This window comes from Ammodytes marinus (assembly GCF_949987685.1).
Source record: "Ammodytes marinus genome assembly, chromosome: 24".
Classification (NCBI taxonomy): domain Eukaryota; kingdom Metazoa; phylum Chordata; class Actinopteri; order Uranoscopiformes; family Ammodytidae; genus Ammodytes; species Ammodytes marinus.
The window spans coordinates 13,316,698-13,388,486 of NC_137228.1; the positions used below are offsets into that span (position 1 = coordinate 13,316,698).

General features: G+C 37.2%; 3 protein-coding genes across 4 annotated transcripts; 2 read left to right on the forward strand and 1 right to left on the reverse strand.

Annotated features, from left to right (window-relative positions):
- The first annotated feature begins 11,782 nt into the window (after positions 1-11,782).
- Positions 11,783-22,257, forward strand: mrps9 (mitochondrial ribosomal protein S9). Its single transcript, XM_080052922.1, has 11 exons — positions 11,783-11,885; positions 13,570-13,752; positions 16,131-16,193; positions 16,515-16,545; positions 16,680-16,759; positions 18,126-18,211; positions 18,887-18,962; positions 19,056-19,224; positions 19,966-20,074; positions 21,413-21,582; positions 21,932-22,257. The coding sequence occupies exons 1-11, from the start codon at positions 11,787-11,789 to the stop codon at positions 22,021-22,023; spliced, it is 1,158 nt and encodes a 385-aa protein (XP_079909048.1). The 5' UTR covers positions 11,783-11,786; the 3' UTR covers positions 22,024-22,257.
- A 1,922-nt stretch (positions 22,258-24,179) lies between these two features.
- gart (phosphoribosylglycinamide formyltransferase) lies at positions 24,180-37,319 on the forward strand. 2 transcript variants are annotated; one of them, XM_080053034.1, is made up of 23 exons: positions 24,180-24,263; positions 24,464-24,559; positions 25,965-26,114; positions 26,481-26,576; positions 26,676-26,850; positions 27,334-27,445; positions 28,266-28,334; positions 28,423-28,548; positions 28,643-28,730; positions 28,833-28,918; positions 29,004-29,172; positions 29,602-29,833; positions 30,115-30,209; positions 30,520-30,629; positions 30,984-31,182; positions 31,282-31,533; positions 32,003-32,155; positions 33,368-33,571; positions 33,698-33,856; positions 34,678-34,808; positions 35,038-35,179; positions 35,277-35,392; positions 36,621-37,319. In XM_080053034.1, exons 3-23 carry the CDS (start codon positions 25,970-25,972, stop codon positions 36,807-36,809), a joined length of 3,048 nt encoding a protein of 1,015 aa, XP_079909160.1. In that variant the 5' UTR covers positions 24,180-24,263; positions 24,464-24,559; positions 25,965-25,969; the 3' UTR covers positions 36,810-37,319. The 2 variants fall into 2 exon arrangements, with proteins under 2 accessions (XP_079909160.1, XP_079909161.1); XM_080053035.1 differs by having other exon boundaries at positions 24,219-24,263; positions 24,429-24,559.
- hemk2 (HemK methyltransferase 2, ETF1 glutamine and histone H4 lysine) lies at positions 36,648-39,695 on the reverse strand. Its single transcript, XM_080053036.1, has 7 exons — positions 39,376-39,695; positions 38,207-38,293; positions 38,035-38,125; positions 37,873-37,956; positions 37,657-37,798; positions 37,416-37,578; positions 36,648-36,785 (listed from the first exon to the last, which is right to left on the reverse strand). The coding sequence occupies exons 1-6, from the start codon at positions 39,510-39,512 to the stop codon at positions 37,463-37,465; spliced, it is 657 nt and encodes a 218-aa protein (XP_079909162.1). The 5' UTR covers positions 39,513-39,695; the 3' UTR covers positions 36,648-36,785; positions 37,416-37,462.
- Between the last annotated feature and the right edge of the window lie 32,094 nt (positions 39,696-71,789).

The following is a 71,789-nucleotide window of genomic DNA, read 5'->3' on the forward strand; positions in this document are numbered from 1 at the left end:
ACCTATCTCCGCCCCCATGCATCAAGCCAGGCCCATGCATCTTCCAAAAATGCGTCCAAAAACCCTAGTGTCAAAGAAAAAAGCCGGTCAACATTTTCAAAGGACCAAAAAAATATTCGCAGAAATTTGACGCCTGCCGCCAATGGGTCGTTGCCAACAATCGCTGTTTACGTTGGCACGGCCGTACAGAGAGAGGGATTCACAGGTTGCCAAGTAATGACATGGTAACCTCGAAAAATAAGTAATGAGGAAGACATTCTCAAATTACATGTCAGGACTTTTCTGCTTCATGAGCACAACACATCACACGCAGGATGATGACTTCAACAGAGAGATTCTGAAGCAGATGGTGTTTGGTAGTGTTGGATTAGGGGTAATACTTTGAGTGACACTTTTGACATTTAGCACTTTGTCATTTGAGTTTGTTATCAGGACAGTCACATTTTCACATCAACAGACCGACAATAAGGACGCTTTGGTTCGATTGAAACAAACTCGGGTTCACTTTCACTTTTGCTGCGGTTCGTTTGCGCAGGTTAGAACATAGCGATCATACCAGAGGTGGACCAAACAAGCAGACCGAAACCTTGTTGAAGAAGTGGTCTTGTTACACTTCCAAACCAACTCTGAAGCGGTCCCTTTAGTGGGAACGTGAGTGAGTCCAACCCAACGTGTGTGTGTGTGTGTGTGTGTGTGTGTGTGTGTGTGTGTGTGTGTGTGTGTGTGTGTGTGTGTGTGTGTGTGTGTGTGTGTGTGTGTGTGTGTGTATGTGTGTGTGTGTGTGTGTGTGAACACTCATGTGGCTGTGTCTTTGAGTGTCTCCAAGTTGGATTTAATTTTCTTCTTTGTGTCTATGTGTTTGTTCTATCTTTTCCACAGCAGACGGATCGATGATCGGAGAGAGACAGTGGCAGGGGTCTGTTGGTTCCTCAGCCCCCCCTCACACAGGCACACACACACACACACACACACACACACACACACACACACACTCCCCGCTGGCCGGCCGCTAGCTGGGGTCAGCCCGTCCCAGCAGGCCGTGCGTTCCCCCCCGGCAGCAGTTACCAAGGTGACAGCATGTCAGCTCAGTGAGGGCGGGAGAGGGGAGCGACCAGGCAGCCCCATGCATCACCAGCTCTGATGGGTTTGTCAATACCGCTTAGATCCAGGGGGAGCCGGCCGCTGTGACACACACACACACACACACACACACACACACACACACACACACACACACACACACACACACACACACACACACACCACACACACACACACACACACACACACACAGCCCCTCCAGAGAACTGGTAAGACACACACACACACACACACACACTCTCTCTCTCACACACATACGTACAAACACACACACATACAAACTCCCTCATACAAGCACACCTTTTCATGCAAATACACACAAAATGCAAATATGTAAACAAGCATGCACAGAAATAAACATCCACATGTGCACGCTATACTATACATACTATAAAATACATGCACATGAACATTCACACAAGCCTGTTGCAAGTGCGACATGTGTATGTTCGCTGAGAAACACGCGGCATATACTTACTGTACTTACTTATTATGATTAAATAAATGATGTTGTTGTGGTCTCATGTTTTAGTACAAAATGCCAGATGCGCACACACGCGTGTTCACAAACTTTTATTTTGTCATTTAGTTGGACATCGCATGGAACAAAATCAAGAGAACTAACCTTGACCATCACCACTACATGACTAACCTCAACTCTACAGTAAACCTGGAGACAAACACACTTGTCTACGTAAGTATCGTGCATGAGCAACACAAACATATTTCAGCTTAGAAACACATATCATACATTTGCACGCAGAGTGAAGTCGCACACATAAAATAGTGTGGCGATGCACTAACACAAAAGAGAAGTGAGCTGTGAACAACTGAAAAAAAATCCAAATTCTGGTTGGACAGCTCCAGGAAGATCCGGAAAACAAAACATAACGTATTAAAGAACTGCAAAAAACCATACACATCTTGCTTTTATTTTCATACTGTCAGACTGTGTATAAGTTCCTGTTTGCATGAACAGTAAGGTGTGTGTATTTATTGTATGCAAAAAAAAAGCAAGTCAAAAGCAATAGTATACAATACAATACTCTGCATGCAAATGTCTTGACCCTGAGATTTGAATGTTTGACCTTGTGGCGACCTGGTTTTTGCAAATTGTGGACTGTCCATAGCCTGGCATTTCCAGGTTAGACAGTCCACATAATGCCATCAAAAGAGGTACACCTGCAAACACACATTGGCGTGCATGTAAACATTCCTATTCCCATGCTGCATGTTCAGCTTAGACACACCATTCACTTTGCACGTGCACACACACACACACACACACACACACACACACACAGCAGGCAACACATTAACTGTAGTCTTATTTTCACGTAGATAGGCTATTCACGTAAAAAGACTGCATGGATGCGTGGATTAAGCCTTAGTCGATGCAGGAGTCGCGAGTGAGCTGGCAGATAAAAAGCACTGTGCTGCAGGACCAGTCTCACTCTGTATCTCATTAACCAAAGCCAGGGGGGGCGCGGGGGGGCGGGGGGGAGGAGGGGGGGGGGCAACATCAACCACGTTTCTCTCACAGGGACCTGCGGTGTAACCATTTCTAGGCCGTGGATTTAATAGATTACTAATGATCTGGCCACAGGTATTTCAAAGTTAGACATTGGAAGGCGGGCGACCCAAAATAAGATCATTTGCTAATCCGATTCTTGAAAACCCACTTGAGAGCATATACATGGTAGGCCTATACATGTGTGAATGACTGCTGCTATCTCAGTGTGAGGAGTAAAAAAGGTGTGAGGAATATACGCAGCACTCCAAAGTCCTATACTGTATATCCAATCTGACCAATCCTCTTAGCAAGAGAGAGAGTTGAGCTGTGCCCTCCCCCAAAGAAGTCTCTTTTTCATTTAGCCAATTATGTCAATGTTTAATGCCTAAGGAGGGAAAGGAGAGAGGTAGAAAAACAAAGAAGAAACATTATGACTGTGGCCTTGGAAAAGCTTGTTTTGCAACTAATACCTCAGAATTTTTTTTCTTATGGTTGTTTTGAAACTACTGCAACGTGACATGACTGATTCTCATTTAAAGGTACAGCGTGTAACATCGGAATATTTAGTGGCATCTAGTGGGGAGATTTCTGATTGCAACGCTCCCTTGCTAACCCCTCCCTGAATTTACAGAAGCTATGGTGGCCTCCATGGACAAGAAGTTAGCTTCAATAGATGGCATCATCCACCACTGCCTCATGTTTGTCCGTTCTGTGCTTCTGTAGAAACATGGCGGGGCAACATGGTGTCCTCAGCGTACCGATATAAAAGTCTCATTCTAAGGTAATAAAAAAAACTTTTATTCTTGAGTGATTATACACTAATTACACTATTAACATACTTGTGAAAAGAATTTTTCATTTAACCAAGTCTATTGTGGCAAAAAATGGCCAAAAATTTGACACACTGTACCTTTAACAAATTCCACGTGCATCGCCTTTAATGCTGATCTCTGCAGCAATGGCGGCAGCAGCACACAACTTCCACATTAGCAAACACGGAGGTTGCTTGCACTCAAACACGGGTGCGCCTTTTCGTCAAATGGCTTCCACTGCCGTTTAAAAGCTTTGCTCGCTGAAATAAAAGTAATTAATTGGTGTTATACACCAAGGACATAATTATCTTTTCCTAGTAACTGGCACATATTTAATTACCAGTAATTGTTCCTCGAGCCTTGTTCAAAAGTGTTGCGCGCCAGACAGTTCTGATATATTATACACTAATCCCGCTCTTGATACTCAGTCAATTAGGAAATGTGTGTCAAAGAGCAATCGTGTACACAGCGCTGTAGAACACACACACACACATCCTTCAGAGACGTGACGTCAACGTGGGCCTTAAAACGCACACGCACACACACTCACACACACACACATATGCACACACATACACACACACACACATCTGCACGTTGTTTTCCTCCTCGGCGTAGGCTACATATCCCTACCTATCCCGTTCCTTGTCGAGGTGTTAATGCCTGCCAGACTTGGAGCAAAGTAATTTGAGATCATTTCGCAACAAAGGCCGCAGATACTGATTAACACAGGAGGGGCTACTTTCTAGCCGAGTGGCGCGGTCCCATCTAGTATTAGACAGCGTCAGGAGCTAAATTTACTCCCCTGTGCCTTGAGGGGTGTGTGTGTGTGTGTGTGTGTGTGTGTGTGTGTGTGTGTGTGTGTGTGTGTGTGTGTGTGTGTGTGTGTGTGTGTGTGTGTGTGTGTGTGTGTGTGTGTGTGTGTGTGTGTGTGTGTGTGTGTGTGTGTGTGTGTGTGTGTGTGTGTGTGTGTGTGTGTGTGTGTGTGTGTGTGTGTGTGTGTGTGTGTGTGTGTGTTTGGGGGCCCTTGAACATGAGAACAGGGGTTTGATAAGTAAACAGGAGAGGCAGAAAGAGAAGAGAGCTTCTGATCAGTGGTTCCTACTTGCCCAGCCGAGGCCCTCCGGTATACGCGCTACTATTAGCTGATTAGCCCTCCGCCGATTGTACCTTGTAATTGCAGGGCCTTGACCCCCTCTAGGCAAATATTAGATTTTTAGTGGTTTAACCTTTCCAGTCGTCAGAGTAAATTGCCCCTTCGACCAGATGTGAAGGAGAACCAGCGGTAGTCATGGAAGTGAGCCCCTTCTGATCAGTAGGGGGAAGAAAAAAGAACTACCTAGATTGAGCCATTTTCTTTCTGATATTGTCTCAATTTCCTCCGGGCCCTTTCAAGCTGATTTTTCACAGCGGTTTACTTCCCCGAGAAAAAACGTTCATACTGCGATCCTTATCCCCCCTCTCTCTCCACCGTTGAGACATATTATTTCAAATCAGTCCGGTCACAGTCATTAGCCAGTGAACAAGTGATCAATCAAGAGATCAATGCTAGATATTAACTTAGCAAGTAGTGCCTCGGTTAAATCACGCCAGCAATTTGTCACCTGGCGAGTGGGCAACACGTCCACTTGAGCAGGCCTTTATCCAACTGTTATATGTGAGCGAAAGAAAGCCCCATTTTTACACAATGCATAATAATGTGTCTTTTAAAGTCACTCACGGACAGTGAGGCCTACCCACTGGTTTTGCAGTGCGTTTTTGTGCAAGAATAGATTTGAATGATTCATTTTGGTAAGAGAACAACAACTGTGACTATTATTGTATTACATTCCTGTCATCAACTTAAATCATGACAGTTAGAGCAAGGTAGTTTGCAACTGCCAAGATGACTTGTCTGTGGTTAAGTTTTGATTGCAGCCACTTGGTCGTCCAACACAGCAGCACAAAGGGAAGACTTTCAGGAGGCTGTAGAGTTCATCAAACAGCCTCACAATCCAGCTCTGAGCTTGAACGCCAGGTCAAATTAAAGCTGCAATTATACAATCCCATTCCTTGGATAAAAAGCATTATTTACCGCCAAATCCACCAGCCCCCCCCCCCAATAAGGCAGTGATTGATGTGCGACTGCGTGCGAGAGCTCGCTCCAAGCGTCCGTCCAGACCAAATGGGAACAATATGAAAACTCTGAAGGATGGAATTTCCCTGATTTGGGAATCAAGACCGGCATTTAAAAAATTCTCCCAGATATGTCAATCTCCCGCTGACCGCAAAAGCCCAACAGCTGTGACTAGTTTCGATCATTCTTCAAAAACCTGTAGGTGTCAGTGGAGCCAAAACATGACATTCGAGGCGAGATACTGCAAGTGAATAGGGTAAAGATTTTACTAACAGATATATTTATGAAACTTTGCCAGTTGATTACTTGCATTAAAATCATTATTTTTTGTATGACAATATTTTCTGAAATCTTGCAAATTTGGCAACATCTAACTACCGTAATTGGCATTTCTTTAAAAACCAAAGTTCTTTTTTTTTCTAAAGATATTCTTTTGGCATTTTTATGCTTTATTGATAGCGTAGAGACAGAGTTGAAATGGGGCAGAGAGGGGAGTGACATGCAGAGAACGACCGCGGGCTGGAATCGAACCCGGGTCCGCTGCTGGCCGAGGCCCATGGGGGGGACGCCCTACCAACTGAGCTAAGGGCACCCCCAAAAACCAAAGTTTTAAATGTTGGATAAAGCCAAAGTCAAAAGCGTTATTTCATTTTTACAAATCAGTGTGCAAAGTTTTTACAAAAAGGGTTTTGGATACAACCTTTTTTAATTTAATAATTCAGAAATGAATACGTACAGGTCTAAAAAAAAATGTTTTCTGCCGTTTGATGCCTTTGATTTATGCTAGTATAAAAGACGACGTGTCATGGAAGCAAAATAGACAAAAAATCAGAAAATGTACTATTTGCCTTACTTCAAATCTTCAAATTTATAACCTTCAATGTGGTAAAGCAGTAGAAGCAAGCGGTGAAAGTGGTCTGATGTTTTTTGCGACGGTTCTCATGGGGTGCTCTCTGTGTATTCCTGCTTTCACACATGTCTGTCTGAGTCTGTGGGGCCTTGAGCCCCCCCCCCCCCCCCTCCTGCCTCTGGTAGTGCACCTCTTTGCAGAACTATGAGCCCATTATGGGGAAACACTTTTGGACGGGGACGGGGGACGAGGATGGAAGTCACGGAAGTTTTTCTTGGTTCGTTCCCAGAGCCTTATTTTCCTGAGATCTCGGGTTTCTTTGGGGATCCAGATCCTCTTCCTATACTCCTCAAACGGGGGGGGAGATTCTGCGTCTCCTGCCCCCCCCCCCCTTCAACCCCTCATGTAATAGTTTCCTTCCTTCCCCCGAAACCTCTCACCTGCAAAAAAAAAAAAAGAAAAAAAAGAAAGTCATCTTTTCATCCCAGAAGATGGACTGAAGTAACCCCTTCAGCTGGAGAGAGAAACCCAATACTGCCTCTGAGCTCGTTGTCTGAGCCCAGAGCGTAAGGAGAGGGCACTGGGGAGGGGGGGGGGCAAAGTGGTTCCATGTGAGACACGGAAAGGGAAGTCTGGGAAAAAGGACATGGGTCGACACCCTGAGCTTACCCCTCCCTCTCCTACTCTACTCAAACTACTTTACAGAGTCCCATCTTCCATTCTAGATCGAGTGAATGTCTATGGAACATTTTATTCTGCTGTATATGCTTGAGAAAAACCTATCACTGTAGGTCTCTGAGATCGTAAGGTAGTCGTCAGCTAGCTATGCCTTGAATCAAGAACCATACCCATACTTCCCTGCTATTTAGTATGGCAGAACAAATATTTTGGATGTCCTATTACATGATGTCAATTGCAGTATGCAAATACCAGGATGGCCTACTACATCCAGTCACATTTTGGTATCTTAATTACGCACTCTTTCAAACCTCAACATTTAAATCAGGTATTCATTTGAGTGCTCAGGGAAAACTGGAAATGTGTTGCCAATGGGCCAATCTGTGAAAGCTGTTTATCACAACGTGTGCAAGTTATGAAATCAACATTCTTCTGTTCCTCCTTCGTAGTCTTTTGTTTATGTTTCATTCAGTTGTATCAGTGTCGATCCTGCTCTGCTCTCAGCTTTGTATTTTACTCACATGCTTTTTCTATCACAATTATTTGCTCCTTTTCTTTTTTACTGTATGTCAAGACTGTACAATTCTATTATACTCCGTCATGGCCATTGCTGCTCTATTCTACCTGACTGTTTTCCGCTTGTTTAATATGAAAATCTCTCTGCTCTCCTGAACCTGCTAAAGCAGTGTTGTCTTATGGGTCTGTTCAGGTATAAGCTTTGTGAGAAGGAGGCCCTAATATCTGCAGACATCTATGGCCGCTGCCCAATCTGTTGCACGCTCCGTTCATTTCACGCACTGCCAGAAGTGCTTTGTAATTATCCTGATATTGATGAAGGCTGATTCCAGCAGGTAATCGCTGGCAGCTCGCTTGCTTTTTTACGCATCTCAGCGATATGTCTCTATTCATTACCGGTGGCAAATTAATTTCCACTCAATGGCCATACTTGTTGATAATGTATGAACTGGTGTGTGTGTGTGTGTGTGTGTGTGTGTGTGTGTGTGTGTGTGTGTGTGTGTGTGTGTGTGTGTGTGTGTGTGTGTGTGTGTGTGTGTGTGTGTGTGTGTGTGTGTGTGTGTGTGTGTGTGTGTGTGTGTGTGTGTGTGTGTGACACAAACACAGTAGACCCTAACACACTGCTGCATGTGCTTCTATTTAGGCGTTTAGTCGTAGAATATGTCGAAAATATTCCACTCATAAACATATACTGTCTTGATTTATTTTTGCTTGTTGACGCCTCATATGTGTATACTGCAAGATCAACATGTGCTTCCTAAGGCTATACAGCTAAGTGTATTAAAGATGTGTGATTCATGGTCTAAATGTCCACTTATACTTAAATACGTCCTTTTTTCTACAGCCCCGCTGCGCTGCATTGTGGGGTATACTGGAGAATCCCTTCCAAGGGGTAAATAAATACGCTTTTAAAAGAAGTAAATGAGCTTGAGCAAAGTGGCCCTTTGAGTCCCCCTTCGTGTTTGTGGAGGAAGCCATAATGGATTCTTTAGAGCCATGAACGGTTTATAGGCATGACAGCCATGTTTCGGCACGATGGGCTTATCCCTTACGCACGGCGCTAAGGATATTAGAGGAATCGGCGTAAAGCGGCATGGAAATGATGACTGGAGCAAAGCCTCAGCTCGCTGGTATTATAAGCCCCTCAAATTCTCAGGCACTGCATCCTCCAAGAAAAAAGTTAGGGGGGGAAGGAGCGGACTTGGCATAGCTCCACAGTGTGATATCCTTCATTATGTCTTGCTACATCTCTTGCTTTTAGGTTTACAATTAAAGGGGAAGTCACCTAATCTTGTGATAGGGCGGTCAATGCGGCCTATCATGGTGTTTTCCTTTTCCAAAGACAATGAAGGAGTCCATGTTGTCCCTATGGAGATCTGTTGGGAGGAGTTGGATCAGTGCCAGCACTTATAATGCCTGGCACTGTCTGAGCTACAACCCAGTAGCATAATAAAGCCTTGATGGCACATGCCAGGCTTGAAAACAGACGCCTGCAAGGTTCCCCTAAATTAACTCCTTTTACCTTCACAGCAACTTCCTGTTTTTTCAGCACGTTTGTAAACGCTGCCGCCATACTGAGGAATACAGAGAGGGTTTTGTGAATCTGATAGGCTTAATCAACTTAAATTAATTTGGCAATGGCTTGAACGTAACCGACATTCATTTATATGGAAAAAGTTACGCACTGTGACTTTAACAAAAAAATACAGTGTCAGGTGAAGTTGCAGGGGTTTACCCATAAGTCCAGAGTGTGCTCACCAAACGAATATGTCCGCCCACTCGCCTCCTGTCAGAGACGAAGGATGATTTATGTTCCACCTCTCACCCCACCACTGTAAATTAGAGAGCGCGGGTCGAAGCTATTTTTCTTTGGTGAGCGGGATACGCGCTCGTGGCTAAAAAACGGGGCAAACACTGTTTATCATCGGCATGACGACAGGGCCTCCTCGGGCCGAATTAACCACGCGTCCTCCGTATCGACTGGCAAGGGGGCCGGGAGTCACTGGCCCTTCACTTTGATTAATCTGCCCGTGTTCCTGCTCCAACTCTATCAAATGATCTAAGTGAAGACACACACGCATTGATCTGTAAACACAGCACACTAACTGTAGCCTACCAACCACACACACACACACACACACACACACACACACACACACACACACACACACACACACACACACACAGTAGAAAATATTGCATGTGTTTATTATTCTCTAAACAAAGACATTTTCACTATAAATTGATGCAGAAAGGCCCACATTGGTGGATAAAAATTCTCCAGAATGTAGGAAATTAAGTCTTTGACGCTCAAAAATGTCTAGGGGAGGACACCCGCAACGTGCCCTGCAATGTCAAAACTGTACCTACGCCCATGTGATAGTGGTACAAATGTACATGTGCAGTTGAGCAAGTCTGACTAAGGTGGCAGCTTGTGCCATCCACTTTGAGCAATCCACACATAAAACATGTTTTGTTAATCCATGTCTGCACTTTCTGCAAAACAATCCGTTTTAAACTGCAGCCTCTGCCAACGTGCTTAGCAGACAGTGACTGAGCATTTCTTTTCTTTTCATTTTATTGGGTTATTCCTGACAACTCATGCGGATCCGGCTGCTTTAAATCCGGTGGCGTGACGTTTGCAGCACCCCAACTATTGTCAGTGATTTTACATGGAAGACAGATGGTGCTCGCATGCAGTCCACTGTTGAAACTGGACTGAGCTGAGCCTTACAGGGGGAGTGTTATTGGGTCCCTTGGGGTCAAAGTGCTTTTAAATATAGGTGTGTGTGTGTGTGTGTGTGTGTGTGTGGTGTGTGTGTGTGTGTGTGTGTGTGTGTGTGTGTGTGTGTGTGTGTGTGTGTGTGTGTGTGTGTGTGTGTGTGTGTGTGTGTGTGTGTGTGTGTGTGTGTGTGTGTGTGTGTGTGTGTGTGTGTGTGTGTTGGCGGGGTATGCTTGTATGCAAAATAAATGGCGCTGGACATGGTGATCAAGCCTGAAACATAGGGAGAAAAAGGCCCAAATTGTGCAAATATAGAAATTAGAATTAGCAGTCAAACTGATTTTTTTGACAATTTCTGATGCAACTGATTTCTTTGTAGTTTTTTTTTTCTTTCTCTAGTCAAACTAGTTTTACGTTGTTTTTTAGTATTTAAGATTCAGGCAATGTCTGGTGTTCATTTGAAACCCTCAACAAAAAGCACATGGGGAACATTTTTCCTGTTCTGCATCACTGCAGAACTTGCTTTTGGCTTCATCATGTGGCCGGCATGTTTTGAATTTCATGACTGAACAACACAAGACTCCAATAAGCTGTAACATGGTGATGTGATATAGACTGATGGCTAAATGATTAAAAGGAAAAAATATCTATGTAATTGAAGCAACCGATGGAGTCATTACACTCATCTGTTTTAACATGTTCTGTCTTTGTTGGATTTTATGCATTTTTATTTGCCTCTTGTATCATTCCAGGTCATTATTCAACGTTGTGGTCTGTCGTCATGTGGCTTGGATTATCCACTTCATTGTCTTCTTTCTCTTTTCTGTTCTTGCTGTATCTTAATACTCTACCACAGTTTTCATCAGTAGCTTTTACGAATTGTCGCTGTTTAAATGTACAATGTGTTTAAATGATCTTGACTGATGGGTCTCCAAGAAATATAATTCACGATCATCATAAAGCTATTTGGATAGAGTGGCTGAATACATTCAGCATGACACAGAAGCCAAATCTGTTTGAGGAACACTTGAATGACACATATGTGGCTGCCTTTGCCAATTAGCAATATACATTCAGTTAATCAGTATTTTTAATGTAAGCTGACGGCCACAGAGGCTGTGAAAATATTTTATTTTGGTGCATTTCAATGTACTTTTCTGACATGAATGCTAATAGTAGCTTACATAAAGCAATAGTAAAGATCAGATATCTACTGTATATTGTCAAAGCAAAGCAGTGCTGAAAATTAACCTATTATACAGTAGTCTTATTTTGGATGACGAAAAACAAATATTACCAGTGAATTCAAAAACAATATAAAAATAGATTAATTAATATACTTCATTTTGTATCTGAGTGTATTACAACAGTCAATATATTGCTATTATTATTATTTTATTATTTACAAAATATTTCACAGCACGTGTCTCTGACGTAACAACTTCCGCCTCGGACGTCACTGCTGTCAGGAGAAAAACATGGCCGCTTGCAGTGCACGAAATGTGGGATCGTTTCTCGGGAAATGTGGGAAATGCAGCTCCAGATTAAACACGGTGACGTCGCAGTTAAGCCGACAGGTAAAGTGCATGTTAAACTAAGTTGCTGTGTTCGTAAAACAAGTGTGAGTGCATAGATATTGAGTATAATGCGTAAAAACCTGACGTCCTTGAGTTAGCAGGCTCTGTTAGCCGAAACTCGCTTTACGAACATGTGGATTTACAATAACAAAAGATGAATTTGCTTTTATTTTTGTGTGACAGACTAAGGAATGACTTCTTTCAAATAACCGAACCCTTTACTTGAATTCGGCATTGTTTTGGTTTAACTTCTGCCTACCATACACTATATAACACTTAAAACACTAAAGTCAGATACATCAACTCGCACCTGAAGACAATTAGTCATTAGTCTCTACATTTATAGTCACAGACTATACGATTTTGCCAAGACAGGGGATCTTATATTTGCAAGGCTAAATGTGATTTCAGTCAAATAAAAAGGTAGCAGGTTAAATGGACCGGGCATAAATAACATAAACAAGTATATACACTCACCGGCCACTTTATTAGGTACACCTGTTCAATGGCTTATAAAAACAAAAAGCTAATCAGCCAATCACATGGCAGTAATTTAATGCATTTAGGCATTTAGACGTGGTCAAGACAATGTACTGAAGTCAAACTGAGCACCAGAATGGGGAAGAAAGGGGGTTTAGGTGACTTTGAACGTGGCATGGTTGATGGTGCACGGCAGGATGGATCCATACTTTCATGTTGTTTATGCCAAATTCTGAACCTGCCATCTGAATGTCGCAACTGAAATCGAGACTCATCAGACCAGGCATGATTTTTCAATCTTCTATTGTCCAATATTGGTGATCCTGTGAGAATTGTAGCCTCAGTTTCCTGTTTTTAGCTGACAGGAGTGGCACCCTTTGAGGTCTTCTGTTGCTGTAGCCCATCTGCTTCAAGGTTGGTCGTGTTTTGTGTTCAGAGATGGTATTCTGCATACCCTGGTTGTGTAACAAGTGGTTATTTGAGTTACTGTTGCCTTTCTATCATCTCAAACCAGTATGCCCATCCTCCACTGACCTCTGACTTCAACAAGGCATTTTACATCCACACAAATGCCGCTCACTGGATATTTTTTCTTTTTCGGGCCATTCTCTGTAAGGCCTAGAGATGGTTTGGACTGAAAATCCCAGTAGATCAGCAGTTTCTGAAATACTTAGACCAGCCCTTCTGGCACCCTCAACAATGCTATGTTCCAAGTCACTTAAACCCCCTTTCTTACCAATTCTGTTGCTCGGTTTTAACCTCAATAAGTTGTCCCGTCCAGGTCTACATGCCTAAATGCATTGAGTTTCTCCCACGTGATTGGCTGATTAGTTATATGTGTTAACAAGAAATTGAACCGCTGTACCTAATAATAAAGTGGCCGGTGAGTGTAGATGCCTTAATCATGTTATAGACTATATGGCATGCCTGATCACGCTATAAAGACTGCAACTGTGATTCTGACTATGTAAGTTTAAAAAAAAGACATATCTTTACTATTTACCACGGACATATGGTTATGTTTGCATAATTTGATATTGATAAAAACAGCTACACACATGCACACCAGTTTGTAGATGATCATGTATAAGCTACTCATATAGCTACTAACAATAACAGCTTTTTTCTTTTCAATTATTTTCTTTTTTTATCATGCACGATAATTCAATCCGGACAGCAAAAACATCTCCTTCTCTTGGTCCAGGTGGTGAGCAGGCGGATATGCTCGACCCCTCCCCTCTGTAAGAAGAACCTGGCGGCTGCGGGCCCGGAGAAGTTCACGGTGGAGTTCATACAGAAGCAGGTGGAGGAGTTTGACGTCGGGAAGCGGCACCTGGCCAACATGATGGGAGAAGACCCGGAGAACTTCACCCAGGAGGACATAGATGTAAGAGAGACATGGCAGGGCGTTTGGTCTGGGCTGCACAGTCATGTGTTATCTGTGTGTTAAAGGTCGACCGCTAGAGATTCTCAAGAAAGCTTGTTGTAAAAATATATTTTAAAATAAGTGAGTATCTCCATGTGATCCACGTCCTGTATATAATGTGTGTGCGCCGAAAAACAATCTGATGTTAAAGGTGTGATCAGTGATTCTGGAGAACGCTTGTCAAAATCCGTGAATGTCTTCTCACGATCCACTACCTGTCTGTACTGTGTGCGTGCTAAAAGAAAAACAGCATGTTGCTAACTATGGAGGGATCCCATTACATTCAGTGATAAAAAAAAAATGTTTTACAAGCGTTCTCCAGAATCTCTGGGTCCACCTTTTTAAAGGTGCAGTCAGCAATTCTGGAGAACGCTTCAACGTTCAAATAATTTGTCTACCTGTACATACTGTGTGTTCGCTGAAAAAACTCTGATGTTAACACACAGCCTACCTTAGGCCTCGAAAATGAAGGGTTTGTAGACGTATGCGCCCAGTGTAGTTTTTTTTTTGTAGCGCACACAGGACAGACGGGAAGGAGGATCGTGAGGAGATATTCACTTATGTTGACAAAACATTCTGGAGAACCACTGACTCCACCTCTAATGCTTTCATCAAACCGCTGCATGGACATCAACACATGCCTCATTGGTCTTTGAAAGGGATTTGTTGACGATAAACGTTTAGTTTTTATGCTCACATGATGATGTTTGGTAGTGCGCTTTTGTTGAATGAGTGACACATTTGGGTTTTAAATGGGCTGATTGGACATTCAAATAGTTCCTTTTGTGCTGTCCTGGTTGACGGTTTGTTTCATTTTCAGTCTCCGATTAACCCGGGAGCCTCTAGGTTAATCCACTGCATCATGGGTATTAGCAACGCCCTCAAACAAACACAAACCCACTTGCTTATTCCACATTTTTGTCAACACATGAGCCCTCGCTACTCCAAACGTTTAGCTTGATTTCCCATGTTACCCGGCGTCCGTCCCCCCTCCCGCTCGCAAAATAATGAAGAGAGCTGTCTGTGCTGGCACTGTGAAAGCTGAAGCGACGGCAAGTGGGCCAAAGTCAGGTGTTTGGAAGGGAAGGGGGCCAAAGCCAGGTGTTTGGAAGGGAAGGGGAACATTTGGGAAGACTGGAGACTGAAGAGAGGCACCTGATAAATCCCTACGCGCTGGCTTCAGAGTCTAGACTCAGACCCCGTGAAGACAGAAATATCTCTCATGACAGCTTCATTATTTAAATCTAGTGCTGAAACAATTGGTTAATTGATTGTTTGGCAAGAATATTCAAAATCTTTTAATATTTTATTTTAAATGTTTGTGAAATAGTCTCATTCTTCCTGTGATGATCATAAATGCCCTGTGACAGCGATTAGGACCGTCAGTGAAAATGCTATTTCAAAAAGAGTTAACATTAATGCTTTAGGTCAGTTCTGATTCCCAAACGTCAAAGATGATTGTATAGTAGAAACATATACAGACCCAAGCAGACATAGATTTAGTCAAATAAACACCCAACTGTACATTTTGGACCTTTTTATTTATACAGAGACATTTTATGGAAGCAAAATAGACCAGTGCTTGAAAAAAGCAGTGTTTTTGCCTGCAGTGTATTAAACTTGAACCCTTAACTTGACTTTTCACTATGGTTTGACTCTGTCTTCTTCCTATGGGATCAGCTGTCACACTGTGCTGAGGCTGAGCGGACACACAGGTGTGTCTTCATCTGTTCCCTGCCTTTCTACCCTTTAACGTCTCCTCAGTTATCTACTCTGTCTCTCACACACACACACACACACCTCAACCCATTCCCTTTTTCTTTCTTCTTTCCGTGCTTTTGACAGCCTTAAAGGCAGCAGCTGCCTTGCTAATTGAACGGACACTGAGTTTGAACAACGAGAGAGAAAAAGAGAGAGAGAGAACAGACTGTCTTCATGAATGTGGCGGGGCCAACACACTTGCTGTCTACCCGCTCTACGATCACACACTTTTTACAGCGCCATCTGTAGCCCCTCGCTAATCACACGCACGCACGCACGCAAGCAAGCAGAAGATGAACTTGGAGTGAACTGTTTGGACGTCCACTTTGTCCTCTGCTCGCTGTCAACCAAGCCAGAAACTTGTGCCTTTTTTTTTTTTTACTTGTTTCCCCCTCTAACTCCACACACACACAGACACAGTCACACTCGCCTTCCCTTGAACCCACAAGCAGCTTGTGCCTCTTCTACTGTCACTTTCGCTGGTGTGACCTCTGTTATTTTCTGGACATGTCGGCGTCATCATGACTCCGTTATTTATTTATAACGTTTTTTGTGTGTGTGTCTCTTCTCACCAACAGCGGAGCATCGCCTACCTCTTCCCCTCTGGCCTGTTTGAGAAGAAAGCCCGGCCCCTCATGAAGGTGTGTGTGTGTGTGTGTGTGTGTGTGTGTGTGTGTGTGTGTGTGTGTGTGTGTGTGTGTGTGTGTGTGTGTGTGTGTGTGTGTGTGTGTGTGTGTGTGTGTGTGTGTGTACACTTATACAAACATATTGTTTATGGCTGATGTCAAACTTTGAAGGCCGTGATCGAAACTCCTATTAAACTGATAAGGCTTGGTTTAAATGGTTTCACTGTGTGCTCCATCATGACTTGTTTTCATTCGCTTTCATCATAAACGAGAAAAAAAATTAAAAAGAAAGAAAGAAAATAATAATAATATTCACGCACCTGTTTTTATTTCCAGCATCCAGAGGAAATATTTCCAAGGCAAATAGGTATGTTTTGTTGTGTGTGTATATACTATATATATATATATATATTTATTTTTTTATTATTTTACCATTGTAAATGTTACCATATTATACAGAGTATTGTCTAAAATGAATGTCCATCCTGTCGGTCTTTCCAGCCGTCCAGTGGGGAGCGGACAAACGGCCGTTCCACTTCCTGTTTTACACCGGCAAACAGTCTTACTACTCCCTGATGCATGTGAGTAGAGTTACCCTAACCCCATCAAACAACCCTAACCCCATCAAACAACCCTAACCCCATCAAACAACCCTAACCCCATCAAACAGTCCACCCTCTGTCATTTTTATTTGTATTTTTTTGTCATCAAGGGTTGCGCCTCTGCATTCTCTCCTAGTTATTGACTGCACTTTCAAATCACCTGTTTTCCTTTGAGGATTAAAACGACATCAAACTAACACTAACAAATAGATTAGAGATGCATAGAAAGAAGGCATAAGAGAACACGCTGTTTACTTGAAGATAATACACAGATTATTTTTTTAACATTTAAAAAAAATTTCCTTTTGAAGTCAAAACAAAAGAGAACCAACAGGGGGCACCAAAGAGTGGACTGGGCCTCTCACTGTGACTAAAAGAACATGAAAGGATGTTGAATTATTTTCCTATTTGAGCTTATAAATATAAATGTTTAATTAGGAAATATTAGAGAATAAAAAACAAGTATAAAAAAAAAGTACAATCAACATGCACTTAATCTCAACGATGACCAGTGCTTGGAAAAAACAGTGCATTGTCTTGATTTAAATGCTTTAAATAGCTGTCTGTCTCTGTAATATATTGACATGCTGGCCCCTCTTCCTCTTTGATGCAGCCAATCCGTGCGAGTTATGCCCCCTGTTCCATTGTTGTGCCCAGTGTTTGCAAAACGTGTACCAAGCGCCCCCGCCCTCTCCTCCTACATCCACTCTCTGATTTTCTATTATTCTGCAAAGAAAATGGCCTTTTGCTTTATATTTGCTTTTTATATACACAACCCCCCTCTCCTTCCTCGTGTCGCTGGTCAGAGTGGCAGCGGATTAGCCACACTCTATCAAGAAGGAATTAAACAAACATCTGGTGAATGATTAACAGGGAAATGAGGTGTGTGTGTGCGTGCATGTGATCGGCCTCAGTCTGTGTCAATCACTGTGACCCCCCCCCCCCCGAGGTTATTCCCGATGAGACAGTGATCTAATGATGAGCGAGCTCCCAACCTCTCTCGTCATTTATTTAGTCTCAAACTGAAGAGTAACGCATTAATGGGCTGTGAGTTCATTTTCCAAACAATTAAAGTTCCTTCTTGGACCTGGTAAGAAAGAGACAAACAAACTGTTGCCGCAAAATCAGACCCATGTTAAACCATTTTTCTTCTTTTACAACATTGTTTATTCCGTTTCTTTTGATATATATTTTTTTGCTTTCTATATATATATTTTCTTTTATATTAATTTTTTCTTTTCATAAATTTTGTTCTTTTTATTTTAAATTGTAATTTCACCAGTGATGTGGGAATCTGCCTCTATGTGAAATGTATTTTTTCATATGTTTTCTGTTCTCCTATTAGGAACTTTACGGTAAAATCCTGAACATAGAGAAGTACCAAGATCGCCTGAGAGCAAAGGGACTCTTCACCCAGGACGTGAAGAATATGTAAGTAGTGGAACTTGGTTTATACACTTCAGGTCTGTGGGAACACTTTCCTGAGACTCCAGTTTGTAAACGCTGTCATACTCAAAAATACGTGAAATAAGTTTGGTGGAGCTTAATCAACTTCGTATCAACTCGTTTGGTGATGGCTTGAAAGTAACTTAAATTAATTTATATGAAAGAGTTACGCACTATAGCTATAGCGACAGCTTTCCGATAAAGGCCGCTAAGAGGCTTAGCTGGGCTCCAATGAATCCAAGTCCGGTGATGAAAGTTTGAGAATTTAATAAATGAAGGCAGAATAACAACTGATGAATGAAAACATTTAGAGCGTATTGAAAACAAATAAATAAAAGATAAAGTGTGGTTACTGACGGTTGTTTAACAATAGATTGACGTTTGCTTGACGGTAAACAGAAAATATGATCTGGAGCGCCTCTAACCCGCTTTGTCTCTTATACCCGCCCGCTACAAGTGCCCAGGTATATAGATTAAACCACACCCATGTGTCAATCAAACGGAAGTGACATAAACCAAACCCGTGTGTGTAACTTTTCAAAATAAACAATAAACAAATAGACCAAATGTGCATTTAGGCCCCTACAATAGCTTTAAGCTGCTTCAAATAGAGAAAAATCAAACGTACATTGAAAATGTGTGTGCATCTGTGTCCGTTAGCACTCTAGGAACAAGCCGGTGGCTCGCGAGGGAAGAACTAGAAGCTCTGCTGGTGGAAGACATCTCAGTGTTCGACGTAATCACTTCAATTCTTCGTTACTTACTTTGTTCGAATAGTTTCCGACATTTGCAGTTTTCTCAGATTTGCGTGTTGATTGGTTCCTCTCAGTATAACCGCTTCATCCAGCTGATGGAGCGCATGCTGTCCATGCCTTACTGCAACACGGAGGAGGAGTTTGTCCAGCGTTACCGACGGCAACTGGAGGCCCAGTCCAGGAAGCAGATGGTGCCGCCGCTGGAGAGGGACGAGCAGGGCGTGGCCTACAGCACCGCAGAGGGTAAATACACTCAACTGGCATTCATTCAAAACACAACGTTTTTTATTTTTACTTTTTTTTGAAGCCTCTGGAAACTTGGTCTAAAATAGTGAAAAAATCAATATATGATATCAAAGTTGGGTGTCTTGATGAGCTTTTTTTATTTGATGAATGTCGCCTACTTCTGCTCATTGGCTTCTTTTAAAAGTGGCCTAGGATTTTCCTAAAGCCTATTGTAATGGAGCTGAAATAATAGGCTACTACAGCCTACGCCTTAAATCGGTCCTGCTTTTTAATTTTGTTAACTCTTAACCATGCAAGCATTTAAAGGACTGCTTTTATTTCAATTTTGTATAAAGTAATTACATTATTTATTGTATTATGTTATAACCAACATAATGTTAAGAATATTCTATACGTTGTTTCAAAGTAAAGGATAGTGTTCAGCCGGGGGGAAAAACATCTTTCTTTACCCAGACATTTCAAAGTAACACATTCGAGAGCTGTAAGTTAAGTGCCTTGCTCTAGGACGCAATGGTAGAGATGGTGGGCACCGTATACGTAATACCAGCAACTACTAGTTTTACAACTAGCACCCTCCTGTCCGGTGCTGGGGATCGAACAGGTGACCTTATGGTTACTGATCGGCCACCTTCCCTCTGGGCCATCCTACCACCCCGCGGGTATTTCTGCTTAAGGTTATCATACCATCAGAATATCATACCGGCACATTACATGCCTAAGTGTTTGTTTTCCTCTCAGGTCGGAGAAAGTCGTCAGAATCCACCGTGGTTCTTCGAGACAGCGGCTCCGGTCGAGTCACCATCAACGGCCAGGACTACCTGCACTACTTCCCCGTCCTACAAGACAGGTACCAGGGCTTCATTTCACCCGTATACTTCACCCACACGCAGATACCGCTCTCTCTTTAATATGCAAAGCAGGGATGTGTTTAAAAAAAAATCTAAGAAAAAGAAAATTAAAATGCAGCTTTTTCACTCTTCAAAGTATCGCCTCGTTTTTCTATTTATCTCCTTGTAGTAAGTTAATTACACAGTCCAGCGGGTGTGCGCGCGCGTGTGTGTGTGTGTGTGCGCGCGCGTGTGTGTGTGTGTGTGTGCGTGCGTGTGTGTGCTTGTGTGTGCGTGTGTGTGTGCGTGCGTGTGTGTGTGTGTGTGTGTGTGTTGGCCTACAGTGTGGGGACGGAGCTGTAATTGGAGCAGAGAGGTGACAATTTACTTTGTCAGCAGCCATAGGCCATTCAGCCCAAGACGCACACACACTTTCCTTTTATTTCTCTCTCACACACACACACAGAGACACACACACAGACCTCATCCTATTCCTGCTGAGTCAGGAGTTACTCTGTAATATGCGGTGGTGACATTGTAAAAGAGAAAGCGCTTTTTCACAGCGTCAGTATCCTCGTCTGAAAAGTCACCCAACCAGACATTAAATTAGCCAAGCTTCGGCCCGCTCAACCTCATCTCATTCTTCCACCTTTTTTATTTTTTATTCATTTATGTCGTCATATAAGGGTTGTGGTACATGACAAATCAGTGAGAGACATGATAAAACGACCATGATGTGGGGGACATATGTTAACAAGTTTCAGACAAAAAGAGCAGATAAAAGAAAAGACAAGAGTAGGAATTCCTGGCATATAGTCATATTGTATTGTTGAGGGTGTTGTGCGGTTGACTTGTGTGTATGCGTGGCTTTGTGTGGGAATTTTGATTGACATTATTTGCTTGGGGGATGCGACCAGCTTTATGGAGAATGTTTGAGTGTGTTGAGAGGCAGAAAAAGTTTGAGAATAACTGGGTTGGCTGAGTGTATGGAGAGAGATTGGACAAAATCATTTAAATTAAAGTTAATAAGTGGATAGTAATCAGCTCTCTTCTCTTCCCCCACCATCTAAAGTCAATACAATTTTAATTTTAATTTTTTTAACAAGGTTTTAGTTTTTTCTTGTGATATTTGTTTTGCATTTGCACGAGAAAGGGAAAATGCCCATGTGTTGTGTAAATATACTGTATGTGCATGTGCTTTTGTTTCCATTGTAAATTACTGTTTTTAATGGTGCTATACAAATAAAGTTGTTGTTATTATTATCCTTCAGTTGACCTCCTGCCAGTCTTTCACCCATGTTGAAAACCCTCTTGACCCATTTGGTTCATATTAACTCTTGGTCATTGTTTCCCGGTAGAGAGCAGCTGATGTTCCCGCTGCAGTTCCTGGGTCTGCTGGGGCGTTTTGACCTGGAGTGTGTGGCGAGCGGTGGCGGGCGCTCCGGCCAGGCGGGGGCGCTACGGCTTGCCCTGTCCCGCGCTCTGCTCAGCTTCCTGTCTGAGGGGGAAATGGAGACCATGAGGCAAGGTGGGTGATCACCGTTATTTTTTTCTATTCAACATACTACATCTGATCATAAAAAATAATCTAGATAGCATCCAGTAGGCATACAAATGGAACATACTGTTACTTATTTATTTCATCGTAACATTGAGCCTAAATAAATCAGACAATGAACAACATATGAAGGAATCCTTTTGTAGTTACCTTCAGAATAGTGCTCAGAAAGATTATGGAAAGATACATTGATCAAAGTGCTTTAGATGTTGAGGTAATGTCTGTTCTAGTTGGTTGTATAACAAGGTCGTCATGTTGTTTTCTTTGTTACTATGATTCAGTTTTAAATGTTTCTTTTATTAATCATAATTATTTCCAGCTGGTCTGCTGACCCCAGACCCCAGAGTGAGGGAGAGGAAGAAGCCGGGCCAGGAGGGCGCAAGAAAGAAATTCACATGGAAGAAACGCTGAGGAAGAGAGGTAGAAAACATTCACAGTTCAGTCTGAACTCATGTGTTTTTCCCAGAAGCTCTTTCACTTTTGTCAACCTTTTTAAGTTGATTTAAGAACCAACGGCTTTGTCCTCGCATGGCAGCCATGTTTCAAGATGCAGCTCAGACTCAAATGCGCTGCAGTGAACTTCTTCAGCCAGCAGAGGGCAGTGTGTGTCAAGGAATACATGAAAATATATTTATCATTATGTGAAACAATAAATGAGGTTTGTTAATAAATTTTTTGTGTTTTTTTTGTATTATTACAAAAGAATGACATCATGTTAAGCAACTGGCGTTTAAAGGGTTAAAATCCCTGAAATAAAGATGATTATGGTTTGTATTAAATCATTGTTGGGTTAAATCTGAGCACTTTTTGGAAATAGTAAAAAGTGCAAAGAAACACATTTCAACTGTTTGATGGAGAAGCTCAGGATGTTGGACAGCCTGTAGATGTGTAGGTTCCACGTTCCATCCTTATCTATGCTCTGGGAACTGTTAAGTCTAACCAAAGTAAGGAATTAAAGATGCTCTGAGAAACTCAAGTCAGATATCTGAATGATTAGGTCAGTCCCTAAGAATACTGCTTGGGCACTATAACCCTGCATCCACACATTTCACAATTCCTTTTGTCTCTTCTAGCAAACTCTGCCTCAATTCCCATCAAGCACTCAAGGCCAAGCCACGTTCAACCACATGCTCAATCGACAGCTGGACAGGGTCAAATCCAACACAAAAGACTGTCAGTAGATTTGATACTTTTTCATATTCAATCTCAAAATGAACTGTGGCGTGGGGGAATACTGCCCTGTGATAATAGCAAACGTTTTCAATAAGCATATGTACTGGCCCAGGTTTCCTTAATCCTCTACAATGGTGTATGTAATAATACAAGTCATGGAATCTGAAGTAAATATTTAATAAATAATACATTTAATAAGGTTAATGAGTGCACATGAAAAACAATACATGAGTATGAACGAGGTAATGTGTAGAAAAATAAAAAAGCAATCAAACTGTGTGTGTAGCTCTTAAAATACCGAATATAGCCATGCATGATATTCCTTTCAATACAGAGGACGGAATCATCTCTCACCTGCATCTAATCCGTGCTACATAGAGAGACTAGTGCTCATCTGTCAGACAGGGAGGAGACGACTGCTAAGAGATTGCATTGATTTCTAGCTCACAACCACCACAGCACGGGTAATGTACACAGAGCGGTCTGTGTTTTTTTAAATAAACCCTATTCACCTGCATTGTTATATTAATGTTTCCTCATTGTGTAACTTATTGTGGTCAACATTACATTGGATCGAAAAACACATAGCATGTGCAAGTAATCCATAATGATAACAGGGCTTCCCTTTAAGGCTGTTGATTATTGATCCGTTAATGTGTTAAGCAGTATTGGTTAAACAATTCATCTCAATGTATGACCTTACCTCATGGTCTGGATGTAACACATTCATCTGGAAGTAAGTGGGCATTGTCATTGTCAGATAAATATAGTAGAGAAATTAGTCATGTGCTTCTGTAAAATTAGATCTTAGTTGGAGGATGTATCTGAATCAACTTCTCTGTAAAATGCGTTGTTTGGGCTCATAACCCCCTTTGTACCTCTACGAAAGTCGGGACAAGAAGGACTCTCTATTTTCAAGGTAATTGTGAAATTTCAGTCTCAGTTTGTCTGTCTGTTGAGCAGTTGTCTGGATGAGTAGCTCATGCGGATAGAAGCTTGCTTGTTTCAGGTAGCAGGTTTTACAAACTCTGGGTTTAATCCTGCGCTCTGAGTTGCTCAACCATTCAGAAAAACATTCAGTAAAACAACGGGGGAAAACATGTTGTCAATAGAATCATTACGCAAGGGAAGTATTGGCTTTAAATACATACTGGAGTTTAAAGTGCAGTATTTTCCTTCAAGAAGTGACCCTAGTAGGCTACTCCAACAAATACTCAATAACACAAAGGATATATTTAACAATTGCAAAATACTGTGCGCCAATTTATTTTATTTCCCTTGTTTAAATACATTTATAAAAATGGATTTAAGATCTATTTGACGTAAAGGTACAAATGCATGCAAATGCCGGGGGAACCTTTTTACAACTGTTTCACTACAATTCCCATGATGCACTCGATAGTTACACCCCCAAGGAAGTTGAAGAAAAAACCCAAACTTGCCCCCAAAAAACCCCAAAACTCGACCGATAGATAAAGGTAAGAATAAAACGTGCTATAATGAAACAGGAAACCACGAGGAGTTTGACTTTGTTTGCATGTTATTTAGCATTGTTTAGCGTAACTTTGCATCGCGTTTAACCCTGTGTTTGGCGCTGTTGAGTGCATCACGCAGCTATATCGGATCCACGTGTTCTTGTGTAGATAACACTGCATCCACTGCATGGACACACTGTCAGTCCGCAGGCTGAGAGCAGAGGAGACACTTTGATTGAGTCGCTGTGCTGAACCGGGATCCGTCTATTTCCTGCTACACTCATTCACTAACACATAAGGTGAGTATCAAAATCGGATGTTAATTTAACTGCATGTGCTCAACTTTAATAATAATGTCGTAGCAGTTAGTAGTATCCTCATTGTGAAGCAGAAGGAATGTATCTTCCTTATGCTTTAACTTAAGCTACTTTTACAGACATACATTTAAGTTGGAATAAACCTGATACTGGACCTTCTAGATTTTTATATACATTACCATACATGATACCACATCGTCCATCTTGTTTAAACTGCAGATTAAGTGCATGTGTAGTATACTTATGCATGTGCAGCCTTATTAATGACTTATATACCGCAAGTTGAATAACTCCTTTGACATGTTTGACACACTTAAACAGCAGAGTGTGATTTTTAGCTGAAGTTACGTTACGGTTAAATGGTGCAAAAATGCTCTAAGTGCATTGGTACCTAGTGTGATGGTAAAAGACACTTGATAAAGCTGTTTAAAAATAAGATGATCCTGCCTTGTTAGAGTGATGGGTTTGGTTGTGTTGCCCGAGATGTGAGTCACATGAGAGGAGAGTGACTCCAATCATAACCCCTAATTTTAACTAATTGCGGAACATGTGCTGCCACTGTGCAACACTCTCCCCTTTGTGTTTATCTGTTACAAAGATAGTGTTCAGAGCATGTTAAGACTATGTTTCTGATCACTCACTCACTCACTCACTCACTCACTCACTCACTCACAGGCAATTGCACAAACCTCAGAGGTCAAGTAACCCTGTACGTTTCAGGTTGCTGAAGATTGGTATGATTTGAACTCGAACTGTTTTTTTTTATTATCCACATGATGAGGTTACATTGATTTCTGTTGAGTGAATTTACTCTGTGTGACCGATGCTCATGATTGGCATGAGATAGGTGTGGTTTTCAGAGTGACGTCCTCTCAAATGCAAGTCTTTATTGCACCACAAACACTTCAGATGGCTGGAAGAATCTTCATCAGTAAATGAGGAAAAAGGTATTTTCATGGCCCTAAAATAGGCGTATTCTATCACGTTAGTTTGATCTTGAAACAGAAATGTGATGCAGTCATAAGAGGCTGTGGTCAAGGCGATGGCTTCACTGTATATCAACTCTGACAATGTCTTTGTCTTACCATGCAAATGAGCCCCTGTTTCCAGCTGCTGGTGATTTGTCCATTTAACTGTTGACTTGTGTTTCTGTTCTAGTAAGTTGATTGGCTCCGTGTTTAGCGTGGCATTACAAGATAATATAGGGCCCCTTGAAAAGGTCAATGCTTCCTCATCGCTCGGACGACTCCTTTCGTTATAGGTCAACCTTTTTACATGCATTTAAACGGTTACTTTGAGAGAGGGTAGAAGCGCCGGCTGCTCTATGGAGGGAGCCTTGAAGGCATGACTAGTTTAACGTTGTGTTTGTTCCGTTGTGTTTGCTCAGGTGTGATGGCAGAGAGGGTGCTGGTGGTCGGTGGCGGCGGACGGGAGCATGCGCTGGCCTGGAAGCTGGCCCAGTCGCCCCAGGTCCAACAGGTCCTAGTTGCCCCTGGTAACGCAGGCACGGCCAACTGTGGGAAGATCAAAAACTCTGGTAAATACACACACAGGCTCTTCTATCTATTCTTTTAATCAATTATCAAATGAGTTATTGATTTTTGCTCAGCTTGAGAATCACAGAACCTTAAATAACATTTCAAACGTATGTGGGACATTTGTTATTTTAATTCCTTCATTTTATTATTTGAATAAAAATATAAACAATCTTCGTTTACACCACACCTCTCCCTGGAAAGGACATGGTTTGATCTTGAGTTTTTCTATAACTGCTTTTACTCCTTTATATATAGGAACACAATGAATGCATTAAATGGCATCCTTAGCTTCATAGGATATTTCAGATATGCCACGGTGATTATAGCATCAGACAGTGGAACAATTGTCTCTTGTTTCCATGCAGAGGTGTCGGTGAGTAACCACGCCATCTTGGCTCAGTTCTGTAAAGATCACCATGTTGGACTGGTGGTGGTTGGACCTGAGGTGCCACTGGCAGCAGGTAAGAGCGCTTCATCTCATTACCTCTGTTTAGACTGTAGATGTTGGTTTGAGTGAGTCTTCACACTTTAGCTTTTTCCCCCTTTACCGTCTCCTCCAGGTATGGTGGACGACCTGACGGCAGCTGGAGTGCCCTGTTTCGGCCCGTCTGCCAAAGCGTCTCAGTTGGAGGCCAGCAAAAGCTTTTCCAAGGCCTTCATGGAGCGTCATGGCATCCCCACAGCTCGCTACGGCTCCTTCACTGACCCACAGGAGGCCTGCAGCTACATCCGCAAGTCAGTACATTAGCACACGCTAAGATTGTACCTTTTTGGAAGAGGGGTTTTGTGCAAACGTTTCAGTCCAATTATACCTGGAGGATAGGCTGCAAAGTTTATGGAAAACAACATTGTATTTGGTTTTCCAGCAGGAAAAATGAAACACTCAAATTGGTTCATATGTTTCTAATTTTTTTTTTTTTTAATGAACTAAGATATGAGCTCATCGTTAAGTCACAAAAACTGATCCGTCTAAACACAGTTGAAACAAACTCCTGTTTCCATTTGGTCATTTAAAACAAACAGCTGCAGCATTCTGACAGCCTTCATCCATATGGACTCCAAACAAATGATGTTGTGCCCTGCAAATGTTAAATGGTCCGAGGAAAAGGGCATTTTTATGCTCCGTAACAGCCACGCAGCGCCTGCACCAGCTGTGTGTTCTGTGAATAGATGTTGATTCTTGCTCTATCTCACAGAGTTTGTTTCATTGTGTTCCAGGGCTGACTTCCCAGCGCTGGTGGTGAAGGCCAGCGGGCTGGCAGCAGGGAAGGGAGTGATAGTGGCGAGTGACCAGGAAGAGGCGTGTCGGGCTGTCATGGACATTATGAAGGTTTGAGACCAGGGGCCTCTACGAATAGTCAAATCTCCTATCCTTTAAGCCTCCTTTACTATACCTTAACCCTAAAGGTCATCGGGGTTAAGGAGAGATGAAAAGGTGCTTCCTTTAGGAAAAGACAGCATTGTTTCAAATGAATTCGACTCCACTTTTCCTAACCGACGTCATTGTGAGATGGTGATAATTGCTGACGTGAGTCTCTAGCGCAAAACTACACTATCTTCCGAAAATGGACTACAACAAGCGCTCTTTCAATCCATGCGTTCTTGTCATATTGATTTCAATCAGGTTGTCGCTAACGGAGTGAGAATCACTTAGGTCGGACTTGCTAAAGGAGGGTTAAAGGATGCATCGAGGCTCCTTTCCTGAGAATTTTTAGAATTCGAACCACCTATCCACCAAGTACTTCTGGGTCATCTCGTTAGGAAAGGAAATTTCCTATGCAAAAAAAGAGACTCCGTAGAGGGCCCTGTTCTCAGAGCCATCCTTCATCATAACAGTACTTTATTGGTTCAGTCACATAATGGGATCCTGCAGATCAGCCCCACTACAAAACAATAGTGATGCTGTGATCAGAGGCCCGTTGTTTCTATGCTCAAGCTGTTTCTAGCCTTCCCCAAACCGTTCTATGGATTCAAACCAACCGTCTTCTTCTGTTGGCAGTAGTTTACACATTATGTTTTGCGGGGAGTATTATTTCCTTGTAATGCATTTTGCAAGTCGTATTTTAAAGTGAAGTAGTATAAAGTTTGCATGAGGCCCTACCCTCCTAGAAATAAAACGCCTCGGACGACGTTTGTTTGTGTTTGTGCAGGACCGGGCCTTTGGATCAGCAGGGGAGACGGTGGTGGTGGAAGAGCTGCTAGAGGGAGAGGAAGTGTCTGTGAGTTGAAATGAACCATTTTCTCCCTTGAGTTTTGATTTGGTGGAAAACTGACAGGACGTTAACCCGTCTCCCCCACATCTTGTAGTATCTGTGTTTCAGCGACGGCTCCTCTGTGTCTCCGATGCCTCCAGCTCAGGATCACAAGCGGCTGCAGGACGGAGACCTGGGGCCAAACACTGGCGGCATGGGGGCGTACTGCCCCACCCCTCAGGTACAAGCTTCCTCTTCCTCTAAAGCCAAGGATTGTGGAAGCACTCCGCCTGTTTAATAAAGCTCCAGGCATCTCATGACTCTGTCCTCTGCAGGTGAGCCAGGAGCTGCTGCAGCACATCAGAGAGAGCGTCCTTCAGAAGACGGTGGATGGGATGAAGGAGGAGGGAGCTCCTTATGTGGGCAAGTTCTCTTCTTCTGTCTAATGAGTCCAGATGGCTCCACGCCATCTGTTCATATTAAGTTTCTACTTCTCTCATATATGTGTCTGTTACTGTCTTCCAGGTGTGCTGTATGCAGGCCTGATGTTAACCAAGCAGGGGCCGAAGGTGCTGGAGTTCAACTGTCGGTTTGGAGACCCCGAGTGTCAGGTGGGTTCCTTTTGACAGCCGTCCATCACATCTGTCTCAACTGTCCCCCTGTAAAACTAACATTAAATATCTGCTGCTCCTCCAGGTGCTGATGCTGCTGCTGAAGAGTGACCTTTATGAAGTCATTTTAAACACAATGAATGGCAAACTGGCCTCCAGCGCCCCCGTGTGGCTCCAGGACAGCTCTGCAGTCACTGTGGTTATGGCCAGCCCCGGTTACCCCGGCTCCTATAAGAAAGGAGTAGAGATCACAGGTAGACAACGCACCATGTCAAGGAGTTTAATATTTTGGCCTTTTAGAAAAGACACTGGGGGACACATTTTAACAGGCAGGTCACCCGTCACACCCTTTAACGGCGCGGTATGGAGACCCGAATAAGACTTCACCAGAGCCGATGAAATTACCCTATGCTACAGAGGAATATCATTGTTTTTTTTGGGGTTTTTTTAAAGATATTTTTTGGGCATTTTTATGCTTTATTGATAGTGTAGAGACAGAGTTGAAATGGGGCAGAGAGGAGAGTGACATGCAGAGAACGACCACGGGCTGGAACCGAACCCGGGTCCGCTGCTGGGTAACAAATGAATAGTAGAATATTGAAGTGATCCAGGGACAGGCCTTAAAGCAACACATACATAATGCTAAGACAATAATATCTGAGTAACTCACCTGTCTGCCTCAGGCTTGTCCCAGGTTGTGGACATGGGTCTGCAGGTGTTCCATGCTGGCACAGCCCTGAAGGATGGAGCGGTTGTGTCCAGCGGAGGACGAGTTCTGACCGTCACTGCAGTGGGCCCGTCCCTGGAGAAGGCCCTGCACACGGCCAACAGGGGGGTGGGGGCCATCGGCTTCCCGGGCGCCGTGTACCGCCGAGACATCGCCTACAGAGCCATTGCCCACCTGCACCAACACAGGTGTGTGTGAAAGAGCCGCAAGCTTTAATCACTTAAACATTCCCATTTGCGTGTGTACTGTTTACAGAACGTTTCTCTTTTTTTAGTCCCAAGTTAACTTTTGCACTGTATTCCAAGTAGAACCTTGTGACCTCTTGAATAAAAACTCACTCTGGATTTACCCATGTCGTATTGTTTTATTTTATTTTTTTCTTAAATGACCAACCTCCTGATTGGAGCTTTAGCTGTAGACAGTCACAGCTTATCAGTGGAATGATGGTAAATCACTGTGTCTCTGACAGGGGCCTGACCTATAAGGACAGCGGAGTGGACATTGCTGCTGGTAACACGCTGGTGGACATGATCAAGCCTCTGGCCAAGGCCACTTCCCGTGCTGGTAACTTCACTTTCATGAACAAAAGCTACAGACAGAGCAGGCAAATACTTTCTAGTACATTTAAGTGGTGCTCTGTCTTCTTATCTTTAATTGTTTTGATAATATATCCTTATAGAGTCATCTTTGACAGAATATCTTGTTTTAAGCAGCCGACTGAAACCTTTTTCTCATTATCTCATTGTTACCTTTTTCAACACATTGTTATCATTGTGGTAATAGTAGTTATTCTGATTGTTTGTACCTTTTCCACAAACAGTCAAATAAGTAAGCAGTACTAACCATAACTGTAATTGGCATTCCTCTTCAATAGGGTGTAATGCAGAACTGGGAGGCTTCGCCGGGCTGTTTGACCTGAAGGCAGCAGGGTTTGTCGACCCGATCCTGGTTTCTGGGACAGACGGCGTGGGGACCAAGCTAAAGGTGGGACTAGGAATCCTTCAATATGATTGGACTAAGATCAGAATGCTACACATGTCTAATGCGATTATTGCTTAATATGACCTTATTCTGATTAAGGTGAGTAGAAAATGCTGTTTACATGGCAATGTCTTATTGGAATATGATTTGTGACCGCATATATAATATCTCAATATTTCCTTGCATGTAAACAGTCATTGTTGGTTTATTTTCTTTACATTTTGAACTTTTATCAAGATGCCAAAACCAAGTGAATGTTGAATCTCCTTCAAAATATCATTCTGATGAAACTCCTTTTTTTGTCATTTCTACTAATGCATTTGAGTCTTTGCCTGATTAGTCTTGTTTATTCATCAGATTGCTCAGGCGTGTGGCCAACATGGCGGCCTTGGTCAGGACCTGGTGGCTATGTGTGTGAACGATGTGTTGGCTCAGGGCGCTGAGCCTCTCTTCTTCTTGGACTACTTCTCCTGCGGCAGCCTGGACGTAGACGTGGCCGCCTCAGTGGTCGGTGGCATCGCCAAGGCCTGCCAGATAGCTGGCTGCGCTCTCCTCGGTGAGAGAGAGAGAGAGAGAGAGGGACCTGGATAAGCATGATTCATATTGACAGCCCTCCTTGAAGCCTTTTGTCATGCCTCCATCTCTCTGTGTCCAGGTGGTGAGACGGCAGAAATGCCAGGCGTGTACGCTGCAGGAGAGTATGACCTGGCTGGGTTCTGTGTTGGAGCAGTGGAGCGTGGGGCCCTGCTGCCCAGGCTGGGGGACATAGCAGAGGGAGACATGCTGATCGGAGTGGCCTCCTCCGGGGTCCACAGCAACGGCTTCAGCCTGGTCCGCAAGGTCCTGGAGAGGGCCCACCTCAGCTACAGCTCCCCTGCTCCTTTCTGCACGTCGGGGCAGAATCTCGGTAAGGCATTGCTATCTCTCCTAAAAATACACACGACATTTGAACCCATTGTGCTTCCTTCCACCTAGCATCTTGAACTCTTTGACCAAAGATAGATTTTCCCTTCATCTGCTTTTGCAAGGTCCAAACTAATTATTTTGTTGCAGAATAACCTATTGGCAGAGAAATTACATTTTTTTTTCTTCATTTTTCAATAAAATTACTGCAAGAAATAGTCTCTACCTCCAGCCTTTCAAATCTAAGGATATCCCCTGTTTCTAAATCAATGTAAACTGAATATTTTTGGTTTATGAGTATACCTCAAATTAAACTATTCATGATTCATGATGGATGTCTTCTTTGTCTTTGGGAAATTGTGACTGTGATTTCTCATATATGTATCACCAAAATGAAGTTACCTAATAGTGAGTTGCTGCTCTCATATTTCAGCCTGACTTGAACCCTTGATACCCACTATAACTGCTTACAGGTGAGGTTTTGCTGACACCCACAAAAATCTATAGTCGTCTGCTGCTGCCCATCCTTCGCAGCGGTGCTGTCAAGGCCTACGCTCACATCACAGGGGGCGGGCTGCTGGAGAACATCCCCCGGGTGCTGCCCCAGGAGCTGGCAGTCGATCTAGGTGAGATGAAAGCACACGGAGGCTTCATGCTGACGTAAAGATGCAACATGAGCAAAGTCAAAATGTTGATGTCAACAACCTGGAAATGTGGATGAGGCTGTGAGGAACCAAACTATTTCCTGTATGAACATTTTAATAGTAGCATGACCTTTGTGAACATCAAAGTCAATGTAAACATGAATAAACAGCAAAGTTCCCTCTCCACTGTTTGTTTGCACATTGTAGTAGTCTTGGGATCACCCCTCTTAAAATGTAGAGGTCACTCTGTTGTTGTTTCAGGCCCCAGCTCTTTGTCATTATTATTTATTTATTTATTTATTTATTTATTTATTATTCTTTCGGACAATTCCACACAATACACAATTTTCTCTTGCAAATATTCATACATCATACTTTGTGTTGTCCGAAGGGAGACGGAAGAAGCCAAAGGCTTATCAGGTCCCGCCCCCATTTTCATCAAATTCGGATTCAGATACACAGATTACTGTTACAAAATAAAAATAAAACAAACAAAAAACATTATTTTTTTTTTATATATATATAGCTATATATGTATATATATATATATATACACACACACACACACATACACATATATATATATATATATACATATACATACATATATATATACATATATACACACACACACATACACATACTTTTTTTTTTAAGAATCTGCAGTCCAATACACAGTCAATTTTAATCTAATTGCTTCAGCTTTTAAAATCAGTTCAGCACAGTTCAGTTTTTCTGTGTCAATGCCAAGTGTATAAAGTGTGAAGTGGCCTTGTATTTGGCCTGTTCCATTACTAAACTGGTAGTCTAAACACTTCTGCAAAAGTATTCCAAAACAAGTCTGTCTGCTGACCTGTATTATTTGTTACAACATTGTAATGAAAGTGACATTGACATTGTGCTCAGGATATTAGTCTGTAATTTTCAATAATTTTTGAAACATAATTTGCTTTGAAATTGCGCAAACTGCAACTCCCTGTGACAACGTTCTGTTATCTGTGTTTGTTTGCTTCTTAAGCCTTTACATAAACAGCGACTCATTTCCCAAACGTTTAAGCGGAAGGTTTCATTTAGATTAGTCCTTTTGGCAAGAAAACTCTGAGAAAACCTTTTATTCAAACAATCAACTCTTCTCTTTTTAACACAAACATATCTGGGAAGAACATTTCTGCTTTGTGTTTGTGCATGACTCAGATGCCTCTCGATGGAGCATCCCCCCAGTGTTTTCCTGGCTCCACAAGGAGGGGGGTCTGAGCGAGGAAGAGATGACACGCACCTTCAACTGCGGCCTGGGGGCAGTGCTGGTGGTGGCCCCCCTGGATGCTCAGAGGGTCTTGCGCCAGCTTCAAGCACACGAAGAGGCCTGGATCGTGGGTTCACTGGCCCACAAGCAGCTTGGTGAGTCGCTGATAACTTTAATTGAATTTATTTTAGATATAGCTGTAAGGGAATGTCAATAAACAATCGCCTATGTAATAAAAATACAAGAACAATTCAAGTTTTGCTGTGTTGTTGTTTGCACAGGGGCAGAGCCTGTGGTGGTCCGCAACCTGAGCCACAGTCTGCAGAATAGAGGACCTGCCCCCAGTGGAGAGGCGGGGGTGGAGCATGATGGCAGTTGCCATGGTGACAGCATCACACCACGCAAAAAGACTAGAGTAGCAGTCCTCATCTCTGGCACAGGTGTGTTTTTTTTATATCGCTGGAAAGTTGCGTCGATTTGAACAACGTGTGTCGGAAGGACGGGAGCTTTTATATACAGGTGCATGTCAAAAATTAAAATATCATTGAAACTTTTTTTCTTTTTCTTAATTTGATTCAAAAAGTAAAACCCATCCTTATATTCTAGATTCATTACACAAAGTGAAATGTCAGGTTTAAAAAAAATAATAATTACGATTACAGTTTACAGCTCAAAGTATCTCAAATATTAGAATATTACATAAGGCCAATCAAAAAATATTTATAATAATTTATAAATGATGACATTCTGAAAAGTGTGTTCATTTATGTACTTGGTTGGGGCTGTTTTTGCATGAATTGTTGCATCATTGCTGCATGTCATGGTGGCGATCAGCCTGTGGCACTGCTGCGGTGTTATGGAAGCCCAGGTTGTTTGATAGTGGCCTCCAGCTCGTCTGTATTGGCAGGCGAGTTGGCTGGTCAATCAAGCACTTTTTCCACCAAGGAGCCTAAATCCATGCACGCCATAGTTGTCTGCGGAGCGTTTTAACAACATCTAACGGATGCAATCTGTTTTTACATATTTCTTCTTAAAGAGATATATGATTAAATAAAATGTAAATGACAAGTTTATTTTGGGTAAATCTGTCACAAAAAATAAATTGGGCGCGGCGCTATTTTTCTTTTAGTCATTCATTTTGAAATAAGAATTGCAGATGGAATGTCGTACATTAAAGTCATAGTTTGAACATTTCACTTGAAGAGTCCTGCTGACAAAATGTTTTCTCTCCTCATGACCCAACTTAAACGGTCTTTCCTAGGCACCAACCTGCAGGCGTTGATGGATCAAGCTCGGCGTCCATCCAGCTCTGCAGACATCGTGGTGGTCATCTCCAACAGGCCTGGAGTTCAGGGCCTGAAGAGAGCGTCTCTGGCTGGCATACAGACACGAGTAAAATGATAGGAATAACGTTTTTCTACAAACTCTGAAAATCAAGCCTAACTAGTATACGCTCTTTCTTGGTTTGAATTAAAGCCTTGTAGTTTGTTGTTGCAACCTGTTTGATAAATCTGCATCTTTTAAAATTGGTCTAATTTGAGAAATGCATGATGGTAAAAAATAGCAGATAAGCTGGTTCTGATTTGATCTTGATTGTGTGTCTGACTCTGATCCCGTCTAGGTGGTGGACCACAAACTGTACGGGAGCCGGGCGGAGTTTGACGGCACCATAGACCGTGTGCTGGAAGAGTTTGGGGTGGAGCTGGTGTGTCTGGCTGGGTTCATGAGGATCCTCACAGGAACTTTTGTCAAGAAATGGAACGGTGAGAAGATGCCACTTGGATTACATTTGCTTTATTGCATGATAATGATCTTGTGAGTAACAGGAAAGTCTTTAACATTGTGTGTTAATTGTCACAGGAAAGCTACTGAACATACACCCATCCCTGCTGCCCTCATTTAAGGGTGTGAATGCCCAGAAGCAGGCTCTACAGGCTGGGGTGCGGGTTACTGGCTGCACAGTCCACTTTGTAGTAGTAAGTATCTCATACAATATACATGTTGTGAACAGGTTAAACAGCTGTTTTTTTATGTCATTTAAAGAGTCTCAACATACCCATATAAAAAGCAGGGGCCTCATTTCTAAAGCTTAGCGTGGGATTCACGTGGAAGCTGGTGTACGGAAGAAACTCAGGATGTACAGGCGGACAAAAATATTCAGATTTATAAAACAGTGCGCACTCACGTCCTACGCCTGTTTCCCTTTATAAATCACAATCAACTCTAAATGTGGCGCAGCCTTTGCGGGCTTCACGTAACGCCCATATTTACCCATACATAGTCATCGACACGCCCAAATTAATATCATTTACTGAGTGCATGAAGGCGGTAGTGGCAATCGCCGACTGAAAGGGAAATGGAAAAATAGACTCGACACGGTGTGGATCACTGCGGTCACGCCGAAGTTCCCGTTGGGGAGGTTGCGACCAGGCAAAAATAATTTGGTGACAGTGTGTGATAGACCTACATAATAGACCTACATGGCTTTTAATAGGACTATCTGGATTCACTTTACACAAACACATTCGTTCTCGCACTTCATACATGTGCCGACGGAGTCACCGTTTCTCCTTTCTCCACTGTCTATGCGTACGCATGGGTCAGAGTTTGCGTGGAGGACCGCACATTCTCCCGTCAAGTTTGGTTTTTATAAATCACAATGTTTTGGTAGAAAGTGGCGTGCGCCCTCTTGAATGGGTGGGGTCAGACAGATGAGTTATATTTTACTCAACATTCATCTTTTTGTTGTTCAGTGAAATTATTGATCGTTCATTAAATTCATCTTTTAATTGTATTAGTTTGAATGGATGTCTGCCTATGACAAAACATAATGTTTATATGTTTAGATTTATGTTTGGATATGAAGAAAAAAATCATTTAAATGACCGCCATTTAGTTCATTCCTATAATCCCCAATTTTGAATATTCCAAAAATTCCCGAGCGACAGTTCCCGTGGAAAGTTTCCAGAAATTTACCGGAAACTTTCCGCCCCTTTGCAACCCTAGTCACTTTATTACACTGACCATGCCCTCTGATCACTGACAGTCAAAGGCTTTTCATGAGGACATCATGTCTTATAGTAATTAACATCTTCCAGAGACACATTTTAATGTTATTTGTATTATAGTGCACACAGACAACACAGACAACAAATGCATGTGTGTCTGGTTTACAATTAAACATGGTTGCTCATGTGTGTTCAGGAAGAGGTGGATGCAGGAGCCATCGTTGTGCAGGAGGCGGTGCCCGTGCTCAGTGGAGACTTGGAGGAGAGTCTGTGTGACAGGATCAGAGAGGCTGAGCACAGAGCCTTCCCTGCTGCTCTGGAGCTGGTGTCCAGCGGGGCAGTCAGGCTCGGAGACGACGGACTAATCATGTGGAAGACAAATTAAAGAAACAGATTTATTATACACCAAACACTAAAAAAGAAGCCTGGTAAATAGAAAACACATTTACTGTTTTAACTAATGATCATCTTTGGTCAAGATATTAACTTTCTACTGTTCCACTTTCCAAACTGGCATGTCCGGATGAGTTAAGTAGATGTATTCATGTGATGCTAAACAGACATAGATTAATTGTGGGGTAAGTGATTAATCTGGACATATAACTTTTTGTCAAAATCAATGAATATCTCCTCACTACCTGTCCGTACTGTGTGCGCTGAAGTAAATGAAGTGTTTAACAGCATAGGCTCTGTAAACAAAGCGGGCCCACTTCGTTTACATTCCCTATATTGATTTACATTTGTCAATGTACTCCAGAATTGCTTACCCCGCCTTTTTAAATAGTAGTTTTACTTAAAACAAAATACATTCCAATAGTACCTTTTGGGAAACGTTGCACTGGAATAAATTAAATAAGTCATTGTGGTTCTACTTGTAGTGTTAAAATTATGAATTTGTGACAATCTGTAACTGTTTCATGATTAAACCTGCGTTAAACCCGAGTCATTTGTAAGGCCTGTTCTTATTGGAGAAAACACACATCAAACTTACTTGTACATTAAAGTCCTTCCACGCAGTCCTTTCATTCAGCTGCTGCTTTACGCAGTGTTTGTTCGTTGGAAGCGCAGGACGGACAGCCTCTCATTCCCAGCCCTGGTCGACAGACAGGATTCTCCCCTCAAACCACATCTGCCCAGATTATGGATGATCTCATCTGGGGAGAGAACGGTTAACCTTGTAGTTTGGTGTTTCCTGTGGTTGGAAATCATTCATGGAGATGATGTGAACTCACTTGGATCGTTCTCAGCGATGGTAATCAGGTAAAATAAACCTTTACTAGAGAGCAACTGTGCAACTGCAGGCAGAAGTCTGTCCGTCACCTCTCGTCCTCGTTCACCGCCAGCCCAGGCAGCCTCTATACCTCTGCTGCCAACCTGCAGGAAGAAGAGCAGTTGTTCATATGCGCCTCACAGCTGAGCGGAGGATACGCTGTACAGAGCTGAAGTACCTCTTCTGAAGGAGTGACTACATAGGGAGGGTTGAAGAGAAGGACATCTACTTGGCCACTCAAGCGGGGCAGGAGACACTCCACCTGAGGAAAGGAAAACATTAGAGCCTTTTAAACCAAAATATATGCATGTGGACAGCTGAAAGTGAATGGTAGTCTCACCAAGGATGTCCTGACAGGCTGCAGTGAAACACTGTTGCAGGAAGCTGTCTTTGCTGTGCACTGCACTGCTGCAGGGTTTACATCAGTGCAACTGAAAGAAAAATAAGTACTTAACTTAACGAGTCAAATGCCCCTCAATGTAATTTTACATTTTTTTTAAGGGGTCACTTACAGATACAGAGCTGAAGGTCCAACCACTGATGCAAGAAATGCAGACACTACTCCTGAGCCACTGCCCACCTCCACACAGATGCATGGGCTAAATAAAAAATAAATAAACAGGTTTGAATATCATACTATACTACAGGTGAAACTCGAAAAATTTGAATATCGTGCAAAAGTTCATTTATTTCAGTAATTCAACTTAAAAAGGTGAAACTAATATATTATATAGACTCATTGCATGCAAAGTGAGATATTTCAAGCCTTTATTTGTTATAATTTTGATAGATTATGGTTTACAGTTTATGAAAACCCCAAATTCAAAATCTCATAAAATTTGAATATTACATAATCAATAAAAAAAAGGATTTTCAATACAGAAATGTCGGCCCTCTAGAAAGTATATTCATGCATATGTACTAAGTACTTGGTTTGGGCCCCTTTTGCATGAATTCCTAACTCAATGCGTATTGTTGGGTCTGGTGTGTATAATCTGCCTCTTGACAGTACTCCATAGATTACCTGTGGTTTTCAGGTCAGGAGAGTTGTCTGGCCAATCAAGCACAGTAATACCATGGTCAGCCAACCAGTTACTAGTGGTTTTGGCACTGTGGACAGGTGTCAAGTCTGGCTGGAAAAAGGAAATCAGCATCTTCATCATGAAGCTAATCAACAGATGCAAGCATGAAGTGCTTTAAAATCTCCTGGTAGTGATTTTGGACTTGATACCACAGTGGACCAACACCAGCAGATGACATGGTGCCTCAAATCATCACTGACTGTTGTAACTTGACAGTGGTCAAGCAACTTGGATGTGCCCCTCCACTAGACTGTGGGACCTTGATTTCCAAATGAAACACAACATTTAATTTGGATCAGTGATGATTTGAGGTATCATGTCATCTGCTGCTGTTGGTCCACTATGTTATCAAGTCCAAAGTCAACACAGCCATCTATCAGGAGATTTTAGAGCACTTCATGCTTCCGTCTGTTGACCAGCTTTATGGAGATGACCATTTCTTTTTCCAGTAAGATTTGGCACCTGTCCACAGTGCCAAAACCACTAGTAACTGGTTGGCTGACCATGATATTTCATGATATTCTAATAATATGAGTTTCACCTGTATAAGGAAACGTGATGCATTTATTAAAAACTAAAACGGTCAGACGGTCTCAGACCTCATAAGCTGCAGCGTCGCTGCATCTTTCTCCAGCGCGTCTATCAGAAGGAAAGAGTCCTCAGCCGGCTCGTAAACATCTCGGAAGTCGTCTCGTCCGGCGTGGGAGTAAATTGGCGTAGGATAACTAGCAGACATGAGGGCATCCGTATAAGCAGGCTGCTAAAGTCTCGCTCGTCACCATCTAGCAAGGGCGTTTGCCTTTAAATGCGCTTGTTTAGGGATTAAGTCAGGTTTACGCATAATGAAGCTACAGTTCTAGAACGTTTAATTCATGTAGGTTTACCAACAGCACGCTGACAACACCCTTCCTTGTGTACGACTTCTTCTATGTTTTGTTTTACAGGCGGGTGACACGTAGCGTTGAAGGTGCATTACCGCCACCTACTGTTTTGGAGTGTAAACCAGAGCAAGACCGGTGCGAACACACTGCAGACGCCGCACGTCAAGATTACATACAAAGTCAATAGCCTCGTTTGAGAAGGAGCCGTCTTGCTCAGATTTCAGCTGTTAAGGTTAAATATTCACGTTATTTTGGATTTAAAAAAAATAATGTTCCACACCTTGCATGGCTTTGGTCATTGTTTCCGATGGGACCCTTTTCAGTGACGGACCAGTCTGAATGTAAACAGGAAACTGCGTTAGTTTACAGAATGTCCATGGTTTAAACATGGGTTAAAAGCGCGGTGCAAGTTTACTCCACTACGAGCCTCGGTTAAATCTTTGTTTGTAAGTAGTGATGTGTGTAAAGATGACGGAAGAATAACCTTACTTATCTTGGGGTTATTATAGTTGTCACATTAAACCCAGCTTTATGTCGCATTTCCACTGTGGTGGATGTGAGCGCACGGTGATGTAATGCTTAAACTCTCCACCAGAGGGCATATGACTTTTAAGTAGGCTATCAAGTGAACTTTATGCAATAGGAAATATAATAATACTAAAATAAAGTAGAATAAGATAAAGATAAGCAGTAAAAATTGTATAGAAAACCTTGGTTAATTTCTTAACCTTAAGATCTTGAGCTGTGGAGAGCTTTTTTTCCCCTCCTCTGTTCGCGTGACAGGCCTCCAAATGAACCAAGTAACGTTTGAAGTAACTTGTAATCTAATTAAGGTACTTTTTAAGATCAAGTAATCAGTAAAGTAACTAAGTTACAATTTCAAGGAGTAACTAGTAATCAGTAATCGGATTACTTTTTCAAAGTAACTGTATAGTAACTGTTACTATTTTAAGGAGTAACTAGTAATCAGTAATCGGATTACTTTTTCAAAGTAACTGTATTGTAACTAAGTTACTATTTTAAGGAGTAACTAGTAATCTGTAATCGGATTACTTTTTCAAAGTAACTATATAATAACTAGGTTGCTATTTTATGGAGTAACTAGTAATCAGTAATCGGATCACTTTTTAAAAGTAACTGTATAGTGACTAAGTTACTATTTTAAGGAGTAACAAGTAATCAGTAATCGGGAGATATCTCACTCATCAGAAAACCTTGGTTAATTTCTTAACCTTAAGATATTGAGCTGTGGAGAGCTTTTTTTTCCTCCTCTGTTCGCGTGACAGGCCTCCAAATGAACCAAGTAACGTTTAAAGTAACTTGTAATCTAATTTAGTTACTTTTTAAGATCAAGTAATCAGTAAAGTGACTAAATTACAATTTTAAGGAGTAACTAGTAATCAGTAATCGGATTACTTTTTCAAAGTAACTATATAGTAACTAAGTTACTATTTTAAGGAGTAACTAGTAATAAGTAATCGGATTACTTTTTCAAAGTAACTGTATAGTAACTAAATTACTACTTTTAGAAGTAACTAGTAATCAGTAATTGGATTACTTTTTCAAAGTAACTGTATAGTAACTAAGTTACTATTTTAAGGAGTAACTAGTAATCAGTAATCGGATTACTTTTTCAAAGTAACTGTATAGTAACTAAATTACTATTTTAAGGAGTAACTAGTTATCAGTAATCGGATTACTTTTTCAAAGTAACTGTATAGTGACTAAGTTACTATTTTAAGGAGTAACAAGTAATCAGTAATCGGGAGATATCTCACTCATCAGAAAACCTTGGTTAATTTCTTAACCTTAAGATCTTGAGCTGTGGAGAGCTTTTTTTTCCTCCTCTGTTCGCGTGACAGGCCTCCAAATGAACCAAGTAACGTTTGAAGTAACTTGTAATCTAATTAAGGTACTTTTTAAGATCAAGTAATCAGTAAAGTAACTAAGTTACAATTTCAAGGAGTAACTAGTAATCAGTAATCGGATTACTTTTTCAAAGTAACTGTATAGTAACTGTTACTATTTTAAGGAGTAACTAGTAATCAGTAATCGGATTACTTTTTCAAAGTAACTATATAGTAACTAAGTTACTATTTTATGGAGTAACTAGTAATCAGTAATCGGATCACTTTTTAAAAGTAACTGTATAGTAACTAAGTTACTATTTTAAGGAGTAACTAGTAATCAGTAATCGGGAATCATATATCAGAAAACCTTGGTTAATTTCTTAACCTTAAGATCTTGAGCTGTGGAGAGCTTTTTTTTCCTCCTCTGTTCGCGTGACAGGCCTCCAAATGAACCAAGTAATGTTTAAAGTAACTTGTAATCTAATTAAGGTACTTTTTAAGATCAAGTAATCAATAAAGTAACTAAGTTACTATTTTAAGGAGTAACTAGTAATCTGTAATCGGATCACTTTTTCAAAGTAACTGTATAGTAACTAAGTTACTATTTTATGGAGTAACTAGTAATCAGTAATCGGATTACTTTTTCAAAGTAACTGTATAGTGACTAAGTTACTATTTTAAGGAGTAACTAGTAATCAGTAATCGGGAGATACCTCACTCATATATCAGAAAACCTTGGTTAATTTCTTAACCTTAAGATCTTGAGCTGTGGAGAGCTTTTTTTTCCTCCTCTGTTCGCGTGACAGGCCTCCAAATGAACCAAGTAACGTTTAAAGTAACTTGTAATCTAATTTAGTTACTTTTTAAGATCAAGTAATCAGTAAACGTACGGGGCGACCGTGGCTCAGGTGGTTAAGCTGGTTGGCCAATGATCCTAGGGTTGGCGGTTCGATCCCAGCCCGGCCACTTGTGTAATGGTCGTTGTGTCCCTGGGCAAGACACTTCACCCACCTTGCCTCGTGTGAATGTGTATGACTGCTGTATGTTTGAGGTGGTGGTCGGAGGGGCCGATGGCGCTGAATGGCAGCCTCGCTTCTGTCAGTCTGCCCCAGGGCAGCTGTGGCTACTATGGTAGTTTACCACCACCGGTATGACTGTGTGAATGAATGGAACCTGGAACCCTGTAAGCGCTTTGAGTCACATAGAAATAAAGCGCAATATAAATCCAATCCATTATTATTATTATTAAAGTAACTAAATTACAATTTTAAGGAGTAACTAGTAATCAGTAATCGGATTACTTTTTCAAAGTAACTATATAGTAACTAAGTTACTATTTTTAGGAGTAACTAGTAATCAGTAATCGGATTACTTTTTCAAAGTAACTATATAGTAACTAAATTACTACTTTTAGAAGTAACTAGTAATCAGTATTCGGATTACTTTTTCAAAGTACTTGTATAGTAACTAAGTTACTATTTTAAGGAGTAACTAGTAATCAGTAATCGGGAGATACCTCACTCATATATCAGAAAACCTTGGTTAATTTCTTAACCTTAAGATCTTGAGCTGTGGAGAGCTTTTTTTTCCTCCTCTGTTCGCGTGACAGGCCTCCAAATGAACCAAGTAACGTTTAAAGTAACTTGTAATCTAATTTAGTTACTTTTTAAGATCAAGTAATCAGTAAAGTAACTAAATTACAATTTTAAGGAGTAACTGGTAATCAGTAATCGGATTACTTTTTCAAAGTAACTGTATAGTAACTAAGTTACTATTTTAAGGAGTAACTAGTAATCAGTAATCGGATTACTTTTTCAAAGTAACTGTATAGTAACTAAATTACTATTTTAAGGAGTAACTAGTAACTGTATAGTGACTAAGTTACTATTTTAAGGAGTAACTAGTAATCGGGAGATATCTCACTCATCAGAAAACCTTGGTTAATTTCTTAACCTTAAGATCTTGAGCTGTGGAGAGCTTTTTTTTCCCTCCTCTGTTCGCGTGACAGGCCTCCAAATGAACCAAGTAACGTTTGAAGTACCTTGTAATCTAATTAAGGTACTTTTTAAGATCAAGTAATCAGTAAAGTAACTAAGTTACAATTTCAAGGAGTAACTAGTAATCAGTAATCGGATTACTTTTTCAAAGTAACTGTATAGTAACTGTTACTATTTTAAGGAGTAACTAGTAATCAGTAATCGGATTACTTTTTCAAAGTAACCGTATTGTAACTAAGTTACTATTTTAAGGAGTAACTAGTAATCTGTAATCGGATTACTTTTTCAAAGTAACTATATAATAACTAAGTTACTATTTTATGGAGTAACTAGTAATCAGTAATCGGATCACTTTTTAAAAGTAACTGTATAGTAACTAAGTTACTATTTTAAGGAGTAACTAGTAATCAGTAATCGGGAGATACCTCACTCATATATCAGAAAACCTTGGTTAATTTCTTAACCTTAAGATCTTGAGCTGTGGAGAGCTTTTTTTTCCTCCTCTGTTCGCGTGACAGGCCTCCAAATGAACCCAGTAACGTTTAAAGTAACTTGTAATCTAATTTAGTTACTTTTTAAGATCAAGTAATCAATAAAGTAACTAAGTTACTATTTCAAGGAGTAACTAGTAATCAGTAATCGGATTACTTTTTCAAGGTAACTGTATAGTAACTAAGTTACTATTTTAAGGAGTAACTAGTAATCAGTAATCGGATTACTTTTTCAAGGTAACTGTATAGTAACTAAGTTACTATTTTAAGGAGTAACTAGTAATCAGTAATCGGATTACTTTTTCAAAGTAACTGTATAGTAGCTAAATTACTATTTTAAGGAGTAACTAGTAATCAGTAATCGGATTACTTTTTCAAAGTACTTGTATAGTAACTAAGTTACTATTTTAAGGAGTAACTAGTAATCAGTAATCGGGAGATACCTCACTCATATATCAGAAAACCTTGGTTAATTTCTTAACCTTAAGATCTTGAGCTGTGGAGAGCTTTTTTTTCCTCCTCTGTTCGCGTGACAGGCCTCCAAATGAACCAAGTAACGTTTAAAGTAACTTGTAATCTAATTAAGGTACTTTTTAAGATCAAGTAATCAATAAAGTAACTAAGTTACTATTTCAAGGAGTAACTAGTAATCAGTAATTGGATTACTTTTTCAAAGTAACTATATAGTAACTAAGTTACTATTTTAAGGAGTAACTAGTAATCAGTAATCGGATTACTTTTTCAAAGTTACTATATAGTAACTAAATTACTACTTTTAGAAGTAACTAGTAATCAGTAATCGGATTACTTTTTCAAAGTACTTGTATAGTAACTAAGTTACTATTTTAAGGAGTAACTAGTAATCAGTAATCGGGAGATACCTCACTCATATATCAGAAAACCTTGGTTAATTTCTTAACCTTAAGATCTTGAGCTGTGGAGAGCTTTTTTTTCCTCCTCTGTTCGCGTGACAGGCCTCCAAATGAACCAAGTAACGTTTAAAGTAACTTGTAATCTAATTTAGTTACTTTTTAAGATCAAGTAATCAGTAAAGTAACTAAATTACAATTTTAAGGAGTAACTGGTAATCAGTAATCGGATTACTTTTTCAAAGTAACTGTATAGTAACTAAGTTACTATTTTAAGGAGTAACTAGTAATCAGTAATCGGATTACTTTTTCAAAGTAACTGTATAGTAACTAAATTACTATTTTAAGGAGTAACTAGTAATCAGTAATCGGATTACTTTTTCAAAGTAACTGTATAGTGACTAAGTTACTATTTTAAGGAGTAACAAGTAATCAGTAATCGGGAGATATCTCACTCATCAGAAAACCTTGGTTAATTTCTTAACCTTAAGATCTTGAGCTGTGGAGAGCTTTTTTTTCCCTCCTCTGTTCGCGTGACAGGCCTCCAAATGAACCAAGTAACGTTTGAAGTAACTTGTAATCTAATTAAGGTACTTTTTAAGATCAAGTAATCAGTAAAGTAACTAAGTTACAATTTCAAGGAGTAACTAGTAATCAGTAATCGGATTACTTTTTCAAAGTAACTGTATAGTAACTAAGTTACTATTTTAAGGAGTAACTAGTAATCAGTAATCGGATTACTTTTTCAAAGTAACTATATAGTAACTATGTTACTATTTTAAGGAGTAACTAGTAATCAGTAATCGGATTACTTTTTCAAAGTAACTGTATTGTAACTAAGTTACTATTTTAAGGAGTAACTAGTAATCTGTAATCGGATTACTTTTTCAAAGTAACTCTATAGTAACTAAATTACTATTTTAAGGAGTAACTAGTAATCAGTAATCGGATTACTTTTTCAAAGTAACTGTATAGTGACTAAGTTACTATTTTAAGGAGTAACAAGTAATCAGTAATCGGGAGATATCTCACTCATCAGAAAACCTTGGTTAAGTTCTTAACCTTAAGATCTTGAGCTGTGGAGAGCTTTTTTTTTCCTCCTCTGTTCGCGTGACAGGCCTCCAAATGAACCAAGTAACGTTTGAAGTAACTTGTAATCTAATTAAGGTACTTTTTAAGATCAAGTAATCAATAAAGTAACTAAGTTACTATTTCAAGGAGTAACTAGTAATCAGTAATCGGATTACTTTTTCAAAGTAACTGTATAGTAACCAAGTTACTATTTTAAGGAGTAACTAGTAATCAGTAATCGGATTACTTTTTCAAAGTAACTATATAGTAACTAAGTTACTATTTTAAGGAGTAACTAGTAATCTGTAATCGGATCACTTTTTCAAAGTAACTATATAGTAACTAAGTTACTATTTTATGGAGTAACTAGTAATCAGTAATCGGATTACTTTTTCAAAGTAACTGTATAGTAACTAAGTTATTTTTTTAAGGAGTAACTAGTAATCAGTAATCGGGAGATACCTCACTCATATATCAGAAAACCTTGGTTAATTTCTTAACCTTAAGATCTTGAGCTGTGGAGAGCTTTTTTTTCCTCCTCTGTTCGCGTGACAGGCCTCCAAATGAACCAAGTAACGTTTAAAGTAACTTGTAATCTAATTTAGTTACTTTTTAAGATCAAGTAATCAGTAAAGTAACTAAATTACAATTTTAAGGAGTAACTAGTAATCAGTAATCGGATTACTTTTTCAAAGTAACTATATAGTAACTAAGTTACTATTTTAAGGAGTAACTAGTAATCAGTAATCGGATTACTTTTTCAAAGTAACTATATAGTAACTAAATTACTACTTTTAGAAGTAACTAGTAATCAGTAATCGGATTACTTTTTCAAAGTACTTGTATAGTAACTAAGTTACTATTTTAAGGAGTAACTAGTAATCAGTAATCGGGAGATACCTCACTCATATATCAGAAAACCTTGGTTAATTTCTTAACCTTAAGATCTTGAGCTGTGGAGAGCTTTTTTTTCCTCCTCTGTTCGCGTGACAGGCCTCCAAATGAACCAAGTAACGTTTAAAGTAACTTGTAATCTAATTAAGGTACTTTTTAAGATCAAGTAATCAGTAAAGTAACTAAGTTACAATTTCAAGGAGTAACTAGTAATCAGTAATCGGATTACTTTTTCAAAGTAACTGTATAGTAACTAAGTTACTATTTTAAGGAGTAACTAGTAATCAGTAATCGGATTACTTTTTCAAAGTAACTATATAGTAACTATGTTACTATTTTAAGGAGTAACTAGTAATCAGTAATCGGGAGATACCTCACTCATATATCAGAAAACCTTGGTTAATTTCTTAACCTTAAGATCTTGAGCTGTGGAGAGCTTTTTTTTCCTCCTCTGTTCGCGTGACAGGCCTCCAAATGAACCAAGTAACGTTTAAAGTAACTTGTAATCTAATTAAGGTACTTTTTAAGATCAAGTAATCAATAAAGTAACTAAGTTACTATTTCAAGGAGTAACTAGTAATCAGTAATTGGATTACTTTTTCAAAGTAACTATATAGTAACTAAGTTACTATTTTAAGGAGTAACTAGTAATCAGTAATCGGATTACTTTTTCAAAGTTACTATATAGTAACTAAATTACTACTTTTAGAAGTAACTAGTAATCAGTAATCGGATTACTTTTTCAAAGTACTTGTATAGTAACTAAGTTACTATTTTAAGGAGTAACTAGTAATCAGTAATCGGGAGATACCTCACTCATATATCAGAAAACCTTGGTTAATTTCTTAACCTTAAGATCTTGAGCTGTGGAGAGCTTTTTTTTCCTCCTCTGTTCGCGTGACAGGCCTCCAAATGAACCAAGTAACGTTTAAAGTAACTTGTAATCTAATTTAGTTACTTTTTAAGATCAAGTAATCAGTAAAGTAACTAAATTACAATTTTAAGGAGTAACTGGTAATCAGTAATCGGATTACTTTTTCAAAGTAACTGTATAGTAACTAAGTTACTATTTTAAGGAGTAACTAGTAATCAGTAATCGGATTACTTTTTCAAAGTAACTGTATAGTAACTAAATTACTATTTTAAGGAGTAACTAGTAATCAGTAATCGGATTACTTTTTCAAAGTAACTGTATAGTGACTAAGTTACTATTTTAAGGAGTAACAAGTAATCAGTAATCGGGAGATATCTCACTCATCAGAAAACCTTGGTTAATTTCTTAACCTTAAGATCTTGAGCTGTGGAGAGCTTTTTTTTCCCTCCTCTGTTCGCGTGACAGGCCTCCAAATGAACCAAGTAACGTTTGAAGTAACTTGTAATCTAATTAAGGTACTTTTTAAGATCAAGTAATCAGTAAAGTAACTAAGTTACAATTTCAAGGAGTAACTAGTAATCAGTAATCGGATTACTTTTTCAAAGTAACTGTATAGTAACTAAGTTACTATTTTAAGGAGTAACTAGTAATCAGTAATCGGATTACTTTTTCAAAGTAACTATATAGTAACTATGTTACTATTTTAAGGAGTAACTAGTAATCAGTAATCGGATTACTTTTTCAAAGTAACTGTATTGTAACTAAGTTACTATTTTAAGGAGTAACTAGTAATCTGTAATCGGATTACTTTTTCAAAGTAACTCTATAGTAACTAAATTACTATTTTAAGGAGTAACTAGTAATCAGTAATCGGATTACTTTTTCAAAGTAACTGTATAGTGACTAAGTTACTATTTTAAGGAGTAACAAGTAATCAGTAATCGGGAGATATCTCACTCATCAGAAAACCTTGGTTAAGTTCTTAACCTTAAGATCTTGAGCTGTGGAGAGCTTTTTTTTTCCTCCTCTGTTCGCGTGACAGGCCTCCAAATGAACCAAGTAACGTTTGAAGTAACTTGTAATCTAATTAAGGTACTTTTTAAGATCAAGTAATCAATAAAGTAACTAAGTTACTATTTCAAGGAGTAACTAGTAATCAGTAATCGGATTACTTTTTCAAAGTAACTGTATAGTAACCAAGTTACTATTTTAAGGAGTAACTAGTAATCAGTAATCGGATTACTTTTTCAAAGTAACTATATAGTAACTAAGTTACTATTTTAAGGAGTAACTAGTAATCTGTAATCGGATCACTTTTTCAAAGTAACTATATAGTAACTAAGTTACTATTTTATGGAGTAACTAGTAATCAGTAATCGGATTACTTTTTCAAAGTAACTGTATAGTAACTAAGTTATTTTTTTAAGGAGTAACTAGTAATCAGTAATCGGGAGATACCTCACTCATATATCAGAAAACCTTGGTTAATTTCTTAACCTTAAGATCTTGAGCTGTGGAGAGCTTTTTTTTCCTCCTCTGTTCGCGTGACAGGCCTCCAAATGAACCAAGTAACGTTTAAAGTAACTTGTAATCTAATTTAGTTACTTTTTAAGATCAAGTAATCAGTAAAGTAACTAAATTACAATTTTAAGGAGTAACTAGTAATCAGTAATCGGATTACTTTTTCAAAGTAACTATATAGTAACTAAGTTACTATTTTAAGGAGTAACTAGTAATCAGTAATCGGATTACTTTTTCAAAGTAACTATATAGTAACTAAATTACTACTTTTAGAAGTAACTAGTAATCAGTAATCGGATTACTTTTTCAAAGTACTTGTATAGTAACTAAGTTACTATTTTAAGGAGTAACTAGTAATCAGTAATCGGGAGATACCTCACTCATATATCAGAAAACCTTGGTTAATTTCTTAACCTTAAGATCTTGAGCTGTGGAGAGCTTTTTTTTCCTCCTCTGTTCGCGTGACAGGCCTCCAAATGAACCAAGTAACGTTTAAAGTAACTTGTAATCTAATTAAGGTACTTTTTAAGATCAAGTAATCAGTAAAGTAACTAAGTTACAATTTCAAGGAGTAACTAGTAATCAGTAATCGGATTACTTTTTCAAAGTAACTGTATAGTAACTAAGTTACTATTTTAAGGAGTAACTAGTAATCAGTAATCGGATTACTTTTTCAAAGTAACTATATAGTAACTATGTTACTATTTTAAGGAGTAACTAGTAATCAGTAATCGGGAGATACCTCACTCATATATCAGAAAACCTTGGTTAATTTCTTAACCTTAAGATCTTGAGCTGTGGAGAGCTTTTTTTTCCTCCTCTGTTCGCGTGACAGGCCTCCAAATGAACCAAGTAACGTTTAAAGTAACTTGTAATCTAATTAAGGTACTTTTTAAGATCAAGTAATCAATAAAGTAACTAAGTTACTATTTCAAGGAGTAACTAGTAATCAGTAATCGGATTACTTTTTCAAAGTAACTATATAGTAACTAAGTTACTATTTTAAGGAGTAACTAGTAATCAGTAATCGGATTACTTTTTCAAAGTTACTATATAGTAACTAAATTACTACTTTTAGAAGTAACTAGTAATCAGTAATCGGATTACTTTTTCAAAGTACTTGTATAGTAACTAAGTTACTATTTTAAGGAGTAACTAGTAATCAGTAATCGGGAGATACCTCACTCATATATCAGAAAACCTTGGTTAATTTCTTAACCTTAAGATCTTGAGCTGTGGAGAGCTTTTTTTTCCTCCTCTGTTCGCGTGACAGGCCTCCAAATGAACCAAGTAACGTTTAAAGTAACTTGTAATCTAATTTAGTTACTTTTTAAGATCAAGTAATCAGTAAAGTAACTAAATTACAATTTTAAGGAGTAACTGGTAATCAGTAATCGGATTACTTTTTCAAAGTAACTGTATAGTAACTAAGTTACTATTTTAAGGAGTAACTAGTAATCAGTAATCGGATTACTTTTTCAAAGTAACTGTATAGTAACTAAGTTACTATTTTAAGGAGTAACTAGTAATCAGTAATCGGATTACTTTTTCAAAGTAACTATATAGTAACTATGTTACTATTTTAAGGAGTAACTAGTAATCAGTAATCGGATTACTTTTTCAAAGTAACTGTATTGTAACTAAGTTACTATTTTAAGGAGTAACTAGTAATCTGTAATCGGATTACTTTTTCAAAGTAACTCTATAGTAACTAAATTACTATTTTAAGGAGTAACTAGTAATCAGTAATCGGATTACTTTTTCAAAGTAACTGTATAGTGACTAAGTTACTATTTTAAGGAGTAACAAGTAATCAGTAATCGGGAGATATCTCACTCATCAGAAAACCTTGGTTAAGTTCTTAACCTTAAGATCTTGAGCTGTGGAGAGCTTTTTTTTTCCTCCTCTGTTCGCGTGACAGGCCTCCAAATGAACCAAGTAACGTTTGAAGTAACTTGTAATCTAATTAAGGTACTTTTTAAGATCAAGTAATCAATAAAGTAACTAAGTTACTTTTTCAAGGAGTAACTAGTAATCAGTAATCGGATTACTTTTTCAAAGTAACTGTATAGTAACTAAGTTACTATTTTAAGGAGTAACTAGTAATCAGTAATCGGATTACTTTTTCAAAGTAACTATATAGTAACTAAGTTACTATTTTAAGGAGTAACTAGTAATCTGTAATCGGATCACTTTTTCAAAGTAACTATATAGTAACTAAGTTACTATTTTATGGAGTAACTAGTAATCAGTAATCGGATTACTTTTTCAAAGTAACTGTATGGTAACTAAGTTATTTTTTTAAGGAGTAACTAGTAATCAGTAATCGGGAGATACCTCACTCATATATCAGAAAACCTTGGTTAATTTCTTAACCTTAAGATCTTGAGCTGTGGAGAGCTTTTTTTTCCTCCTCTGTTCGCGTGACAGGCCTCCAAATGAACCAAGTAACGTTTAAAGTAACTTGTAATCTAACTTAGTTACTTTTTAAGATCAAGTAATCAGTAAAGTAACTAAATTACAATTTTAAGGAGTAACTAGTAATCAGTAATCGGATTACTTTTTCAAAGTAACTATATAGTAACTAAGTTACTATTTTAAGGAGTAACTAGTAATCAGTAATCGGATTACTTTTTCAAAGTAACTATATAGTAACTAAATTACTACTTTTAGAAGTAACTAGTAATCAGTAATCGGATTACTTTTTCAAAGTACTTGTATAGTAACTAAGTTACTATTTTAAGGAGTAACTAGTAATCAGTAATCGGGAGATACCTCACTCATATATCAGAAAACCTTGGTTAATTTCTTAACCTTAAGATCTTGAGCTGTGGAGAGCTTTTTTTTCCTCCTCTGTTCGCGTGACAGGCCTCCAAATGAACCAAGTAACGTTTAAAGTAACTTGTAATCTAATTTAGTTACTTTTTAAGATCAAGTAATCAGTAAAGTAACTAAATTACAATTTTAAGGAGTAACTGGTAATCAGTAATCGGATTACTTTTTCAAAGTAACTGTATAGTAACTAAATTACTATTTTAAGGAGTAACTAGTAATCAGTAATCGGATTACTTTTTCAAAGTAACTGTATAGTGACTAAGTTACTATTTTAAGGAGTAACAAGTAATCAGTAATCGGGAGATATCTCACTCATCAGAAAACCTTGGTTAATTTCTTAACCTTAAGATCTTGAGCTGTGGAGAGCTTTTTTTTCCCTCCTCTGTTCGCGTGACAGGCCTCCAAATGAACCAAGTAACGTTTGAAGTAACTTGTAATCTAATTAAGGTACTTTTTAAGATCAAGTAATCAGTAAAGTAACTAAGTTACAATTTCAAGGAGTAACTAGTAATCAGTAATCGGATTACTTTTTCAAAGTAACTGTATAGTAACTAAGTTACTATTTTAAGGAGTAACTAGTAATCAGTAATCGGATTACTTTTTCAAAGTAACTGTATAGTAACTAAGTTACTATTTTAAGGAGTAACTAGTAATCAGTAATCGGATTACTTTTTCAAAGTAACTGTTTAGTAACTAAGTTACTATTTTAAGGAGTAACTAGTTATCAGTAATCGGGAGATACCTCACTCATAACAGAAAACCTTGGTTAATTTCTTAACCTTAAGATCTTGAGCTGTGGAGAGCTTTTTTTTTCCTCCTCTGTTCGCGTGACAGGCCTCCAAATGAACCAAGTAACGTTTGAAGTAACTTGTAATCTAATTAAGGTACTTTTTAAGATCAAGTAATCAATAAAGTAACTAAGTTACTATTTCAAGGAGTAACTAGTAATCAGTAATCGGATTACTTTTTCAAAGTAACTGTATAGTAACCAAGTTACTATTTTAAGGAGTAACTAGTAATCAGTAATCGGATTACTTTTTCAAAGTAACTATATAGTAACTAAGTTACTATTTTAAGGAGTAACTAGTAATCTGTAATCGGATCACTTTTTCAAAGTAACTATATAGTAACTAAGTTACTATTTTATGGAGTAACTAGTAATCAGTAATCGGATTACTTTTTCAAAGTAACTGTATAGTAACTAAGTTATTTTTTTAAGGAGTAACTAGTAATCAGTAATCGGGAGATACCTCACTCATATATCAGAAAACCTTGGTTAATTTCTTAACCTTAAGATCTTGAGCTGTGGAGAGCTTTTTTTTCCTCCTCTGTTCGCGTGACAGGCCTCCAAATGAACCAAGTAACGTTTAAAGTAACTTGTAATCTAATTTAGTTACTTTTTAAGATCAAGTAATCAGTAAAGTAACTAAATTACAATTTTAAGGAGTAACTAGTAATCAGTAATCGGATTACTTTTTCAAAGTAACTATATAGTAACTAAGTTACTATTTTAAGGAGTAACTAGTAATCAGTAATCGGATTACTTTTTCAAAGTAACTATATAGTAACTAAATTACTACTTTTAGAAGTAACTAGTAATCAGTAATCGGATTACTTTTTCAAAGTACTTGTATAGTAACTAAGTTACTATTTTAAGGAGTAACTAGTAATCAGTAATCGGGAGATACCTCACTCATATATCAGAAAACCTTGGTTAATTTCTTAACCTTAAGATCTTGAGCTGTGGAGAGCTTTTTTTTCCTCCTCTGTTCGCGTGACAGGCCTCCAAATGAACCAAGTAACGTTTAAAGTAACTTGTAATCTAATTAAGGTACTTTTTAAGATCAAGTAATCAGTAAAGTAACTAAGTTACAATTTCAAGGAGTAACTAGTAATCAGTAATCGGATTACTTTTTCAAAGTAACTGTATAGTAACTAAGTTACTATTTTAAGGAGTAACTAGTAATCAGTAATCGGATTACTTTTTCAAAGTAACTATATAGTAACTATGTTACTATTTTAAGGAGTAACTAGTAATCAGTAATCGGGAGATACCTCACTCATATATCAGAAAACCTTGGTTAATTTCTTAACCTTAAGATCTTGAGCTGTGGAGAGCTTTTTTTTCCTCCTCTGTTCGCGTGACAGGCCTCCAAATGAACCAAGTAACGTTTAAAGTAACTTGTAATCTAATTAAGGTACTTTTTAAGATCAAGTAATCAATAAAGTAACTAAGTTACTATTTCAAGGAGTAACTAGTAATCAGTAATTGGATTACTTTTTCAAAGTAACTATATAGTAACTAAGTTACTATTTTAAGGAGTAACTAGTAATCAGTAATCGGATTACTTTTTCAAAGTTACTATATAGTAACTAAATTACTACTTTTAGAAGTAACTAGTAATCAGTAATCGGATTACTTTTTCAAAGTACTTGTATAGTAACTAAGTTACTATTTTAAGGAGTAACTAGTAATCAGTAATCGGGAGATACCTCACTCATATATCAGAAAACCTTGGTTAATTTCTTAACCTTAAGATCTTGAGCTGTGGAGAGCTTTTTTTTCCTCCTCTGTTCGCGTGACAGGCCTCCAAATGAACCAAGTAACGTTTAAAGTAACTTGTAATCTAATTTAGTTACTTTTTAAGATCAAGTAATCAGTAAAGTAACTAAATTACAATTTTAAGGAGTAACTGGTAATCAGTAATCGGATTACTTTTTCAAAGTAACTGTATAGTAACTAAGTTACTATTTTAAGGAGTAACTAGTAATCAGTAATCGGATTACTTTTTCAAAGTAACTGTATAGTAACTAAATTACTATTTTAAGGAGTAACTAGTAATCAGTAATCGGATTACTTTTTCAAAGTAACTGTATAGTGACTAAGTTACTATTTTAAGGAGTAACAAGTAATCAGTAATCGGGAGATATCTCACTCATCAGAAAACCTTGGTTAATTTCTTAACCTTAAGATCTTGAGCTGTGGAGAGCTTTTTTTTCCCTCCTCTGTTCGCGTGACAGGCCTCCAAATGAACCAAGTAACGTTTGAAGTAACTTGTAATCTAATTAAGGTACTTTTTAAGATCAAGTAATCAGTAAAGTAACTAAGTTACAATTTCAAGGAGTAACTAGTAATCAGTAATCGGATTACTTTTTCAAAGTAACTGTATAGTAACTAAGTTACTATTTTAAGGAGTAACTAGTAATCAGTAATTGGATTACTTTTTCAAAGTAACTATATAGTAACTATGTTACTATTTTAAGGAGTAACTAGTAATCAGTAATCGGATTACTTTTTCAAAGTAACTGTATTGTAACTAAGTTACTATTTTAAGGAGTAACTAGTAATCTGTAATCGGATTACTTTTTCAAAGTAACTCTATAGTAACTAAATTACTATTTTAAGGAGTAACTAGTAATCAGTAATCGGATTACTTTTTCAAAGTAACTGTATAGTGACTAAGTTACTATTTTAAGGAGTAACAAGTAATCAGTAATCGGGAGATATCTCACTCATCAGAAAACCTTGGTTAAGTTCTTAACCTTAAGATCTTGAGCTGTGGAGAGCTTTTTTTTTCCTCCTCTGTTCGCGTGACAGGCCTCCAAATGAACCAAGTAACGTTTGAAGTAACTTGTAATCTAATTAAGGTACTTTTTAAGATCAAGTAATCAATAAAGTAACTAAGTTACTATTTCAAGGAGTAACTAGTAATCAGTAATCGGATTACTTTTTCAAAGTAACTGTATAGTAACCAAGTTACTATTTTAAGGAGTAACTAGTAATCAGTAATCGGATTACTTTTTCAAAGTAACTATATAGTAACTAAGTTACTATTTTAAGGAGTAACTAGTAATCTGTAATCGGATCACTTTTTCAAAGTAACTATATAGTAACTAAGTTACTATTTTATGGAGTAACTAGTAATCAGTAATCGGATTACTTTTTCAAAGTAACTGTATAGTAACTAAGTTATTTTTTTAAGGAGTAACTAGTAATCAGTAATCGGGAGATACCTCACTCATATATCAGAAAACCTTGGTTAATTTCTTAACCTTAAGATCTTGAGCTGTGGAGAGCTTTTTTTTCCTCCTCTGTTCGCGTGACAGGCCTCCAAATGAACCAAGTAACGTTTAAAGTAACTTGTAATCTAATTTAGTTACTTTTTAAGATCAAGTAATCAGTAAAGTAACTAAATTACAATTTTAAGGAGTAACTAGTAATCAGTAATCGGATTACTTTTTCAAAGTAACTATATAGTAACTAAGTTACTATTTTAAGGAGTAACTAGTAATCAGTAATCGGATTACTTTTTCAAAGTAACTATATAGTAACTAAATTACTACTTTTAGAAGTAACTAGTAATCAGTAATCGGATTACTTTTTCAAAGTACTTGTATAGTAACTAAGTTACTATTTTAAGGAGTAACTAGTAATCAGTAATCGGGAGATACCTCACTCATATATCAGAAAACCTTGGTTAATTTCTTAACCTTAAGATCTTGAGCTGTGGAGAGCTTTTTTTTCCTCCTCTGTTCGCGTGACAGGCCTCCAAATGAACCAAGTAACGTTTAAAGTAACTTGTAATCTAATTAAGGTACTTTTTAAGATCAAGTAATCAGTAAAGTAACTAAGTTACAATTTCAAGGAGTAACTAGTAATCAGTAATCGGATTACTTTTTCAAAGTAACTGTATAGTAACTAAGTTACTATTTTAAGGAGTAACTAGTTATCAGTAATCGGATTACTTTTTCAAAGTAACTATATAGTAACTATGTTACTATTTTAAGGAGTAACTAGTAATCAGTAATCGGGAGATACCTCACTCATATATCAGAAAACCTTGGTTAATTTCTTAACCTTAAGATCTTGAGCTGTGGAGAGCTTTTTTTTCCTCCTCTGTTCGCGTGACAGGCCTCCAAATGAACCAAGTAACGTTTAAAGTAACTTGTAATCTAATTAAGGTACTTTTTAAGATCAAGTAATCAATAAAGTAACTAAGTTACTATTTCAAGGAGTAACTAGTAATCAGTAATCGGATTACTTTTTCAAAGTAACTATATAGTAACTAAGTTACTATTTTAAGGAGTAACTAGTAATCAGTAATCGGATTACTTTTTCAAAGTTACTATATAGTAACTAAATTACTACTTTTAGAAGTAACTAGTAATCAGTAATCGGATTACTTTTTCAAAGTACTTGTATAGTAACTAAGTTACTATTTTAAGGAGTAACTAGTAATCAGTAATCGGGAGATACCTCACTCATATATCAGAAAACCTTGGTTAATTTCTTAACCTTAAGATCTTGAGCTGTGGAGAGCTTTTTTTTCCTCCTCTGTTCGCGTGACAGGCCTCCAAATGAACCAAGTAACGTTTAAAGTAACTTGTAATCTAATTTAGTTACTTTTTAAGATCAAGTAATCAGTAAAGTAACTAAATTACAATTTTAAGGAGTAACTGGTAATCAGTAATCGGATTACTTTTTCAAAGTAACTGTATAGTAACTAAGTTACTATTTTAAGGAGTAACTAGTAATCAGTAATCGGATTACTTTTTCAAAGTAACTGTATAGTAACTAAGTTACTATTTTAAGGAGTAACTAGTAATCAGTAATCGGATTACTTTTTCAAAGTAACTATATAGTAACTATGTTACTATTTTAAGGAGTAACTAGTAATCAGTAATCGGATTACTTTTTCAAAGTAACTGTATTGTAACTAAGTTACTATTTTAAGGAGTAACTAGTAATCTGTAATCGGATTACTTTTTCAAAGTAACTCTATAGTAACTAAATTACTATTTTAAGGAGTAACTAGTAATCAGTAATCGGATTACTTTTTCAAAGTAACTGTATAGTGACTAAGTTACTATTTTAAGGAGTAACAAGTAATCAGTAATCGGGAGATATCTCACTCATCAGAAAACCTTGGTTAAGTTCTTAACCTTAAGATCTTGAGCTGTGGAGAGCTTTTTTTTTCCTCCTCTGTTCGCGTGACAGGCCTCCAAATGAACCAAGTAACGTTTGAAGTAACTTGTAATCTAATTAAGGTACTTTTTAAGATCAAGTAATCAATAAAGTAACTAAGTTACTATTTCAAGGAGTAACTAGTAATCAGTAATCGGATTACTTTTTCAAAGTAACTGTATAGTAACCAAGTTACTATTTTAAGGAGTAACTAGTAATCAGTAATCGGATTACTTTTTCAAAGTAACTATATAGTAACTAAGTTACTATTTTAAGGAGTAACTAGTAATCTGTAATCGGATCACTTTTTCAAAGTAACTATATAGTAACTAAGTTACTATTTTATGGAGTAACTAGTAATCAGTAATCGGATTACTTTTTCAAAGTAACTGTATGGTAACTAAGTTATTTTTTTAAGGAGTAACTAGTAATCAGTAATCGGGAGATACCTCACTCATATATCAGAAAACCTTGGTTAATTTCTTAACCTTAAGATCTTGAGCTGTGGAGAGCTTTTTTTTCCTCCTCTGTTCGCGTGACAGGCCTCCAAATGAACCAAGTAACGTTTAAAGTAACTTGTAATCTAACTTAGTTACTTTTTAAGATCAAGTAATCAGTAAAGTAACTAAATTACAATTTTAAGGAGTAACTAGTAATCAGTAATCGGATTACTTTTTCAAAGTAACTATATAGTAACTAAGTTACTATTTTAAGGAGTAACTAGTAATCAGTAATCGGATTACTTTTTCAAAGTAACTATATAGTAACTAAATTACTACTTTTAGAAGTAACTAGTAATCAGTAATCGGATTACTTTTTCAAAGTACTTGTATAGTAACTAAGTTACTATTTTAAGGAGTAACTAGTAATCAGTAATCGGGAGATACCTCACTCATATATCAGAAAACCTTGGTTAATTTCTTAACCTTAAGATCTTGAGCTGTGGAGAGCTTTTTTTTCCTCCTCTGTTCGCGTGACAGGCCTCCAAATGAACCAAGTAACGTTTAAAGTAACTTGTAATCTAATTTAGTTACTTTTTAAGATCAAGTAATCAGTAAAGTAACTAAATTACAATTTTAAGGAGTAACTGGTAATCAGTAATCGGATTACTTTTTCAAAGTAACTGTATAGTAACTAAGTTACTATTTTAAGGAGTAACTAGTAATCAGTAATCGGATTACTTTTTCAAAGTAACTGTATAGTAACTAAATTACTATTTTAAGGAGTAACTAGTAATCAGTAATCGGATTACTTTTTCAAAGTAACTGTATAGTGACTAAGTTACTATTTTAAGGAGTAACAAGTAATCAGTAATCGGGAGATATCTCACTCATCAGAAAACCTTGGTTAATTTCTTAACCTTAAGATCTTGAGCTGTGGAGAGCTTTTTTTTCCCTCCTCTGTTCGCGTGACAGGCCTCCAAATGAACCAAGTAACGTTTGAAGTAACTTGTAATCTAATTAAGGTACTTTTTAAGATCAAGTAATCAGTAAAGTAACTAAGTTACAATTTCAAGGAGTAACTAGTAATCAGTAATCGGATTACTTTTTCAAAGTAACTGTATAGTAACTAAGTTACTATTTTAAGGAGTAACTAGTAATCAGTAATCGGATTACTTTTTCAAAGTAACTGTATAGTAACTAAGTTACTATTTTAAGGAGTAACTAGTAATCAGTAATCGGATTACTTTTTCAAAGTAACTGTTTAGTAACTAAGTTACTATTTTAAGGAGTAACTAGTTATCAGTAATCGGGAGATACCTCACTCATATCAGAAAACCTTGGTTAATTTCTTAACCTTAAGATCTTGAGCTGTGGAGAGCTTTTTTTTTCCTCCTCTGTTCGCGTGACAGGCCTCCAAATGAACCAAGTAACGTTTGAAGTAACTTGTAATCTAATTAAGGTACTTTTTAAGATCAAGTAATCAATAAAGTAACTAAGTTACTATTTCAAGGAGTAACTAGTAATCAGTAATCGGATTACTTTTTCAAAGTAACTGTATAGTAACCAAGTTACTATTTTAAGGAGTAACTAGTAATCAGTAATCGGATTACTTTTTCAAAGTAACTATATAGTAACTAAGTTACTATTTTAAGGAGTAACTAGTAATCTGTAATCGGATCACTTTTTCAAAGTAACTATATAGTAACTAAGTTACTATTTTATGGAGTAACTAGTAATCAGTAATCGGATTACTTTTTCAAAGTAACTGTATAGTAACTAAGTTATTTTTTTAAGGAGTAACTAGTAATCAGTAATCGGGAGATACCTCACTCATATATCAGAAAACCTTGGTTAATTTCTTAACCTTAAGATCTTGAGCTGTGGAGAGCTTTTTTTTCCTCCTCTGTTCGCGTGACAGGCCTCCAAATGAACCAAGTAACGTTTAAAGTAACTTGTAATCTAATTTAGTTACTTTTTAAGATCAAGTAATCAGTAAAGTAACTAAATTACAATTTTAAGGAGTAACTAGTAATCAGTAATCGGATTACTTTTTCAAAGTAACTATATAGTAACTAAGTTACTATTTTAAGGAGTAACTAGTAATCAGTAATCGGATTACTTTTTCAAAGTAACTATATAGTAACTAAATTACTACTTTTAGAAGTAACTAGTAATCAGTAATCGGATTACTTTTTCAAAGTACTTGTATAGTAACTAAGTTACTATTTTAAGGAGTAACTAGTAATCAGTAATCGGGAGATACCTCACTCATATATCAGAAAACCTTGGTTAATTTCTTAACCTTAAGATCTTGAGCTGTGGAGAGCTTTTTTTTCCTCCTCTGTTCGCGTGACAGGCCTCCAAATGAACCAAGTAACGTTTAAAGTAACTTGTAATCTAATTAAGGTACTTTTTAAGATCAAGTAATCAGTAAAGTAACTAAGTTACAATTTCAAGGAGTAACTAGTAATCAGTAATCGGATTACTTTTTCAAAGTAACTGTATAGTAACTAAGTTACTATTTTAAGGAGTAACTAGTAATCAGTAATCGGATTACTTTTTCAAAGTAACTATATAGTAACTATGTTACTATTTTAAGGAGTAACTAGTAATCAGTAATCGGGAGATACCTCACTCATATATCAGAAAACCTTGGTTAATTTCTTAACCTTAAGATCTTGAGCTGTGGAGAGCTTTTTTTTCCTCCTCTGTTCGCGTGACAGGCCTCCAAATGAACCAAGTAACGTTTAAAGTAACTTGTAATCTAATTAAGGTACTTTTTAAGATCAAGTAATCAATAAAGTAACTAAGTTACTATTTCAAGGAGTAACTAGTAATCAGTAATTGGATTACTTTTTCAAAGTAACTATATAGTAACTAAGTTACTATTTTAAGGAGTAACTAGTAATCAGTAATCGGATTACTTTTTCAAAGTTACTATATAGTAACTAAATTACTACTTTTAGAAGTAACTAGTAATCAGTAATCGGATTACTTTTTCAAAGTACTTGTATAGTAACTAAGTTACTATTTTAAGGAGTAACTAGTAATCAGTAATCGGGAGATACCTCACTCATATATCAGAAAACCTTGGTTAATTTCTTAACCTTAAGATCTTGAGCTGTGGAGAGCTTTTTTTTCCTCCTCTGTTCGCGTGACAGGCCTCCAAATGAACCAAGTAACGTTTAAAGTAACTTGTAATCTAATTTAGTTACTTTTTAAGATCAAGTAATCAGTAAAGTAACTAAATTACAATTTTAAGGAGTAACTGGTAATCAGTAATCGGATTACTTTTTCAAAGTAACTGTATAGTAACTAAGTTACTATTTTAAGGAGTAACTAGTAATCAGTAATCGGATTACTTTTTCAAAGTAACTGTATAGTAACTAAATTACTATTTTAAGGAGTAACTAGTAATCAGTAATCGGATTACTTTTTCAAAGTAACTGTATAGTGACTAAGTTACTATTTTAAGGAGTAACAAGTAATCAGTAATCGGGAGATATCTCACTCATCAGAAAACCTTGGTTAATTTCTTAACCTTAAGATCTTGAGCTGTGGAGAGCTTTTTTTTCCCTCCTCTGTTCGCGTGACAGGCCTCCAAATGAACCAAGTAACGTTTGAAGTAACTTGTAATCTAATTAAGGTACTTTTTAAGATCAAGTAATCAGTAAAGTAACTAAGTTACAATTTCAAGGAGTAACTAGTAATCAGTAATCGGATTACTTTTTCAAAGTAACTGTATAGTAACTAAGTTACTATTTTAAGGAGTAACTAGTAATCAGTAATCGGATTACTTTTTCAAAGTAACTATATAGTAACTATGTTACTATTTTAAGGAGTAACTAGTAATCAGTAATCGGATTACTTTTTCAAAGTAACTGTATTGTAACTAAGTTACTATTTTAAGGAGTAACTAGTAATCTGTAATCGGATTACTTTTTCAAAGTAACTCTATAGTAACTAAATTACTATTTTAAGGAGTAACTAGTAATCAGTAATCGGATTACTTTTTCAAAGTAACTGTATAGTGACTAAGTTACTATTTTAAGGAGTAACAAGTAATCAGTAATCGGGAGATATCTCACTCATCAGAAAACCTTGGTTAAGTTCTTAACCTTAAGATCTTGAGCTGTGGAGAGCTTTTTTTTTCCTCCTCTGTTCGCGTGACAGGCCTCCAAATGAACCAAGTAACGTTTGAAGTAACTTGTAATCTAATTAAGGTACTTTTTAAGATCAAGTAATCAATAAAGTAACTAAGTTACTTTTTCAAGGAGTAACTAGTAATCAGTAATCGGATTACTTTTTCAAAGTAACAGTATAGTAACTAAGTTACTATTTTAAGGAGTAACTAGTAATCAGTAATCGGATTACTTTTTCAAAGTAACTATATAGTAACTAAGTTACTATTTTAAGGAGTAACTAGTAATCTGTAATCGGATCACTTTTTCAAAGTAACTATATAGTAACTAAGTTACTATTTTATGGAGTAACTAGTAATCAGTAATCGGATTACTTTTTCAAAGTAACTGTATGGTAACTAAGTTATTTTTTTAAGGAGTAACTAGTAATCAGTAATCGGGAGATACCTCACTCATATATCAGAAAACCTTGGTTAATTTCTTAACCTTAAGATCTTGAGCTGTGGAGAGCTTTTTTTTCCTCCTCTGTTCGCGTGACAGGCCTCCAAATGAACCAAGTAACGTTTAAAGTAACTTGTAATCTAACTTAGTTACTTTTTAAGATCAAGTAATCAGTAAAGTAACTAAATTACAATTTTAAGGAGTAACTAGTAATCAGTAATCGGATTACTTTTTCAAAGTAACTATATAGTAACTAAGTTACTATTTTAAGGAGTAACTAGTAATCAGTAATCGGATTACTTTTTCAAAGTAACTATATAGTAACTAAATTACTACTTTTAGAAGTAACTAGTAATCAGTAATCGGATTACTTTTTCAAAGTACTTGTATAGTAACTAAGTTACTATTTTAAGGAGTAACTAGTAATCAGTAATCGGGAGATACCTCACTCATATATCAGAAAACCTTGGTTAATTTCTTAACCTTAAGATCTTGAGCTGTGGAGAGCTTTTTTTTCCTCCTCTGTTCGCGTGACAGGCCTCCAAATGAACCAAGTAACGTTTAAAGTAACTTGTAATCTAATTTAGTTACTTTTTAAGATCAAGTAATCAGTAAAGTAACTAAATTACAATTTTAAGGAGTAACTGGTAATCAGTAATCGGATTACTTTTTCAAAGTAACTGTATAGTAACTAAGTTACTATTTTAAGGAGTAACTAGTAATCAGTAATCGGATTACTTTTTCAAAGTAACTGTATAGTAACTAAATTACTATTTTAAGGAGTAACTAGTAATCAGTAATCGGATTACTTTTTCAAAGTAACTGTATAGTGACTAAGTTACTATTTTAAGGAGTAACAAGTAATCAGTAATCGGGAGATATCTCACTCATCAGAAAACCTTGGTTAATTTCTTAACCTTAAGATCTTGAGCTGTGGAGAGCTTTTTTTTCCCTCCTCTGTTCGCGTGACAGGCCTCCAAATGAACCAAGTAACGTTTGAAGTAACTTGTAATCTAATTAAGGTACTTTTTAAGATCAAGTAATCAGTAAAGTAACTAAGTTACAATTTCAAGGAGTAACTAGTAATCAGTAATCGGATTACTTTTTCAAAGTAACTGTATAGTAACTAAGTTACTATTTTAAGGAGTAACTAGTAATCAGTAATCGGATTACTTTTTCAAAGTAACTGTATAGTAACTAAGTTACTATTTTAAGGAGTAACTAGTAATCAGTAATCGGATTACTTTTTCAAAGTAACTGTTTAGTAACTAAGTTACTATTTTAAGGAGTAACTAGTTATCAGTAATCGGGAGATACCTCACTCATATCAGAAAACCTTGGTTAATTTCTTAACCTTAAGATCTTGAGCTGTGGAGAGCTTTTTTTTCCTCCTCTGTTCGCGTGACAGGCCTCCAAATGAACCAAGTAACGTTTAAAGTAACTTGTAATCTAACTTAGTTACTTTTTAAGATCAAGTAATCAGTAAAGTAACTAAATTACAATTTTAAGGAGTAACTAGTAATCAGTAATCGGATTACTTTTTCAAAGTAACTATATAGTAACTAAGTTACTATTTTAAGGAGTAACTAGTAATCAGTAATCGGATTACTTTTTCAAAGTAACTATATAGTAACTAAATTACTACTTTTAGAAGTAACTAGTAATCAGTAATCGGATTACTTTTTCAAAGTACTTGTATAGTAACTAAGTTACTATTTTAAGGAGTAACTAGTAATCAGTAATCGGGAGATACCTCACTCATATATCAGAAAACCTTGGTTAATTTCTTAACCTTAAGATCTTGAGCTGTGGAGAGCTTTTTTTTCCTCCTCTGTTCGCGTGACAGGCCTCCAAATGAACCAAGTAACGTTTAAAGTAACTTGTAATCTAATTTAGTTACTTTTTAAGATCAAGTAATCAGTAAAGTAACTAAATTACAATTTTAAGGAGTAACTGGTAATCAGTAATCGGATTACTTTTTCAAAGTAACTGTATAGTAACTAAATTACTATTTTAAGGAGTAACTAGTAATCAGTAATCGGATTACTTTTTCAAAGTAACTGTATAGTGACTAAGTTACTATTTTAAGGAGTAACAAGTAATCAGTAATCGGGAGATATCTCACTCATCAGAAAACCTTGGTTAATTTCTTAACCTTAAGATCTTGAGCTGTGGAGAGCTTTTTTTTCCCTCCTCTGTTCGCGTGACAGGCCTCCAAATGAACCAAGTAACGTTTGAAGTAACTTGTAATCTAATTAAGGTACTTTTTAAGATCAAGTAATCAGTAAAGTAACTAAGTTACAATTTCAAGGAGTAACTAGTAATCAGTAATCGGATTACTTTTTCAAAGTAACTGTATAGTAACTAAGTTACTATTTTAAGGAGTAACTAGTAATCAGTAATCGGATTACTTTTTCAAAGTAACTGTATAGTAACTAAGTTACTATTTTAAGGAGTAACTAGTAATCAGTAATCGGATTACTTTTTCAAAGTAACTGTTTAGTAACTAAGTTACTATTTTAAGGAGTAACTAGTTATCAGTAATCGGGAGATACCTCACTCATAACAGAAAACCTTGGTTAATTTCTTAACCTTAAGATCTTGAGCTGTGGAGAGCTTTTTTTTTCCTCCTCTGTTCGCGTGACAGGCCTCCAAATGAACCAAGTAACGTTTGAAGTAACTTGTAATCTAATTAAGGTACTTTTTAAGATCAAGTAATCAATAAAGTAACTAAGTTACTATTTCAAGGAGTAACTAGTAATCAGTAATCGGATTACTTTTTCAAAGTAACTGTATAGTAACCAAGTTACTATTTTAAGGAGTAACTAGTAATCAGTAATCGGATTACTTTTTCAAAGTAACTATATAGTAACTAAGTTACTATTTTAAGGAGTAACTAGTAATCTGTAATCGGATCACTTTTTCAAAGTAACTATATAGTAACTAAGTTACTATTTTATGGAGTAACTAGTAATCAGTAATCGGATTACTTTTTCAAAGTAACTGTATAGTAACTAAGTTATTTTTTTAAGGAGTAACTAGTAATCAGTAATCGGGAGATACCTCACTCATATATCAGAAAACCTTGGTTAATTTCTTAACCTTAAGATCTTGAGCTGTGGAGAGCTTTTTTTTCCTCCTCTGTTCGCGTGACAGGCCTCCAAATGAACCAAGTAACGTTTAAAGTAACTTGTAATCTAATTTAGTTACTTTTTAAGATCAAGTAATCAGTAAAGTAACTAAATTACAATTTTAAGGAGTAACTAGTAATCAGTAATCGGATTACTTTTTCAAAGTAACTATATAGTAACTAAGTTACTATTTTAAGGAGTAACTAGTAATCAGTAATCGGATTACTTTTTCAAAGTAACTATATAGTAACTAAATTACTACTTTTAGAAGTAACTAGTAATCAGTAATCGGATTACTTTTTCAAAGTACTTGTATAGTAACTAAGTTACTATTTTAAGGAGTAACTAGTAATCAGTAATCGGGAGATACCTCACTCATATATCAGAAAACCTTGGTTAATTTCTTAACCTTAAGATCTTGAGCTGTGGAGAGCTTTTTTTTCCTCCTCTGTTCGCGTGACAGGCCTCCAAATGAACCAAGTAACGTTTAAAGTAACTTGTAATCTAATTAAGGTACTTTTTAAGATCAAGTAATCAGTAAAGTAACTAAGTTACAATTTCAAGGAGTAACTAGTAATCAGTAATCGGATTACTTTTTCAAAGTAACTGTATAGTAACTAAGTTACTATTTTAAGGAGTAACTAGTAATCAGTAATCGGATTACTTTTTCAAAGTAACTATATAGTAACTATGTTACTATTTTAAGGAGTAACTAGTAATCAGTAATCGGGAGATACCTCACTCATATATCAGAAAACCTTGGTTAATTTCTTAACCTTAAGATCTTGAGCTGTGGAGAGCTTTTTTTTCCTCCTCTGTTCGCGTGACAGGCCTCCAAATGAACCAAGTAACGTTTAAAGTAACTTGTAATCTAATTAAGGTACTTTTTAAGATCAAGTAATCAATAAAGTAACTAAGTTACTATTTCAAGGAGTAACTAGTAATCAGTAATTGGATTACTTTTTCAAAGTAACTATATAGTAACTAAGTTACTATTTTAAGGAGTAACTAGTAATCAGTAATCGGATTACTTTTTCAAAGTTACTATATAGTAACTAAATTACTACTTTTAGAAGTAACTAGTAATCAGTAATCGGATTACTTTTTCAAAGTACTTGTATAGTAACTAAGTTACTATTTTAAGGAGTAACTAGTAATCAGTAATCGGGAGATACCTCACTCATATATCAGAAAACCTTGGTTAATTTCTTAACCTTAAGATCTTGAGCTGTGGAGAGCTTTTTTTTCCTCCTCTGTTCGCGTGACAGGCCTCCAAATGAACCAAGTAACGTTTAAAGTAACTTGTAATCTAATTTAGTTACTTTTTAAGATCAAGTAATCAGTAAAGTAACTAAATTACAATTTTAAGGAGTAACTGGTAATCAGTAATCGGATTACTTTTTCAAAGTAACTGTATAGTAACTAAGTTACTATTTTAAGGAGTAACTAGTAATCAGTAATCGGATTACTTTTTCAAAGTAACTGTATAGTAACTAAGTTACTATTTTAAGGAGTAACTAGTAATCAGTAATCGGATTACTTTTTCAAAGTAACTATATAGTAACTATGTTACTATTTTAAGGAGTAACTAGTAATCAGTAATCGGATTACTTTTTCAAAGTAACTGTATTGTAACTAAGTTACTATTTTAAGGAGTAACTAGTAATCTGTAATCGGATTACTTTTTCAAAGTAACTCTATAGTAACTAAATTACTATTTTAAGGAGTAACTAGTAATCAGTAATCGGATTACTTTTTCAAAGTAACTGTATAGTGACTAAGTTACTATTTTAAGGAGTAACAAGTAATCAGTAATCGGGAGATATCTCACTCATCAGAAAACCTTGGTTAAGTTCTTAACCTTAAGATCTTGAGCTGTGGAGAGCTTTTTTTTTCCTCCTCTGTTCGCGTGACAGGCCTCCAAATGAACCAAGTAACGTTTGAAGTAACTTGTAATCTAATTAAGGTACTTTTTAAGATCAAGTAATCAATAAAGTAACTAAGTTACTTTTTCAAGGAGTAACTAGTAATCAGTAATCGGATTACTTTTTCAAAGTAACTGTATAGTAACTAAGTTACTATTTTAAGGAGTAACTAGTAATCAGTAATCGGATTACTTTTTCAAAGTAACTATATAGTAACTAAGTTACTATTTTAAGGAGTAACTAGTAATCTGTAATCGGATCACTTTTTCAAAGTAACTATATAGTAACTAAGTTACTATTTTATGGAGTAACTAGTAATCAGTAATCGGATTACTTTTTCAAAGTAACTGTATGGTAACTAAGTTATTTTTTTAAGGAGTAACTAGTAATCAGTAATCGGGAGATACCTCACTCATATATCAGAAAACCTTGGTTAATTTCTTAACCTTAAGATCTTGAGCTGTGGAGAGCTTTTTTTTCCTCCTCTGTTCGCGTGACAGGCCTCCAAATGAACCAAGTAACGTTTAAAGTAACTTGTAATCTAATTTAGTTACTTTTTAAGATCAAGTAATCAGTAAAGTAACTAAATTACAATTTTAAGGAGTAACTGGTAATCAGTAATCGGATTACTTTTTCAAAGTAACTGTATAGTAACTAAGTTACTATTTTAAGGAGTAACTAGTAATCAGTAATCGGATTACTTTTTCAAAGTAACTGTATAGTAACTAAATTACTATTTTAAGGAGTAACTAGTAATCAGTAATCGGATTACTTTTTCAAAGTAACTGTATAGTGACTAAGTTACTATTTTAAGGAGTAACAAGTAATCAGTAATCGGGAGATATCTCACTCATCAGAAAACCTTGGTTAATTTCTTAACCTTAAGATCTTGAGCTGTGGAGAGCTTTTTTTTCCCTCCTCTGTTCGCGTGACAGGCCTCCAAATGAACCAAGTAACGTTTGAAGTAACTTGTAATCTAATTAAGGTACTTTTTAAGATCAAGTAATCAGTAAAGTAACTAAGTTACAATTTCAAGGAGTAACTAGTAATCAGTAATCGGATTACTTTTTCAAAGTAACTGTATAGTAACTAAGTTACTATTTTAAGGAGTAACTAGTAATCAGTAATCGGATTACTTTTTCAAAGTAACTGTATAGTAACTAAGTTACTATTTTAAGGAGTAACTAGTAATCAGTAATCGGATTACTTTTTCAAAGTAACTGTTTAGTAACTAAGTTACTATTTTAAGGAGTAACTAGTTATCAGTAATCGGGAGATACCTCACTCATATCAGAAAACCTTGGTTAATTTCTTAACCTTAAGATCTTGAGCTGTGGAGAGCTTTTTTTTTCCTCCTCTGTTCGCGTGACAGGCCTCCAAATGAACCAAGTAACGTTTGAAGTAACTTGTAATCTAATTAAGGTACTTTTTAAGATCAAGTAATCAATAAAGTAACTAAGTTACTATTTCAAGGAGTAACTAGTAATCAGTAATCGGATTACTTTTTCAAAGTAACTGTATAGTAACCAAGTTACTATTTTAAGGAGTAACTAGTAATCAGTAATCGGATTACTTTTTCAAAGTAACTATATAGTAACTAAGTTACTATTTTAAGGAGTAACTAGTAATCTGTAATCGGATCACTTTTTCAAAGTAACTATATAGTAACTAAGTTACTATTTTATGGAGTAACTAGTAATCAGTAATCGGATTACTTTTTCAAAGTAACTGTATAGTAACTAAGTTATTTTTTTAAGGAGTAACTAGTAATCAGTAATCGGGAGATACCTCACTCATATATCAGAAAACCTTGGTTAATTTCTTAACCTTAAGATCTTGAGCTGTGGAGAGCTTTTTTTTCCTCCTCTGTTCGCGTGACAGGCCTCCAAATGAACCAAGTAACGTTTAAAGTAACTTGTAATCTAATTTAGTTACTTTTTAAGATCAAGTAATCAGTAAAGTAACTAAATTACAATTTTAAGGAGTAACTAGTAATCAGTAATCGGATTACTTTTTCAAAGTAACTATATAGTAACTAAGTTACTATTTTAAGGAGTAACTAGTAATCAGTAATCGGATTACTTTTTCAAAGTAACTATATAGTAACTAAATTACTACTTTTAGAAGTAACTAGTAATCAGTAATCGGATTACTTTTTCAAAGTACTTGTATAGTAACTAAGTTACTATTTTAAGGAGTAACTAGTAATCAGTAATCGGGAGATACCTCACTCATATATCAGAAAACCTTGGTTAATTTCTTAACCTTAAGATCTTGAGCTGTGGAGAGCTTTTTTTTCCTCCTCTGTTCGCGTGACAGGCCTCCAAATGAACCAAGTAACGTTTAAAGTAACTTGTAATCTAATTAAGGTACTTTTTAAGATCAAGTAATCAGTAAAGTAACTAAGTTACAATTTCAAGGAGTAACTAGTAATCAGTAATCGGATTACTTTTTCAAAGTAACTGTATAGTAACTAAGTTACTATTTTAAGGAGTAACTAGTAATCAGTAATCGGATTACTTTTTCAAAGTAACTATATAGTAACTATGTTACTATTTTAAGGAGTAACTAGTAATCAGTAATCGGGAGATACCTCACTCATATATCAGAAAACCTTGGTTAATTTCTTAACCTTAAGATCTTGAGCTGTGGAGAGCTTTTTTTTCCTCCTCTGTTCGCGTGACAGGCCTCCAAATGAACCAAGTAACGTTTAAAGTAACTTGTAATCTAATTAAGGTACTTTTTAAGATCAAGTAATCAATAAAGTAACTAAGTTACTATTTCAAGGAGTAACTAGTAATCAGTAATTGGATTACTTTTTCAAAGTAACTATATAGTAACTAAGTTACTATTTTAAGGAGTAACTAGTAATCAGTAATCGGATTACTTTTTCAAAGTTACTATATAGTAACTAAATTACTACTTTTAGAAGTAACTAGTAATCAGTAATCGGATTACTTTTTCAAAGTACTTGTATAGTAACTAAGTTACTATTTTAAGGAGTAACTAGTAATCAGTAATCGGGAGATACCTCACTCATATATCAGAAAACCTTGGTTAATTTCTTAACCTTAAGATCTTGAGCTGTGGAGAGCTTTTTTTTCCTCCTCTGTTCGCGTGACAGGCCTCCAAATGAACCAAGTAACGTTTAAAGTAACTTGTAATCTAATTTAGTTACTTTTTAAGATCAAGTAATCAGTAAAGTAACTAAATTACAATTTTAAGGAGTAACTGGTAATCAGTAATCGGATTACTTTTTCAAAGTAACTGTATAGTAACTAAGTTACTATTTTAAGGAGTAACTAGTAATCAGTAATCGGATTACTTTTTCAAAGTAACTGTATAGTAACTAAATTACTATTTTAAGGAGTAACTAGTAATCAGTAATCGGATTACTTTTTCAAAGTAACTGTATAGTGACTAAGTTACTATTTTAAGGAGTAACAAGTAATCAGTAATCGGGAGATATCTCACTCATCAGAAAACCTTGGTTAATTTCTTAACCTTAAGATCTTGAGCTGTGGAGAGCTTTTTTTTCCCTCCTCTGTTCGCGTGACAGGCCTCCAAATGAACCAAGTAACGTTTGAAGTAACTTGTAATCTAATTAAGGTACTTTTTAAGATCAAGTAATCAGTAAAGTAACTAAGTTACAATTTCAAGGAGTAACTAGTAATCAGTAATCG

What these genes read in the sequence shown, in the direction of transcription:
- mrps9 (XM_080052922.1), top strand. Translation starts at nt 11,787, where the DNA reads ATGGCCGCTTGCAGTGCACGAAATGTGGGATCGTTTCTCGGGAAATGT. An exon ending in AATATTTCCAAGGCAAATAG is followed by an intron (nt 16,546 to 16,679) that starts GTATGTTTTGTT and finishes CGGTCTTTCCAG; the next exon opens with CCGTCCAGTGGGGAGCGGAC. An exon ending in AATGGAGACCATGAGGCAAG is followed by an intron (nt 21,583 to 21,931) that starts GTGGGTGATCAC and finishes AATTATTTCCAG; the next exon opens with CTGGTCTGCTGACCCCAGAC.
- gart (XM_080053034.1), top strand. Translation starts at nt 25,970, where the DNA reads ATGGCAGAGAGGGTGCTGGTGGTCGGTGGCGGCGGACGGGAGCATGCG. An exon ending in GCCCACCTGCACCAACACAG is followed by an intron (nt 29,834 to 30,114) that starts GTGTGTGTGAAA and finishes TGTCTCTGACAG; the next exon opens with GGGCCTGACCTATAAGGACA. An exon ending in TTTTGTCAAGAAATGGAACG is followed by an intron (nt 35,180 to 35,276) that starts GTGAGAAGATGC and finishes TAATTGTCACAG; the next exon opens with GAAAGCTACTGAACATACAC.
- hemk2 (XM_080053036.1), bottom strand. Translation starts at nt 39,512, where the DNA reads ATGTCTGCTAGTTATCCTACGCCAATTTACTCCCACGCCGGACGAGAC. An exon ending in GCGACGCTGCAGCTTATGAG is followed by an intron (nt 38,294 to 39,375) that starts GTCTGAGACCGT and finishes TTTTTTATTTAG; the next exon opens with CCCATGCATCTGTGTGGAGG. An exon ending in TAGTCACTCCTTCAGAAGAG is followed by an intron (nt 37,799 to 37,872) that starts GTACTTCAGCTC and finishes TTCTTCCTGCAG; the next exon opens with GTTGGCAGCAGAGGTATAGA.